We start from the raw sequence: 72,089 nt of genomic DNA on the forward strand, positions 1-72,089 counted from the left end.
GACAGAAATAACACGGCTTCTAGCAGCCGGATTCATAAAAGAGGTGTATCATCCCGATTGGCTCGCCAATCCGGTTCTTGTACGCAAAAAGAATAATGAATGGAGAATGTGCGTTGATTACACCGATCTCAACAAACACTGTCCTAAAGATCCTTTTGGTCTTCCTCGCATCGACGAGGTGGTCGACTCAACGGCCGGATGCGAACTCCTCTCCTTTCTAGATTGCTACTCTGGTTATCACCAGATCTCGTTAAAGGAAGAAGATCAGATCAAAACATCCTTCATCACACCCTTCGGCGCATACTGTTACACTACCATGTCTTTCGGACTTAAAAACGCCGGGGCCACTTATCAAAGGGCCATTCAGCAATGCCTCCACGACGAGATTCGCGATGACCTCGTCGAGGCCTATGTGGACGACGTGGTCGTCAAAACAAGGGATGCGAGCACCCTAATCGACAACTTAGACCGAACCTTCAAGGCACTCAATAGGTACAAGTGGAAGCTCAACCCCAAGAAATGCATTTTCGGCGTTCCTTCCGGTCTACTGCTCGGCAACGTCGTCAGTTGTGACGGCATACGACCAAACCCTTCAAAAGTCAAAGCCGTACTCGACATGCGACCACCGAAGAACGTCAAGGATATTCAGAAGCTAACCGGATGCATGGCCGCCCTCAGTCGTTTCATCTCAAGGCTGGGAGAAAAAGGCCTCCCTTTCTTCAAACTATTGAAAGCGTCAGAAAAATTCTCCTGGACCGAAGAAGCCGACGCTGCGTTCACTCAGCTTAAGACCTTCCTCACTTCACCGCCTGTCCTCACAGCGCCTCAGCCCAATGAAGACCTGCTCCTTTACATTGCTGCAACCGACAGGGTTGTTTCCACGGCAATAGTGGTCGAGCGAGATGAACCAGGTCACGTCTTCAAGGTCCAGAGACCCGTTTACTTCATAAGCGAAGTTTTAAACGAATCCAAGGCCAGGTACCCACAAATACAGAAGCTTATATACGCCATCCTGATAACGTCAAGAAAACTGAAGCACTACTTCGACAGCCATCGAGTCCTGGTGACAACCAGCTTTCCTCTCGGTGACATCCTGCGCAATAAAGACGCCAATGGCAGAATCGTGAAATGGGCAATGGAATTATGTCCATTTTCCCTGGAGTTCCAGAGTCGCACCACTGTCAAGTCCCAAGCCTTGGTCGATTTCATTGCCGAATGGACGGATCTCAACGAGCCTTCCGTTCCCGATGTCTCAGACCACTGGTCAATGTTCTTTGATGGGTCCTTGAACATCAACGGTGCAGGCGCTGGGATATTGTTCGTATCACCCAACAAGGACAAACTCCGCTACGTCCTTAGGATCCTTTTCCCGGCGTCAAACAACGTCGCCGAATACGAAGCATGCTTACACGGCATACGACTAGCCGTTGAACGGGGGGTCAAGCGCCTCTATGTCTACGGCGACTCCGCTTTGGTCATCAACCAGCTCAACAAGGAGTGGGACGCAACCCACGAGAAGATGGATCTCTACTGCAAAGAAATTCGCAAATGGGAAACTAACTTCTATGGCATAGAGTACATCCACGTGGTCCGGGATAAGAACCAAGCAGCAGATGCGTTGTCAAAGTTAGGCTCATCTCGGGCCCAGATCCCGCGGGGTATTTTTGTCCAGGACATCCATGAGCCAAGCGTAAGCCCTCCCCTGGTCGACAAGCAACCCACCGAGGCAATGCTCATAGATGACGCCACTCCGACAACCGGTGGGCGTGACTGGCGTACCCCGTTCATCAAATACATATCAGACGGGACAGGCTATCAGGACAAAACAGAGAACGAGCGCCTCATCCGACGATCAAAGAACTACATCCTGGTCGACGGAAAACTCATGCGGAAAAACGCAAGCTCCGAAGTACTGCTCAAGTGCATACCCCAAGATGATGGTATCAAGCTCTTGGAAGACATACACGCTGGATCCTGCGGCAATCACGCCGCATCTAGAACGCTGGTCGGAAAGGCTTTCCGAGCAGGTTTTTATTGGCCAACCGCGGTCGGCGACGCAGAAAAACTGGTTCGGCATTGCGAAGGATGTCAGTTTTTCGCTAAGAGGACCCACGTACCTGCCCATGAAATTCAAACTATCCCGTCGTCTTGGCCCTTTGCTTGCTGGGGGCTTGACATGATCGGACCATTTAAACCAGCCCCGGGCAATTTCAAGTTTGTCTTCGTGCTAATCGACAAGTTCTCCAAGTGGATTGAATACATGCCCCTGGTCAAGGCAACCTCCGAGAAGGCTGTGGAGTTTCTCAATCAAATCATACACAGATTCGGCATCCCGAACAGCATAATCACCGACCTGGGCACTCAGTTTACTGGCACCACTTTTTGGGATTTCTGCGATGACAGAGGCATAGTCATAAAATATGTGTCAGTAGCACATCCACGTGCCAACGGTCAAGTCGAACGTGCTAATGGAATGATCGTTGACGCCCTAAAGAAGAGGCTGTACACCGAAAACGACAGAGCACCCGGTCGATGGATGAGAGAATTGCCGGCAGTAGTCTGGGGCCTCCGAACCCAGACCAGTCGAAACACAGGGGTGTCTCCCTACTTCATGGTATACGGTGCAGAGGCGGTCCTGCCGTCCGACATACACTTCGGATCTCCTAGAATCGAGCACTACGACGAGGCGACTGCCGACAACGCCAGAGAACTCGAAATCAATTGCATGGAGGAAAAGCGTTTAGTTTCATGTCTCCGAACAGCAAAATATCTCGCGGCAGTCAGGCGATACTACAACAGGAACGTCAAGGACCGTTCCTTCGTGGTCGGCGATCTGGTGCTTCGATGGAAAACAAGCCAGGAGGGAATGCACAAGTTATCCACTCCCTGGGAAGGACCCTTCGTGGTGACCGAGGTCACACGACCTACGTCCTACAGATTGGCATACCCAGACGGAACACGAGTGCCTAACTCTTGGCACATCGACAAACTGCGACATTTCTATCCATAAAGTTTTAATGACTTTCTTTTGTAAGTATCTTATAATTTTTGATAATGAAATTCTCTATTTTTCGCCTATACCTTGTCACACACAGCACTCGGCAAAACTCCTGCAATGGATGCTCTTGGCGACAACCAAGACAAATACGGTGACACGTCACTCAGATATTTTTACAGCGCTCAAAACAACAGTCATGACAAAAAAGAAAACTTTATTACAAACTTTACATACAAAGTTTACAATAAATACCCTGACGGGCAGATACTAGTCTATTCCTACAGACTACTTTATTGGCCTAGCTGCTCGGGCTGATCACCCGCCTGGCCCTGCTGCCCGGACGAAGGGGTCGGGGCCACCGGCGCCTGGCTGGTCGAGACCGCAGGCGTCGACCGCCCATCTCCAGCAACGGACGCGCCCGACAACTCCCTGGCCGACCTATCTGAGCTCGGCTGGTCTGGAGGAGTGGCCGTTCCGCACAGGTTGATGTCGCCGATCACTGTCGACGACAAGTCCAGCAGACTACCCCGAAGTTCGTCCGCTTCCTGTGGGCCGACTTCCTTCGGGTACCCCTTCTCCAGCCTGCTCAAGTCGACCAGGGGGTAGTGGGCGCGTACCATGCTGAGGACGTGCGCGCCGGCAAACTCCCCGGCGTCCTTCACAAACTGCTGGAGCCAGTCCCACGCCCGTTGCGCCTTCTCGACCGGGGTCAACTGCGGCGCGCGGGGCTGGCTCTCCGGGAGCTCGGGACTAATCAGGTCCAGGACCGGGGACACTCCCTTCCAGATCCTGCAACAGTTGACCTTCCAGGAGTCCCGGTCCTTGATCAGGTCATCCAGGTGCTTTTTGGTGTTCACCTTGAGCACTGCAAACGAAACGAAACGTTACTTTCGGCATATCAGACAAGCAAAGGGGCAGGCAGCAACCAACAAGGCGGCACCCATTACCAGCTAACTCCCGGTCTTTTCGACCCAATTCCTCTTCCGCTCGCCGCCCGGACTCCTGTGCACTGGCGAGCTGTTGGCCGAGCTGCTCCTCTTGTTGGAGGCTCGCCACCTCCTCCTCCAAGTCTGCGTGAATCCTAAACTGGTCAGCAAAGCAAACTATACAAGTACGCGAAACTGCTCGGAGCGTGTGACTAACCTTCCTGCAGCCGGTACTGGTCGGCCAGACGACGAGCGAGGTCGAGACGACGCTCCTTTTCGGCGCTCATCTCGACCACCTTCTCCCCGACCTCCGCCCGCAACCGGTCTACCTCCGCGGCAAGGGCCTTGTTCTCGGCCATGACGCCTTCTATCTGGTCAAAGCACCGTTTCCGGTACTTCGCCGTTTTCATTACGTCCTACAAAGCAAGCATACAACGATCAAGCAAGACAAGGCAAAAGAATGCGCAGCAGTACAAAAAGCCGCTTACCTTGACTTCGTCGACAAGGCGCTTGGCTGCGCGCTCCACCCTGGCGGCCTCTTCGGTCTCGGTGACCTCCTCATGACCGATAAAGTGATCCCCGCGTTGGCGCCACACATACACGTGTTGGCGGCCATCACGGGGACGACCCTCGATCTCCTCCACCTCATCGTCGGAGGCCGCCCGGGTTTCTTCCTCCTGTGCTGCGTCACCCCCGGTGGTGGTCCCAGGCATTACTGGCCCTTGGACCAGACCTGGGGAGCCCGCAGCCGAAGAGGCTCCTGCTCGGGGCGGCGGGGGGACTTCACTCCCCCCGGCAGGAGGAGCGGTCGGAGATCTCCCCTTCTCCGAGGAGTCAGTTGGGGGAGCCTCTCCAGCCCTGGTCGGGCTGCTTGTTGTCGGCGCCGCGCTCGGGAGCCCCTCGGTGCTCCCAGGCGCGACTGCAGCTGTTGGCTGCTCTGTGGTCTGGGGGGCTGCATCCCCAGAACCGCGGGCAGGCTCGCCCGTTCCCTGGCCGGCAGTTTGGCCAGGGTCGACATCCGATGCCGCACTACAGGAACTAAAGTTAAAAAAAAGGGAGGAGTCCAAAATACGTAAGTCGAACACTTACAGGTCTGACCGACGATGGGTCGCGGTGAACCTCCTCCTCGCCCGGCCGGTCGGCACCTGTGCCCCCACCTCAGCAACTTGCGGGGCAGCGGCGCCGCTGGCCACTCGATCAGTGGCGACCGGCGCAGTGTCTGGGCGGCTCCGAGGCCGCCGGACCAACGACGGCGCAGCCTCTTCGTCGTCGTCGTCGTCGTCGACGATCCGCACGAGCCGACGACGTTTCGGCGCTTGGCTGCTCTCCACCGGTAGGTCTGCCGGCAGCTCCGGTGTCGGCAAGGGATCCGCCGGCAATGGCCTTTTCCCCGCTACCCTCTCCTCGGAGGTCGGGACGGGGCGGGCTCGGTCTTCCTCACTGCTGGTGTAATGAGTACACCGAGCAGCATCCTCCTCTGGCGGGACCTCTCCCACAGGATCTTCCATCCCCGGTGCCAGTGATACATACACCACGCACCGGTCGACATCACCGACCTGCAAAAGCAACAGAGATGAGCCAACTGCAGACGATATACGAATGATCAAACGGAGTCTGCTACATACCTTTGGTGCTGGTCGTCCTAACTTGAAGGCTTGCACCCGATCACTGCTACGGGTGAAGCCCCCATCCGCGAAGTTAAACAGCTCGTTCAGCAGCTGTTGTACCTCCGCTTTCTCCAAGATCTCCGACCGCATCCTGGTCGGGTCTGCGCTTCCGGCATACTCGTACGCCGAGTGCACCCTCTTCTGGCAGGGCATCACCCGGCGGCAAATGAAGTTGCCGACCACGCCAAGCCCATCCAGGCGCGACCAGTCGATCAGCTTCATCAGATCCGCCACTTGACCGTCGAACTCTGGGCGGTCGGTCCAGCTCGTCCTCTTCTCGGGAACGTACCCCACGTCGCAGAACGTGGAGCTGCCCGGTTCCTCCCTGACGTAGAACCACTTCCTGTACCATTCGGTCAAGGAGGTGTTCCATGGGCAGTGCAGGTAGCGATTCTTCATCCCATCACGAAGGTTGAGGTATACTCCACCTGCAACCTTGGAGCCTCCAACTGCTCCCTTCTTCCTCAGACAGAAAAGGTACCGGAAAAGATCAAAGTGCGGCTCTATGCCAACATAGGCCTCGCACAGATGGATGAAGGTGGAAATAAGGAGAATTGAGTTCGGGTGCAGATTGCAAATCCCGATCTCATAGTACAAAAGAAGACCTTGAAGAAAAGGATGAACAGGAACACCAAAGCCTCTCTTGATGAAATCCTCAAAAACGACGATCTCACCGGCGCGAGGGTCGGGGTAGCTCTCCCCCTCCGGCGCCCTCCAGCCGCCGAGCTCTGCGCCGTGCAGAAGCCCCATGTCGACGAGGTCACCAAGAGATTTTGTGGTGCTGCGAGACTTCTTCCACTCCTTGGCCATCAGTTCGGCCCTCTTCCTGGAGTCGCTCTTCGCCATTAGAGGTGCGAATGTGGGCTGGAGTTAGGAAGATGCAGGAGATTGGAGAAGATGAGAGCGGAAGGTTTGAAGGCAATGGCAGGAGAAGCGGTACAGGCGGTCCTATTAGGCCCTTATAAACCCGCGACCCCACCTCTCCCACTTCCTGTATTCTCGGGAAGTGGGCAGGCCATGCGGCGGACGCGGCGTTTCGGTTTACAATGATTATAGACAATTAATGCGGCGGAGTTTTCGTACCAATTGATGGTTTCCTTTTCTCAAACCATGCAAAGAGCGGTTGTACAGTTGCCAGGTGCAGCTTTTCATGCATCCGTCTGACATATCGTCAGGAGACCCCGTCACGTCAACTTTAATTGGAAAGATCTTTTCAAAAGTAAGAAGACACATACGCCAGTGAGTCAGCAATTCGGGGACTGCACCGACCACCGAGCACTCGACGCTCGGGGACTGGTCGCCCAGTCTATCAGCTCGGAACTTCAAGGACTGCACCGACCACCGAGCACTCGACGCTCGGGGACTGGCTGCCTAGTCTACCAGTTCGGAACTTCAAGGACTGCACCGACCACCGAGCACTCGACGCTCGGGGACTGGTTGCCCAGTCTATCAACTCAGAACTTCAAGGACTGCACCGACCACCGAGTACTCGACGCTCGGGGACTGGTCGCTCAGTCTATCAGCTCAAAGCTTTAAAGCATGCACCGACCACTGAGCACTCGATGCTCGGGGACTGGTCGTACAGTATAGTAACATGTAATTCCAAGCAGCACACTAAGTGCCTGGGGACTGGTCGATTGGTCTTTTCGATTGCAGACGAGCATGACATGCTCGGGGACTGGTAAATTCAATTTTTTAGACCTTGCTACAAGGCTCATACTTCGCCTTCCAGCAAGCTCGGGGACTACATCGGCACGATGCATCTAGCGATGCATCTCAGTCTCAAAACTACTTTGGGGAATTTTCTTTTGACCCTGGCACCACGTGCCTACGCCACCTACTACCAGGCTCGGGGACTAAGTGGGCACACTTCACCTAGCGGTGAATTTGCTTGCTTTTTTGATGCTTCTACCTTTCAGAAAGGCAAAGTGGGCACACTTCACCAGGAAAGAAATTTTTTTTAGAGCACCATGCATTCTTCGAACAACCTGCTTCTTCGATGTCAACGTTGATCAACTGTCTTTCGAGTTGGTCAAGGAACCGTTGCAACTGTTTGGGCGATTTCCCCGCTTATTGAAGACGACAAGCCTCGCTGATCGAAGAAGCTCAAGACGGCGTGTTGCATCACAATACATGGCGCTCGGGGACTAGCTGTGGGGGTATAAACCCCTATACCCTTACGGCTAGACTTCAGCCAGGAAGCTTGGCCCACTACGAGACGAGTTCAAGGCTTGATCCGACAGCCCGAGTTTCGCGCAAGGAAACAAGACGTGGAGATCAAGCAGGATTCTAGTCGGTTAGAATAGGAATTGATATCGAATTATCTATGGCAATTGTAACCGACTAGGATTAGTTTCTAGATCTGTAACCCTGCCCTCCAGACTATATAAGGAGGGGCAAGGGACCCCCCTAGGACATCATATATTCTCTCAGCACAAATCAATACAACCTGACGCAGGACGTAGGTATTACGCCAACTCGGCGGCCGAACCTGGATAAAAAGCTTGTCCGTGTCTTGCGTCACCATCGAGTTCGTAGTTTGCGCACCGTCTACCGATAAACTACTACCGTGGGTATACCCCAAGGTAGACTGCCGACTAGCTTTCGTCGACATTTACCTTTCTGCAAGTTTACTTACTTAGCATTTTCTCCCCCTTTTCTTTTTTGTTCTTTCAATCTTCAAACTCCAGGATTTGAGTGAGAAAATTGTTATACCTACTGACCAACCCCACCTCCAATGTCTCGGTCCAATGGGTGATCCAGATCCCACCGATCTGATCAATGTAGAAACCAATAGGATCCCTTTTAGAGCCGAGAACTTCTCTTTAGATCTATGAAAAGATACTTTCCGATCCTGGCCAAATGCCACCAAAGGATGGAAAGATTGGTTCCTGAGGGTCAGCAAAACTAATGAAGTATACTGGGGTGAACGCAAAATAGACCAACGTATTAGGCTTTCCATTGCCGATATGGAAAGAAATGAATCAATGTTGATAGCTGCCTCATACTTTTGGTCGGATACTTTTAATGCCTTCATTTTTTGCCACGGCCCAGCTTCCCCCACGCTTGCCGATGTGGCTATGCTTACTAGTGTGGACATTGCAACTGCCGATGATGGCCACTTATTCGGCTGCAAAGCCAAACATAAAGTAGAAACCCGCAACATCGGCGGCTGATCAGGATATATCCAGAAATATCAGCGAACGGGATCGGTTGATCAAAGAGAGCATGCCATCTTTCTGAATATGTGGTTAGACAAATTCATCTTATGCGGCCGATCGGTAGGGCTAACCTCTGTTTACTTATCGGCAGCAGAAAGATTAGCTGATGGCAACCGACTCCCCCTTGGCCGATATCTGCTAGGTTATGTCTATCATCTCCTCCACCAAGTAGCCGAGAAACTCCTGCTAGGTGAACCCATCGGCAACCTAGGGTGTCCTTGGTGGTTTATTAACATGTGGCTCAACGTCCATATGCACAAACGCCTTCGGTTTGATTTCTTCGCACAGCAGTTCCCACGAGACATTGCTGAGGATCATGAACTGGCAGATGATGAATCGACAACACGCTCGCCTCTCAATTATGGTGAAGCCGTCATAGTCCTTCCTGGTACTGGGTCCAACGAGAACCAGATCGGTCGATTTTTTCAAACATTGTATGACGGCCTTTCCAAATATCAACGAGCCTGGATGTCTTATGAAGATCCAGAATCTAGATTTCCACTCACTTTCCACCCTGCCGATGATGCTCTTAACAAGGACAATGATATGATGATTGCAATTATCACCCCAAGAGCAATTCCAGTGAACAATTTTGGCAGCAGAAAGAACATCAACACCACCTATGAGTTTTACAACCCATCGGCACTAGCTCGCCAGCTGGCTTTTGGTCAGCTACCGATTAGACTTTGTTACGCCGATGTGGTAAAACCGAGGGAGATAATAACCAGCGGACTTGAGTGGATCAGAATAGCTCAGCTCCAGCCAGATGCCGATACGACGGACATTGATCTATCGGCTTAGGTTCCAGCTCTCTTTATCATGCAGTCATACAAACGGTGGTGGAAAGAATGGAAGGAGCATCTATTCAGGGTATCGGCCCACATGTACTGCAACATGATCGATCCCGAGTATGAAGTTCCCAATGACGTTGTAAGTTCCCTGCCGATATTTCAGTCCTTTTATTAACTCTAACTTTATCAGTAACTTACCTTTTTTCACCTCAACAGGTTGATGACTCAGCACCGACAGTGAGCAGAAGCGGGAGGCCGATTGATCTTCTTCCATCAGGCCTAATCTCCCTAATCGGCCACAACGCGCCAAGCCTAGCAGCCTTGATGCACCGAAACATCCGCTTCAAGAAGACGACTACCAAGTAGTCGAAAGTTTCTCCATTGGTAGCCGCTGGTACGCTGGCTCAAGCTTTTAAGGTAAAATTTTCAACTTTCCTTTCTACTATGCCGATCTCATCTCATAGTTACTACTATTTTAGGGTACATCGGCTGCAACTGGAACGTCATCGGTAACTATGTCTTGTTCCAAACATTCTGCTCTTTCAAATTTCAATAATATCTTTCTGCTTTTATATTTAACCCGCAGAACTTTAATTTTTGTGGCAATAGTCTGGTGCATCGGCAAAGACCAAAAGTACTCGATCATCGGGTGCCGATTCCCCCAGTCTGGCCAAGCTCCATCCAAAAGAAAGGCCCCCAAGAGTACCAAGACTCAACTAAAGCGACAGAAGACAGTACCATCCTCTCCGCCTCGTCCAGCATCCCCGATTCAAGCAACACCTTCTTCTCCACCTCATCCAGTGCCCCAGACGCAAGAAGTACCTTCTCCTCCTCAATCAGCACCCCAGGCGCAAGCCGGCCCAGCTGACGTGTCTGGACCGATCACCGACCCAATCGATCTGGACACATCATCGGCTGTTCGTCCTAAGCAACCATATAGGATTTAGATGCCGTTATGGATAAAGTTTGGGTCAAATATTGGAAATATAGATCATCAATAACTTTTAAATATTGAATTTGCAAATACAAAAATTATATGAATAATTTTGTCTTGAAAAATACTTTTATAAAAGTATACATATATTATTTTTTCCTAAATATTTTTATAAAAATAAAAGGTCAAAGTTATGTTTTAAAGATTGTGTCGTTGTCCTAAATAACATATAAATCCTATACAGAGGGAGTATTTATAGTAGTACAACTAACCACAATTAATTTAAGTACAATTAACCACAATTAATTTTGTATTCTACACGATGCATTTATGGTATTGTAACAGATAGCTGGAATCTGGACATGGATTCCATTGCCCTCTGCGGGTGTTTACGCCTTGCTTGAAGACTACGGCCTTGTTTAGTTCATCCAAAAACTAAAAAACTTTTAAGATTTCTCGTTACATCGAATCTTGCAATATATGTATGAAGCATTAAATATAGACCAAAACAAAAACTAATTGCAAAATTTGCCTGTAAATCGCGAGATGAATCTTTTGATCCTAGTTAGTCCATGATTGGACAATAATTGTCAAATAAAAATAAAAATATTACCGCACCTAAAACCAAAAAAATTTGACAACTAAATAAGGCCTACATCTCCTACTGGATCCACCGCTTCGTTCACACAACGTGGGGCTTTACCGCAGCTTATTCACTGGGCTGAGCAGAGGCATATCATTACTTTTCCAATATAATTTTCCAGTATATATACTAGGAAATAATTCACTGGTTTTTAAATTGTTACAAAAAGATATGCAAGGATAAGCAGCTCAGCACGGGCCTGCCTGTTATTTCAGTTTCATGCCTCTCAGTCTTTTTTTTTTCCTTTTAATGTACTGCGCAGCGGAGGAAGTTGTTGGCTGGTGAAGACAATATGGAGAAAAGCAGCGACTAGGAGAAACAGGAATAGTTCAGATAAGCCTCCAAACGTGCCAATCTGAATACCTTTGCCATTGCGTGTTTTGTTGTTAAATGAATTGAAAATAAATAATACCTTAAGTTAATTAATGGTCTGTTTTGTTCAGTTGTCAGTTGTAAAAAATCTGTTGTAAGCAAGCTATGAAAAAAACTATTGTAAGCTATATGCTGTAAAAAAAGGTTGTAAGATGTTTGGTTTTAACTATAAAACCTACACTCTCTCTTTCATCTCCCTTAAAAAACAGCTGTAAAACATCCGCTTCATTTTTACCCATTTGGAAAAGCTGAAAGCTAAAAGTAGTGTCCAAGATGCTAACCCAAATATAGCCCCAAGTCAAAACTCTACGTTCCAATTGCAACTACAAGAAGCAGGATCGGAAACACGTTGTTCTCTTGTCTAAAACAAGTGAACCTTGACTGGAGGTAGCTTTGGCTACAACAGGCAGGGCGTACCTAAGATTTGGAGGCCCCTAAACGAAATACATTTTGGGGCCTAAAATTTCAAAAACAAAACATTATAATCAAAGCATATTTTCACTATAACGCAAAGGAGCCAAGCAGGCCAGTGGAAATGGTCACTGGGCCTTATGTTGGTGAATTGGTCCAATAAACAAAACAGCAATTGCAGGCCTGTTTGGATGTGCCACATTTTATTTTCTATTTAAAGGATTATTAGCTATTGTTAATGACTTAGTCTAAATTGGGGGACCCTTAAATTTTGGGGGGGCTCAACAGTTGCCCACCCTAATCCTATCAATCTGCAGGTCTGACCACAGGTATCCTGCTCGAATAGCATTGCACCTGCGTATTATAAATTGTAATCGAACAAAAGTGGCCTTTCTAACACGTATATCACCATGTTAACCAAATGAGAACGTGTTGAAAATTTTCATAATTTTATAATTGAGAGGTTGGAAATTTCCAATCTGAAGATGCTACGTGTTGAAGATTTTCATAATTTAGTTTATTATATACTCCCTTCAATAAACATTACTTATATTTTGACTTAGCATGCTCTTCGATTGACCATTTTTTTCAAATTATATTCCTCAAATATAAGAGATTTATCAAATATCTTATATATTTTGACACATGGCACATATAAGGCCCCGTTCGGTAGCATTTTTTGGAGCTACTCGCCACGCAGCTATGTGGCACCACCAACAAATGGCTGAGGGATTTTGCTCTGTGCTGCTCCGGTCGTGATTTGCAATCTTTGTAGTCGCGAGAGTCTACAAGAGCCAAAAAAAACTTATCTTCCACCGTTTCGTTGTCTAGGCACGTGGGGCTCCCCAAAATCCCTAACTTCATGCAAGTGAGGCCCAGAGTGGACAGAGATGCCCTGACGGACGTACATGAAGATGTCAGGTTGGATAGAGGTGATAGGGGCGGAGCCACCGGTGCGATGGTGGCCAAGGCACCACTCTGGGTGAGCAGAGGTGTGAGGGACAGGGCATGGTCGTCGGCCTTAAAGGGACTATGTAGGAGTCATCGGACATAGGAGGTGGGCAGATGACTCTAAAGAGGTGGCGCGAGTGAACAAGGAAGAGAGAGGAAGAAAAAGGAGAAATATGAGAGGAGGAAAACATTGAAGGAAGAAAAAAAAAGAAATAAGGAAGGATATTATTAACATTTCACTTTTTTATGTACCCATGGAGTAGTTTTACCATACCTTCATCAAAACAACTTCAATTCCAATTTTCTCATGGAGCTAAAGTAAAGCATAGTTACACCAAACAAAAGGCTAACTATAACATATATATGTTTCCAAACTAAATAATATAGAAGTTATTAATGTTTCTGATTTTTAAGACTTGACTAAATCTTATCACAAACGACAAGTTCTTATGCTAGGATAGTACTACAAAAAAGACTTATAGAGGCAGCTATTTGTAGAGTAGGTGTTTGGATCGCTGTGTGTATTCTAGAGGTAGCTATTGAACCGCCTCAACAGGGAACAAAAAATCAGTCATCCTAAAAGATTAAATTTCTATATAGCTATGTTTTTTAGATCATTTTAGGGCTTGTTTAGATCAAAAAACTTTTTGGATTTTGACACTGTAGCACTTTCGTTTTTATTTGACAAACATTGTCCAATCATAGAGTAACTAGGCTTAAAAGATTCGTCTCGCGATTTACAGACAAACTGTGTAATTAGTTTTTATTTTTATCTATATTTAATACGTCATGCATGTGCCGTAAGATTCGATGTGATGAGAAATCTTGTAAAGTTTTGGGTTTTTTGGGTGTATCTAAACAAGGCCTTATATAGAAATTTGTAAACCTGACAAAAGTAAACAGCAATTTCTATTTTGGCCTTGTTTAGTTCCGAAAAATTTCGGATTTCGCTACTGTAACACTTTCGTTTTTATTTGACAAATATTGTCCAATCATGAACTAACTAGGATCAAAAGATTCGTCTCGCGATTTACAGACAAACTGTGTAATTAGTTTTTATTTTCGTCTATATTTAGTGCTTCATGCATGTGCCGCAAGATTCGATGTGACAGGGAATCTTGAAAACTTTTTGGATTTCGGAGTGAACAAGGCCTTTGAAGACATCTCACATAGGCCCAATAGGGCCCAATTTTCAATAAGCCCACTTCTCACCATATAACGCAGGAAAAACCTCAAGAACCCTAGGCTTTTCACTAGGCAAAGCAAAATGCAGGCCGCTTCCCTCCGGCGAGCTCTCCATCCGCGGCGACCGGGAGCCGCCCAGCTCTTCCCCTTTCCCGTAGGCACCAGGCCCGGGGCCTTCTCCGCGTCCGCCGCGGCAGCGCACTCTCCCAAAGACGCTCGTAATGCGCCGCCGCCGATTATGCCGACGCGGCCGTGGGGGGAGGCGCTCGCGGCCGCGCAGCGCGCCTTCTGCCTGCCGCTCGCGGGGCGCGTCCTCGCTGCCTCGGCGACCGGGAACGCGGCCGTGGCCCCCGTTGCGGTCCACGCCTCGCTCGCCCTGGCCGCCGCCGGCGCGCGCGGCGACACGCGGCGGCAGGTCCTCCAGGTGCTGGGCGGCGGCGGCGGGGGAAAGGGCGCCGCGGCTGACGCGGCCAACGTGGCGTCGCGGGTGGTCAAGCGGGTGCTCAAGGACCGGTCCACGTCCGGCGGGCCACGGCTGGCCTTCGCGGGAGGAATATGGGCCGACACCTCGACGAACCTGTCGCCGGGGTTCGTGGAGGCCGCCCGCAGTGTGTACAGCTCCACGGCGAGGACGGCTGACTTCAATAACAAGGTGTGGCATATTGTGTCATTCCCGCTTTTATGACTTGCTTATTAGGTGCTTGATAATATGCTTATTCCAGGGGTCGCTGTAGCAGAACATCTTAATTTGTTGTTTGGAGTTATTGCAATTCCTCACTAAGTTTCTTTTATAGATGGTATTTGACTGAACTGAGCCAAGTAGTTTCAATTGGTCTAATGTTGTTTTTACTGCTGATCTCTGCCTATGCACCCTTTTCTGTTCATCTCCTTTATCTGATAGAATTGGTAATTGGAGAGCTTGTGGTGACAAATATGCCCACTACCTATCTTAATTGCTGTAAAAAAATATATACTATGGTGTATATGTAAAGAAATTTCACTTGAACTATTATATTTTTTAGCAGCAAACTGCAACCATGTGATGTATATTGTTGTTTCTATGGTTTTTCTTTTGAAATTCTTAACTCTGAAATTCGCAAGTTTTCTGTTCTATTGATTTTTAAAGCCTGAAGATGCTGCTAAGCAAATTAACATGTGGGTCAAAGAATCCACAAAAGGCACTGCTACCTCGCTTCTTCTGGATGGATTAATTGACCAGAATACAGGACTTGTTATTGGCAGTGCACTGTATTTTAGGGGAAGATGGCTTGATCGGGCTGATATTAGGAGTACTGCAGTGCAAAAGTTCTGCTGTCTGGATGGAACTTGTGTTGAGGTCCCTTTTGTAGAATATGATAGAACTCGACCTTTCGCAGTTCATGATGGATTTAAAGTGATCAAGCTTCCTTATCAGCAAGGAAAGAATGAACGGAAGTTCTCCATGTACATCTTCCTACCTGATGCTCATGATGGCTTGTTTGAATTAACGAAGAAAATTTTTGCGGAACCATCATTCTTAGAACATCATTTGCCAACTGAGAAGCGACATGTGGATATCAGGGTTCCCAAGTTCACAGTATCGTTCCAGGTTGATATGAAGGAATTTCTGAAAGAAATGGGCCTTGAACTACCCTTCCTCCGTGATGCAGATTTCACTGATATGGTCAAGGAAGATGAATCCAGAAGTCCATTGTATCTATCTGACATACTTCATAAAGCAATTTTGGAGGTTAATGATAATGGGATAAAAGATACTTCTGTGACAATGGGCATAGGCAAGCCCCGACCAGGAGAGCACTTTGTTGCTGACCACCCTTTCTTCTTTGTCATTAAGGAGGAGGTGTCTGGCTCAGTAATCTTCATGGGGCATATATTGGACCCTTCATCACAATCTTAACTTCAGTCTCTGTTTTTTTGTCAGCTATTACAGGTATATCTTGTATAATCTCTAACTTTGCTAGTCTGGATCAATGAGTTTTTAGTACTCAAGTAATTCATCTAGTGGTTTGTAGTTGTTTGCTTTGTTTTTAATAACATGCGGGCAGATAGTTACTAAAATAAATTTATATTATCTTGTGTGCGAAACCATGTAATAACAATGCATATATGTCTCATTTATATCAATTTTTCTTTGCAGAAATCTCTATGGTCTTGTCCAATTTATAAAAGAAATTTCTTTAATCAGAAATGTTTGTTTATTCTTGTGGATTCCACCTATACCTTTTCTAGTTTATCTATGTATGGATTCATAATTTAGTATCTGGTCCAATATATATTTGTATGTATCTTGTCTCAACATTTTATGAATTCTTGATCAGTCTTTGGTCATGCTATTTTTCATGGAGTTGTTTCAGTTACATGTTCATATAGAAGATTGCTTTTTATTTACTTTTTCCTACCAGGAGCAAGCTGCTAAGCTTATTTACATAGAGGTTTTGATTTCATATACGAAGGGGAGCCTTGGCGCATGGTAAAGCTGCTGCCTTGTGACCATGAGGTCACGGGTTCAAGTCCTGGAAGCAGCCTCTTGCAGAAATGCAGGGAAAGGCTGTGTACAAAAGACCCAAGTGGTCGGACCCTTCCCTGGACCCTGCACAAGCAGGGAGATCCGTGCACTGGGGCTGCCCTTGGGCTGCCCTTTTTTTGATTTCATATACCCAGTCTGCCTCCATGCTGACTGCCGCCCCCATCCCTGCCTCTTTCATGCTGCAGGTTCCTATCCAGTCTCCTCTGTCCTCAAGTCGCCCACCGCCACTGCCCGCATGCGCCCGCCACCCTACTCCGTCTGCCACTCCTTCCCCACTGGTCACCTCCCCCAAATGTCTCTTCCTCCCCCACCACTGTCCAATGTCCGCGTTGCCCCTACATATCCCTGCCTTAGGTGGACCTGCCTGCCTTCGGCTGTTGATGGGTTGCCTACCCCCTAGGTTAGGGGATACCCCAACGCCCAACGCAGAGGCATTCCCAACCCAGCACGGAAGAGTGCCGATTTGAACACTGGGTATATGAAATAAAAAAGGCACTCTTCCGTGTTGGGTTGGGAGTGCCTCTACGTTGGGCGTTGGGGTATCCCCTAACCTAGGGTGTATGCAACCCATCAGCAGCCGAAGGCGCGCAGATCCACCTAAGGCAGGGATATGTGGGGGCGACGTGGACATTGGACAGTGGTGGGGGAGGAAGGGACATTGGGCAGAGGCAAAGTTCCGCTAGGCGGCGACTGGCCGTGATTAATCACTGGGTGAGGCCCGTCGCCTCGACTAGGGGTATAGGCGGAGGCCTAGGGCGCGGCAGCGCAAATCGTTGACTCCGTGGCGCCTAGGCGCTCGAGGTGGGCGTGTACGCGGACGACGCGGCCTCGCGCGTGGAAATTTCCGTCGCCACAGAAGCGCGTGCGCTAATGGCGTCGGGCGCGGGAAAATTAGGCACGCGCGGGAAGTATAAGACCTGCTCCCGCTCGCAGACGCCGCTACTGCTCGTCCTCCTCGCCTGCGACGGTGCGCCGGAGGGCACTTCACCTGCCGGCCTAGCTCCTCTGCCTCCTCCCCGCCTGGTCCGGTGAGGTCGCGCTGCTCGTCCCTGCCGGCCGCACTTCTCGTGGCCTAGAACTCCTTCCCGCCGGCCGCCGGTCACCTCTTCCCCGCCTGTAAGCTGCTTGCCTGCACCCCGCCTGCTCCCTGCTCGTTGCTCCCCTGCCCTGCTGCTCTCTGTTCTGAACTTTTGATTTCTGAATATTGAATACATGAAGTCATGTGTGCTATGAATCTGCTCTACTCTGTTCTAAACTTCTGATTCCTTTGTTACTCTGAAACTGAATGCCTCCCCTGCTCCTCTCCTCTGATCTGAATGCCTGATTTGAATGCTATGCATGTGAATGTGAATGCTTGATCTGAATTTGCCTGCTGCGAATGCACATAATCTTGCTATATATAGTTGTATACATAATAAATATAAAAATTATGGCTATATTGCCAAAAGGCCTAGGAAAATGCCTAGGCGCGATTAATCCTGATTAGTCTCTAGGCTAGGGGTCAGCGCCTAGATACCACCTGGCGCCTAGCGAAACTATGGGCGGAGGTGACCAGTGGGGGAGGAGTGGCAGGCGGAGTTGGGTGGCGGGCGCATGCGGGCAGTGGCGGTGGGCGACTAGAGGACAGAGGAGACTGGAGAGGAACCGGCAGCGTGAAAGAGGCAGGGATGGGGGCGGTAGTCAGCATGGATGCAGGGAATGGGAGCGGTGGGCGGTAGAGATGCCGACGGGGGCAGCGGGTGGTTTTTCCAGTTGCGAGTCATAGCTGCACGGGAGTAGTGTGAATGGGTAAGGTAGGAATTGAGTTTAGTGATAGGTTTGCTGTTCATACTTGGGCTAGGGCTGTTTTCATTCATGGGCCTTTCTATATAATGCTTAGCGCACTAGTCTCCTGTTTCTTCTTTTTATTTTAGATTTTTAGAGGTAAATATGCATAGGGATAAAACGCCAACACCTTTTGTAACCTTGCATATACCAATGGAGATGAAAATATGTTCTGTCAAATTTCAGAATAATATCATCTCTGTTAATATATTTAACTTTGATGACATTTACTTAACAAATTAACAGGTTAGATCGTCTTCAATGGTAGCCTGCAAGGTGTATTGCTAGCTGGGAACACTGGTGACCTAACATTCAACTAAAGGATAAGAATTTCTTTGGCACCAGCAAAGCGAGGAAAAGGTATTGCCATCTCACCACTTGAAATTATACCTGTGCCCAGAAACACTAAGAATGGTAATGATTGGTATGCTCATTGTGAGCAGAGTGGCCTGACCCTGCTGACCAAATAAGACAATAGAGTTAACAAATATTACAAAGTCTAATGGTGTGGAGATATCCTTGAACTGAGGAGTGAAGAAAACAGAGGAATGGTGTGGTGCTCTTTTGTTGATGGCTTCATGCCCCTCTTTGTGCGTGGTGTGCTAGGAAAGATCTGTAATATTGCAACTTTGTGCTGACAGTTTAATGAGGGATCATGATCAACCATTTTTTGGTGTTGGTGCGCCTTTTATCTCCTCTCTGTTTTGTGTGGCATTTTAATCTAAATCCTAGATCGTTGTCTTCTTGCTTCTACATAAACTCTTTTTCGATATCTTAATTGAAAGGCAGAGCTTCTGCCATTACTTTCAAAAAAAAATTGATGAGGCTTGGTGACCTTATAGTAGTGATGAAAACGGATTGGATACGGACGGATATCATCGATATCATATTTGTTTTCATATTTCTGATCGAATTTGGATTTGAATACGGATAATATCAACCATGTCAGATAAGATATGATTAAATGTTAACATCATAAATATGTTATTTAAGTATTCGGATACGGATACGGTATCAGATGTTAAATATTCGGATTTAGATATGGACAGCTCTAAATCTATCTAAACGAATTTGGTCTCGAATACGGTCGGAAAATATCCGTACTGTTTTTATACCTACCTTATTAGGGTCTACAAAGGATGCCTCCCTTTGTTCTGAAAAGTGGCTTGCATTTTATCTGACCAGTACAGTTTTATTAGTTTCCTTTATTCCCTTCCATATTGCATATAGCCAGATCTAGTTATTGAACACGTTAAGACTATGCATTAATAAATAGTCCCTCCATTTCGACTATGCATTAATAAATAGTCCCTCCATTTCAAATTATAAGATGTTTTATCTTTTCTATATATGTATTTTTTTTTAATTCTAGATATGTAGGTTTTACTATGTATTTGGATATATATTATGTCTAAATACATTGTCAAAGCAATATATCTAGAAAAGCTAAGATATCTTAAAATTTGGAACAGAGCAAGTAAACACAAATAGTTAAATACCATACCACCTATATGAAATAAAAGATGTGAACGCGTTGAACTTTAGTCATAGAAAAGAACACGCATGTACGTAGGATGGTACAGCTGTTTTGAACAGAGAAAATGAGCATCCCCATCCGTAGCTTTAAAATTGTGAAATGAACAAAATCGAAGTAACATCTTGATCGCCCAATAATTTTCCTGGTTGTGCACCTTGCACTTGCACGTTTCATTGTTGACTGTCCACATTTTGTACAAAAAGGAACCTTTACTCCGGCTGCACAATCGCTGGGCTTGATTCCTACGTATAATAACGTAGGGCAGCATGCCGTTGCGCTTGCGCCCACCCCGCCGCAATCCCCATGGCCCAGGGGCATTGTGGCCCAATTCTTTGCCGACCAGGTGGACGTCCACCCACCCCGCCGCCGGAACCGCAAGACCAAAGCTCTTTCTTGGGTACCTGGAGGTAGCGGCTCGCCGGCGAGGTGAGGTACCACCAAAACGGCAGCCTGTCACACCCAAATTTAAGGATAAATTTGAGTGTGCGCTTCAGGAATAGTCGCGCACACAAGTCGACAAATTACAGAAGTATCATCACAAGTGTCTTACATAACGATTATTACAACACGAACATCAAAATCTGGCAACGAGCGGAAATAAAACTCATATCTAACTGTAACTTAGTAGCTCCAACACAGGGACGACCGACTGGTGGATCGCCAACATAGAAATCCTTCGAGAACCTGGAGGTAGCGCTCGCCGGCGAGGTGAGTACCAGGCGCACACCACCAAAACGGCAGCCAGGAGAGGGTCGTCGACGGCAAAAGATATCCGCAATCTTTCAGGCGCTGGGAGAGCGAAGAAAAAACACGATTTGGAGCAATGCAGTCCGTGTATATTTCTGCAGCGTCGGGTCAGTAAATTTCCCCGGCGTGATCGGATCGGATTGTTAAGACTTAAGAGTTGTTGGAAGCTAGTATCTTTTTTCTTCCTGATGTTATAACCTAAAAAAAACAACTTGTAAAAAGGCCAACTTTTTCAATGTTTTTGTGTTAGGATTGGGTTTGAGCTACATACAAATTCCCTACTATTTGTAAAAAGGCCAACCCACTGGAGACATAAAGCATCCATTTGTAGTTTTTAGCACCATCAGGATAAACATAGTACTTTCGCTTCCTATTACCGTCATGATCACGACACCTTGGGAGAAGATTTTTTGTCAGCTCTTATAATCTGAATATTTCAGATAGCTATATTTTCTTGAATTCTTAAGGTAGAAGATGCTGCTGAGCAGATCCAATTACGGAGTGACATGTGAAAATTTAGAAGATCCCATTTTTAGATCAACATGAAAGAATCTAAATAGAAAAAAGGAATATGTGTTGCGAGAAATTCCTAGGTATGGTCAAATAACAGGTTCTAGCCTTTAATAATCAAATAACAGGTAAATCTTGTATTGACCACTAACAATTGTAATCTGCCTCATTCAAATTTTGGTACACAAGTAATCCGGGTACTGAAAGGTTGACTGTCCATTGCCTCTCAAATACACAGCTAGACAAAATTAAGTCAATCAACAACTTCTGCTTCTCCTTTTTTATTTAAATAAATATATACATCTGTTCGATGACACTTCACAAATCTTATGTTCGGGTGATGCTTGAAAGCGTTATCTTCAGGCCGTGTTTAGTTCCTAATGAGAAAAATTTCGCGACACTGTAGCACTTTCGTTTGTTTGTAGTAATTATTGTCTAATCCTGGACTAACTAGGCTCAAAAGATTCGTCTCGTAAATTCCGACCAAACTGTGTAATTAGTTTTTATTTTCGTCTATATTTAATATTTTATGCATACGTCTAAAGATTCGATGTGACGGAGAATGTTGAAAAATTTTGGGTTTTGGGTGAAAGTAAACAAGGCCTCAATCAGAACATGAAGCAGAGTTTTTTTTTAAGGAGAGTTGGTCCTAGTAGACTCATGGACATGAGTCGCCTCTAGCTGATCAAAACCGAGGAATTTCTCTGCCAATGTCAATGGAAATCATCACCACCTCACCACTTATTATGGATTCTCTTTGTGACATGTTCTGTAAACATCGCTAATGATTGATCTAAGAAACAAATGTACAAAAAGCAGCTACCTCATCCAGGTACTGCTCAGAAAATCATGCGGAAAGCAATATCAGATGATGGCATCTAACAATACTTCTTTTGCTTTCTTCATGTCCAGTTTGCATATTTTGTTGCTTCCTCACTGCACTTCTGTTCGATCGCAACACTACACCGACAATCTAATCAGCACCCATACTTGTAGCTGCACAATGTGTGTATGTATCTGCAGGATTGCTCTATGTCGGTTCACGTATAGTGCGGTGATGTGGACTTGTCCATGTTTGGTAGATGTGATGTGGACTTGTGATGAGGTTGGGTGGCCTTTTGGTCTGGAAGAAAGGGATGTCTCTCCCCTTTGTACCGAAAGCCTGCTGTGCCTTTTGCCGACTTCCAGTTTGCTACCAGTTTCTGGGCGTTTCTGTTGTTAAGTTGACACTGACTGGGCGGCAAAAGGGTGTGTTTTCTGCATATATAATAACAAGCGAAAGCACTATGTTTTATTTTTAGTAAATCATCGTCGTTTTTCTATTTTTGATTTAAGGTGAATTGCTAGTGTTGTCATTTCGTTGTTGTAACTTCAATACGTTGTGCAACGAGATATGGGGGTTACGGATTACAGTACGTGTTTGCATCATATAGTCTGGCAATAGGCTGCATATGTGCTTGTTTTTAGACACAGGAGAATGTTGGGGTTTGGTCTCACATTACTTGGCATATTGTGTTTAGCCCTTTAGAGCGTGTTTGGGCTACTCCATGAACTCTGCTCCACAAATTCTACCATGAATCAACTCCATGAAAAATCTAGAGTTTGAACTGAGTACATGGACTTGAACCTGTTTGCCTAGAAAAATATAGAGTGGAACCTGCTTAGCTAAAAAAAACTATAGAATGTTACATCCAACTTAAAATCAGGTGTGCTTTATATACTTTTTAGAGCCACATCATTTTTGTCTCACCATGCTTGATAAGAACTACCCATATATAAAATGGTTCTCTACGGAGACCCTCTAGAATTCGATATCTAGAACCGGTTGATAATAACTCTATAGAAATACCAAACTGGGTGGTATTTTTACAGCTCTAGCAGGCCCTCTACTGTTCTCCAAACTTGTTGACCTTCTATTTTTCCCCCTCACCACCCATTCATGTTGGCCCCTTACTCGTTTGTTTACCCCTTTTTCCTCTGGCATTTGTCCTTTGCCCGACGCATCCCCCCTCGGCCCCTCCCTACCGGCGTCCCTGCCTGGCGTGGCCGCACCGTCGACGCTGGGCAGGAGGCAGCACGGCGGGCTCTGGCGCCTCCACGTCTGCAGGCACCTCCTCCCTGGCCTCTTTCCATCGGCGGGCACGTCTCCTTCCAGGCGGCATCTTGCTCGATCGCATGAAGGATTTAGAAATCGTTTTGAAAAAGATTTGAGTCATGTATTGAGAATATAAAAAATTATCAATAACTTTTAATTTGTTAAGTTTATAGATATAAAAGTTATATAAATAGATTTGTCAAGAAAAAAATACTTTCATAAAAATACATATATTATTCTTTTTCTAAATATTTTTATAAAAATAAGAGGTCAAAGTTGTATATTGAAGACTGTGCCGCTGTCTTAAACGACTTTTAATTCCTATACGGATGGAGCATGTGTCTTAGGTCAATCTCAATGAAAGTTTTATTAGAGTTTCATACACATTAAGTATGCTGATATGACATTGTATTAATAAAAAGAGATGATAAGAGTTTTATGGGCGTAGAGAAAGTTTTATCCTCATAAAACTCTTCTACATTATTTCTAAAATATAAATATATTGGAAACTAAGTCATGAAACCCTACTAAAAATGACCTTAGAGTATCTCCAAGAGACTAGGTAAAATTATATTCTAAACTACAAGATTTAGTCATTCCGTAAAATAAAAAATTCACTCAAAACATAGAGTTCCACAACAACGTTTGAGAATAGCTAGTGAGGATGACATGCTATATATGATAAGTGAAAGTTTAGAAATAGCAAATTTGCTATTTTAGCAAACTAGATAGCACACATATTGAACTTTGATTTTTACTTTAAAATATAAAAATAACCTAAATAACATGGATAATATATATCCGTTGGTATTACTCTTACCAGATCTCCCTATCAATCGCACCTTCTCCCTAACTCTCTAGTGGCCTCCCCCGCTGGTGGGCGGTGTGCCCCTTTCCTGCCTCGAAGGAAGGCTGAGTTTTTCGATGACGGCAAGGGAACGTAAAAGTTATACGTGGGTTTCCCATAGCATTTACTATTATGATAAATTTGGAAGGCTTGTTTTATGTAGTGCTGCTGAAATTAATAAAAAGTTAAGAAGTATTAACATATAGGTTACTACCTAAATAAACAAGTAAGTAGGGAGTCTGATTGTCAGAGATGCTCTTATCTTGCGGCCAATGCCTAGAGTATTAAATATAATTAAAAATAAAAACTAATCATACAGTTTACCTGTAATTTATAAGACGAATTTTTTAAGCCTAGTTAGTTTTATGATTGGATAATATTTGTTAAATAAAAACGAAAGTGTTGCGGTACCTAAAATCCTAAATTTTTATCAACTAAACAAGCCTTATAAAACTACTGGTGATAAGTAAACATACCTGGCAGTGGCGTGTGCCTCCGCTACGTCTATATGCTCCTGAAAAGCAGCCCGGCACACATATTGTGATCAATTGTCCTGGCACGGCTTGGATGGATCCAGGATTCGAGATCCTTTCGCTACCTACTACTACTACTCCCTTGATACCAAATATAGGACGCTAGACTCTTTTTGAACCTAAATTTGATTACTCATTTTATTCAAAAAAATTATACAAAAGTAGTCAAATTCAAGTTATTTTTAAATAACTTTTATTAATAAGTCAAACCGTGACAAAAAAAAATAATATTTTATATAAATTTTTAAATAAAACGAGTAGTCAAATTTAATATTGAAAAAGCTAAACGTCTTATAATTTAGAATAGATTGAGTAGTTATTTTCTATAGACGTGTATAAAGTGGGGAAAAAGGAGGCGCGTCTAGAATAGGCTTCAATCTTGTTTGAACAGCTGTGTTGTTATCAGTAAAGCGAGATATCTTTTCTCAAAACAAGAAAAAAATGAAGGAATTTAATCATTCGTTTAATTTGGATCCGAATCCGACGCTGAGATTCTACTATTCTACGCACTTCGATGGCACGTCCCCAAAAAGTTGGTGCTCCTTTTTTTATAATAAGGAAGTTGATACTCCTTTGACCTCAGCATGACACATAATAACGAATCATAGCTACATTGAAAAACTTGCAACACTTTTACTTTCTCGAGTCTTTTCACCCATCTTGATTTTATAGAGGCATGGGAGAATCATTGGTGGGGTAATTTGGCCGACAAGGTGAGGGCACGGGATACTTTAGTTATTGTTTTATTTACATATTCCCTCCATATCTAAAAAGATAATTATTTAGGACAAAGACATGGTCTCTAAAATCTACTTTTAACTTTTTATTTTTATTAAAATATTTTAAATATGGTATATGTATATTTTTATAAAAGTATTTTTTAATACAAATCTATTTATATAGTTTTCACATTTCTGAACTCCATAATTTAAAAGATATTCATAATTTATATTTCTAATGTTTGACTCAAACTTTATTCAAAACAACTTTTTTATGGGTATGAAGGGAGTATATATGTAAGGTTGCTTGTCTCATATCAAATCAAAATGTATAAATATATACTACTACAAAATATATTTTTTTCATACAAACCAATTTATTTTCACAGACAACAAGCACCTCTGCTTCTGCAAATACCTCTAGCATTTTCAGATACAGCCTAGACGGGTCTCCGGAAATCAGTGGCGGAGCCAGAAATTTTATATAGAGGGGGCCGTGCTACCAAAAATACATACAATATAATATGAATCCCAAAATATATACATAGGGATTAATCATGCATTATGTGTCTATATATCACTAAAATCACCATTAATTGTACATGCAACATGTCTATAATGTAAAAAACAGAAAAAAAAATGGTACATGCAAGTTAATCGCTGATGATGAGTTGTTGATTGCTCTGGAGCTTCCATTACTCAAGTGTCCTCTTCTTCTCAGCAAGACAAAACGTTCAGGTTCAAGCGTTAATTCTCTGGTTTCTAACTCCCACGATTGATCCTAATAATATCCTATTGCTTGGTTTGCTTCAAATAAAATAATCTATCGACTACTAAAGTGAACTAAAAATGAACATACCTGGTCAACAGCTGTGTTCTCCGTGGTTATATGGGGTGATCTGTCGATCTCTTTCCCAGATTTACCACATTAGATCGTGTACTTTGGCATTTGGCCTTTGCTCGATGGAATTGTACAGACGTATACAATTCATATCTTTTTGCGGCAGACATTAGGGGGGCCGTGGCCCCTGCTGGCCCCTCCCTGGCTCCGCCAGTGCCGGAAATAAAGAACCAACCCCAATTATTCCATCGAGGTCCGATTTCTCACTCCCATATAGAAGTCCCTTAAATTAGACCATAGATTGTCAACATGGTAACTGTCCTCTCATCATCATTAAGTCATCAGTGACATTTGACGGAACATGATTTGTTTTGTGGACAGTGGTGTTGTTGTCCCTCGGCAGCTAGATTCGGTGCCTGGATTGCGTTGTTGCCATGTTGTATAGGTTGCCAATTGCATCATACACGAAACTATCTGATAAGGATATCACTTGTTCGAATACAAGCCACAGAGACAGCGTGGGCGTCAAAGTCATCTAAGTCGACTACTATAAAATTTCTTTTGCATGGTGTTACCTTTTTTATGAATGGCGGCCGGCACACCTCCCAACCGCCTCCGTTGTTCCAAGCCAGATTGCCCTCACAAAGGCCCGTCTCGGTTAAACTTCATGGTGGAGTCCCAGTCCAACTTAAGTTGAAGTCTATTTTGGATTCTGTGATGCATACGTACTCTTTCGATTACCTACCTATGCATGAAAAGATAATTTTAGAAGCTAGCAAATGATGTTGGTTTGACATTCAAATGCCACAGTCAACGAGAATCATCGAAACAAGTCAGTGTCCAGAATCAGCTAAGGTGTTGTGACACGGTCTTTTGGTCTAGGAGACCGTATATCATCTTTGAGCCCATTAAAGGGTGCATCTAGGGATTTGCACCCACAAGACTTAATAATTAGTGACATCTGCACTCGTTAGGTTTTGAGTTTTGTTTACTTCTTGTTTTCTCATGAAACAGACATCATTTGTAACACTTGTAATGCCATGTTCATCTCCTGTGAATTAGGACCCCTGTTCTTGTTCTTGTTCACCTGTATCAACCAGTCCTTTTGAATCATGATTAGAACATCATTCTGGATTGATGCACTTCATCTAATTTGCAATAATAGATTGTGTTCTTCATGTTCTTTCTTGTGTTCTCGTTTTGCTTGAAGGAAAAGCCTTTTAGGCGAGGTCACGTGTTATTCATGGTTGATAACTAACGTAGCTATAATAGTGGTTGTAGGGGTCTGAATCATACTTGGTTTGAAGACTGGATTGTGAATATCGGTTCTCCACCAATCAAATCTATCATACCTATCGAAAGATCCACTACCATGGTACAAAGTTTCATAGATAATTAAAAAGGATTTTTGGAATGAGGGCATGTTGTCCCACCTCCATCCTACTGCCATAGTTAATCATAATTTCTAGAGGTAGGCACATGCTCGCCTCTGGAAATCAATTTAAAAGGCAAAAAGGACAGTTGAGCCTACTTCGAGCCTATTGAGCCCATATTGAACCAGGCACCACCACCGTGCCTTGCCTTCCTCACGACAACACTGGAGGCAGGCAATGCAACCTCGACCACCTCCGTTAATCATACATTAACAGAGGTGGTTAGTTTAAAGGGACCACCTATGTTAATATTTTAATGGAGACGTCCAAACTAAGACAACTGCTTCCTTTAATAGCATTATTTTCTTAAAACGACCGTCTCCATTAATATTTAATCGAGGCAAGCCTGCAAACGGGTGAGCGGGCCTGGCCATGGTAGAAACAATGGAGGCAGGCACAAATTGCGCTCGCCTTCATTCTAAAAGGACAACGCCGGTCCAAAATAAATCTTGTAGTAGTACTTGTGTTTATAGCCACATCCCTCACCTGGTGATCTCGATTAAGGACACCTCTAGTGGTGTCTTAAGCCAGTCTAAGTAGCAGGCTTTCATATTACTGTTTTATTTCTATAAAATTTATTTCATCTCACAAAACTTTTATTACATCTCTTTATTAAAATTACGTTACACCACATAAACTTTTTAACAGTCATAAAACTCTCGTAAAGCTTCCTCAGTTTATTTATTTAATACCACGTTAGCTTATTGAGTGGCCATATCAGCTTTTTATTTATCTTTTCATTCTACGAGGAATTCGTCATGTGTTTTCAGCGCACGGATCGAAGGATGCGACGCACGATCTTTGTCTCTCACCCGTTGTCGGCTTTGTTAGCTCATCTTATAAGACATTCTTTTTCTATTAGCTAATAATATTTTTTTCATAATAAATTAGTAAACAGTAATTTTAATCATAAATTGACTTTTCAGATGCGAACTTAGGCATTTTTTAGATGCGATTTTTTTTAATTCCGCTACTGTAGCACTTTTATTTATTTGTGACAAATATTATTCAATTATGGATTAACTAGGATAAAAAGATTTGTCTCACAATTTACAGCTAAACTGTGTAATTAGTTTATATTTTCGTCTATATTTAATGCTTCATATAAGCGTCACAAGATTCGATATGACGGGAAATCTTGAAAACTTTTTGGTTTTTGATGTGAACTTAGGCCTTGTTTAGTTCCGAAAATTTTTGGAAAATGGACACTGTAGCACTTTCGTTTGTATTTGACAAATATTGTCCAATTATGGACTAACTAGGCTCAAAAGATTCGTCTCGTCAATTCCGACCAAACTGTACAATTAATTTTTATTTTTATCTATATTTAATACACTCCATTCATACGTCTAAAGATTCGATATGATAGGAAATTTGAAAAATTTTGTGATAACTAGACAAGGCCTAAACAAAGCCTTACCTTGGTCGGGGCACGCCAGCAGCGCATACTGATCTGTAGGCGCGTACGCGTACACGTACCCACACGTATGGTATGGAAGAGGCAGCGGCGGTCGCCGTCGCCCCCCTCACGCATGGTCCTCCATCTTGCAATGAGACAAGGCGGCACAGACGAGAGCACGCGCAATCGCATGCGGATGCGGCCGGGCGGCGGGCGGCGGGCGCATGAAGACGACGCGGCGCCAACAACAGGCCACCAGCTCGGCAGCGACGACGAATCAGCGATTAGACTAGTCGACCTGTACTGTACGTCACGCGGATCCAGCCGTGCAGGTCGACTCCAATGGATGGACATCGATAGAAACTGCCTGCTGCATGCATGCATGCTTTTGTAGCTTCTCTGCTAATGGAATATGCCATCGCCGACGGCGACGCGCCAACGCCTGCATGCACTTCCGTACGTCGTCTGCCTCGATGCGCTAACTGAATGTGTTAGGAAGAAAATAGATAAATAAATAAAGAAATAAATGTGTTTTAAGCGTACTTTTTCTACCAGCGAGCAGTGGTTTGCTGTCTTAATAAATCATGGACAATACTTTCGGTTATAAATTTTTAGACAAACGAATATGCTTGCGTTTCTATAGGAGATTTGGAGATGCATTATTCCATTTTGATCAAAGGGAAACCAATTGAATGTTTTCTAGGCCTTGTTTAGTTAGCGAAAATTAATTTTTGGGTGTCAGATCGGATATACCGGTACACATTTGAAGTATTAAACGTAGACTAATCAAAAAACAAATTACATAATTCGTCTAGAAACTTAAACAAAGTACATAGTTCGTATAGAAACTGCAAGAAGATTTTTTTTTAAGCCTAATTAATCTATTATAAGTACAAGTTGATTACTGTAGCACTTACGGCTAATTATAGACCAATTTTGCTTAAAAGATTTGCCTCGTAATTTACAACCAAATCGTGCAATTAGTTTTTTCATCTACATTTAATACTCCATGCATGTGTCGAAAAATTTCCTATCACATTGAATGTTTAGATGCATGCATGGAGCATTAAATATAAATAAAAAATAACTAATTGCACAATTTACTTGTAATTTGGGAGACAGATCTTTTAAGTCTAGTTAGTGCATGGTTGAATAATAATTATACTAAATAAAAACGAAAGTGTTATAGTAGCACAACCCAAAAAGCAAGTGGAACCATTTTGATTTTGAATAAATTACAGAAGATGTCAATATTTCTGATACTAAAAAAAAGGTATTATGTATTAGGAGTTAGGATCTATATTTTCTTGACTATACATAATTTTTTTTTGTAAAAGAAAAGTATTAATATTTTTATATATCTTGTATCAAACTTTTAAAAAAGTTTGACTAGGTACAAATTTAGAGCTTTTGTTTCCCCGGACGCCGGATCCTGACCAATCGCAGCTTCCTGGGCCTTGCCTGTGGTCTTGAAAGGAATTAAACGGCCGTCGTCCTCGTGCGACGAAGACCACCTTTGTTCCCCCGGTGCACCGCACGCGCGCGTCACCCCGACCGCCCAGCGGCATGCATGGATCCCATCCCTTGGTGGCGCACCGCAGCCGCCGGGCTGGCCGCAACAAGACAAAAAGGCCGTCCGACCCCGCCCACCCACGCGCATCACACCCGCGTGCGGCCGCAGATGGAGATGGCGGACCGCGCGGAGACGGCGACAAGTCGACGGCGACGAAGACTTCCCCCTCGCGGACGCCGGCCGGAGCCCCGGAGCCGTCTCCGTCAAGGCGTCAACTGAAGCGCGCGCCCGCGAGAGAATTTTTTAAGTTAAGGTAGCACTTTCGTTTATATTTTGTAATTATTATTATAAATTAAGTCGGTTTAAAAGATTTATCTTGCAACAAATAGTACACTTAGTTATTTTTGTAATCTAAATTTAATATTTCATGTACGTGCGCAAGATTTTATGTGAGGAATCTTAATTTTTTTTAAACTAAACCAGGCCTTAGTTCATGCCAAAATCTAAAAGCTTTTCAAATTTTCTATCACATCAAATTTTACGGTATATGCATAAAGCATTAAATATAGATTAAAGAATAACTAATTACATAGTTTGTATGTAATTTGCGAGACGAATCTTATAAGTGTAGTTAGTCTATAATTGGTCAATAATTATCAAATACAAACAAAAGTGCTATAGTAGTCAAATCCAAATTTTTTCACCAACTAAACAAGGCCTTGTTCCTGAGAAATTTTGCAAACTTTTTTAGATTCTCTGTCACATCGAATCTTACGGCACATGTATAAAGCATTAAATATAGATTAAAAAATAACTAATTGTACAGTTTACCTTTAATTTACCAACCGAATCTTTTAAGTCTAGTTAGTTTATAATTGAACAATATTTATCAAATATAAACGAAAATACTATCATATCTATTTTGTAAAAACTTTTGTAACTAAATAAGACCTTACGCAAAGAAAAATAAGGCTAGCCTTGTTTAGTTGCGATTTTTTTTTGAATTTCGCTACTGTAGCATTTTCGTTTTTATCTGACAAACATTATCCAATCATAGAATAACTAGACTCAAACGATTCATCAAGCGATTTACAGTCAAACTGTGCAATTAGTTTTTGTTATCATCTATATTTAATGCTCGATGCATATGCCATAAGATTCGATGTGACAGAGAATCTTGAAAAGTTTTTGATTTTTGGTGAAGGCCTTGTTTAGTTTCTAAAAATTTTCAAGATTCCTTGTCACATTGAATCTTGCGGCACATGCATGAAACATTAAATATAGATAAAAAAATAACTAATTGTATATTTTATCTATAATTTGCGAGATGAATCTTTTAAACTTAGTTAGTCTATAATTAGACAATAACTATCAATTAAAAATAAAATTACTACAGTAGTAAAATCTAAAAATTTTCGCGAACTAAACAAGGCCTAATAAAACAAGCGAGCGGGCTAGGTCCAACTCCGACGGGCCGGGGCTGGTCCAGTCCAACCAACGTCTCCTCCCGTCGTCAGCCTCTGTTCTGTTGGACCAGTCGTGAGACGACAGCGGTCAATGCATCACGCAAGCAAATGCAAAGCCGCGTGCTTCGCTCGGCTGCCACCCACCTCTGGCGCCCGGCGGCGGCTTCTGGCTGTCCTCGCGTGCCTCGACGCGGACGGATTCCTTCCGAGGCCTTGTTTAGTTCACCGAAAACCAAAAAATTTTTCAAGATTCTCCGTCACATCGAATCTTGTGGTACATGCATGAAATATTAAATATAGACAAAAATAAAAACTAATTACACAGTTTAACTGTAAATCACGAGACGAATCTTTTGATCCTAGTTAGTCTATAATTGTATAATATTTGTCACAAACAAACGAAAGTACTACCGTACCGAAAAGTTTTCACTTTTCGAAACTAAACAAGGCCCGATTCCTCCTATCGATTCCTATGGCACATGTATAGAGCATTAAATATAAATAAAAATAAAAACTAATTATAAAGTTTATCTATAAATCATGAGACGAATCTTTTAAACCTAGTTACTCTATGATTGGACAATATTTGTCAAATAAAAACGAAAATGCTACAGTATCATTTTCCTAAATTTTTTTGAAACTGAACAAGGCCTTAGAGCTGACAAAGGATCATCAAACTCGTCTTTCTATAGGAGCATCTTCAAAAGAGTCTTTGTTCTATAAAAATTACTTTTTATATTTTTCACTCTCCAACAATCTTTTTATTTCTCGTGCGTACTCTAGAGAGTCATTCTCATCTTCTATTTTTTACTAGCGAAAAATCAAGAATAAAAAATAGTTATATTTGCATAACCATTTAGACAAACTGTGAGAGGGTAATTTTTCTCTAAAATATCATTTCGTAGCATTTAGAAAGAATTTAAAGAGTCTCTTATAGTCAGTGTCGGTCCTAAGGGGTGGACACTAGGTGCGACTGTCGAGGGCCCAAGCGGAATGGAAGCCTAAGCCCAAATATATAAGATTCCATACTCTTTAGCTATAGAATTTAGGATTAACGAGAAGGTGCAGCGGCTCATTAGCAAAAATGAGTTTTTGGTCTCTTTCTGTCTAGGAGCCGAGCCGTCAATGTCCACAGCCCTGCACACGACACATAGCAATCGTGACTTCTCCGTTTCGCACTTCGACACTTGGTGAGACAACGAGACATAGGCACACCACCGATCAGATCGCCACATGATCGCACCACCAGTGCCGATCAGTAACGTTCTAACGCACGAGTTCCAGAATTCAGACGATGACATTCTAGACGACAGCGGCGACTAGGCAGCTCACTAGCTGAGGCAAAGCCTTTTGTTCTTCTGCCCTTTTTATAATTTGTGAACGTTGGTTTTAAATTAATTTTTGTCTAAATTGTATAGGTCCTAGGTTTTTTTTCCTTATTTAACTTTTGTCTAGTATTTTGTACTCATATAGTTATATTTTACTTAAAAAATTAGTTTATGAGCCTGTTTCACTTGAACTTATTTGCCGAATGTGCCAGCAATTTAGTAATATTTTTCTCACATAATAAATCAGTGAATAATAGTTTCAGTTATGACTTTTTAGACAAGCGAACAAACCTATAATATAAGATTTTTTTGATCTACAGAGCCCTTAAAATCATAGGACCGACGCTGCTTAGAGTTGCTCTAACGAGCTCATTCAAAACACATGCCTTGTATTCTTAGGGCGTCCCCAATAGCTCATACAAATAGTTGGCTGATCTTGATGCCAAAAACAGTAATAAAAGATCGCATAGCATAGCAGCAGAATTAGGTTATATCTTAGCATTATTTTTAAAAATAGGTCAGTTACAAATAAACTATTTACAATTTTCTTATAAAAGATGTAAGAATTTTTTTTGACTAGCAGCTTTATTATACTTATTTCTTGGAACAAAGGTTTTTTTCTTATGAATTTTGGAGTCTTTGGTTCCTTTTTTTTTATTTTGACAAGGCGTCTTTGGTTTCTTTGGAAAGGATTAATGTGATACCGTTAGGAACAGAGGAACTCTCTGGTTCCCGTTCCTTTAGTAAGTCAACCGGCCATGTGCATTTTATAGGAAATAAACGGATATTTTCCTATAAAATGCACATCTTGTTCCTTGCTCTCTCCTTCCTCTAATCGAAACAACAAAAATCTAGACATTCTTCTCTTTTGGATTTCTACGGGGGTTCCTGTTTTTGACTACATCTTTTTTGTGTGTTTTCATTCCCCACCTCTACGTTCCAAACAAGGCCGGTAATTTGCATAATTTATTATTATTTAATATTTTTTTGCATAGTAGCATATGCTGGGAATTTTAAAGTAAATTTGAGGAAATGTTATAATTATTCTTTATAGCTGTGAATAGGGATGAAAACAGTACAGATATTTTTCGATCGTTTTTTAGACCGAATTCGTTTAGAGAGGTTCAGATCTATCGAATATTCAATATCCGATACCGTATCCGTATCCGAATACTTAAATCGTATATTTATGATGTCGACATCCAATCCTATCTTATCCGACATGATTGACATTATTCGTATTCGAATCCGAATCCTAAACCGACCAGAAATATGAAAACAAATATGATATCAGTGATATCCGTCCGTATCCGATCCGTTTTCATCCCTAGCTGTGACGTAGGTAGTTAATAAGCAAATTTAATTTTTTTACTGATATTATCTATTACAATGACATATAGGAGTAATTTGATGCAAGTACATGGTTACTTTAGATTATGTTTAATGACAAATGTGGACAATTCCATAGAAACATTTTATGCCTAATGGTTATCATTGTCGATGATAATTGTAGCCTAGCTACTATGGTGGGTGTTTTTTTGTCTGAGATTTTTTTAGGATTTTTTCTAGCGCACCTTATAAATAGTAATGACATGTTTCATTATAATTAGTATATGTAGAGACTCCATTAGTGCTTAGTAAGATGGTCCATCCCACCATACCTTCCACACCCATGATTCTACAACCCTAGTTATTCTATAGGAGGGGGATATAAAACAACACCATCCTTCGTTCTGAATTGGAAACCGATGCTACCTACTCCCTATCTGATACCATGTTCAAAAAAGGAACAGCCGTTCATGTGCATGCCCAAAAGGTGATGATGGATGCAGCAGGCATGCAACGCCAGTTATAGCTGACAAAAGGAGCTTAACAACTTCAGATCTGCCAAGTGAATACGTTCTGAAGAAAAGGGAGGAAGATGAGGCAGCACTGCAGGAAAAAAGCTTCCCTTTTGATCCTTTTGACCTCAGCAATGCACATAACGAACCATGTCAACTTCAGAAACTAAAATCTTTCCACGATGTAATGATTGATTCAGATGACTATTACAGATCCAAGCACTCAAACCACCAGAGTAGTAGTAGTAGTTCTCAACAATTTTTATCTTTTTATAACCAAAAAAAATTGCCCAATAATAATACACATGAGCAGGTCCTAACAACAATCCTCACTAGAAAATTGGAATTAAATACGTGAATGGTGATTCTTTTCTTCTCATCAATCTTTGACACTGATCTACTATCATCTATGCACATTGGTAAAAGAATATGGAAAACCTTCCAACGAGGAAAAGCCGAAAGCAAAGATACAAGTATACAACGAATACAGAAGAAAGTGGGGGAGAAAGAAAAAAGAAAGAAAGAATGAATGATCTTTTTCCGTCGTGCTGGTCGTCTCGTCAATCGTTTCACCTGCATGACGGACGGGCCATGTGTTGATCCGCTGCTCTGTCACTGTCGGGTTGTTTGCAAGTCAATCGAAGGTTTTCTCCCTCACCAAGAAATCAAGCCGTTCATCTGATCACGCGGCAGCGGCAGCAGCAGCGGCGGCATCGGACATGTCGGCGGCGATTGCCTTCTGATCCCCCGCTCTGGCTTGATCGCCTTTTTCAACGGGAACACCATGACCCCAGGAACAGACAGGGCCATTTGGTGTCCCCAATCAATGGCGACGCGCGTGCGGCGGCTTGCTGTTGGCAAGCACCCGCACTCGCACCATGGTCCATGGAAGTGGCCGATGACGCAATGCGAATGCCTACGTTTCGTCAACAACGGCTAGTCGGTGTCGGTGAGGTCGAACTGGTCGGTGCCGGAGCGGGAGAGCACGGCGGGGCGGCGGCCGGTGGTGCCGGCGCGGGAGAGCGGCGCCGCCCCGCAGGCGGCGAGCGCGCGCTCCAGGGCGTCCACGACCTCGGTCATGGACGGGCGGTCGCACCCCACGGGGCCCACGCAGCCGGCGGCGAGGTAGCCCACGTAGGCCAGCGCCTCGGCCTCGTCGGGCGTGGGCGCGGGCAGGCGCGGGTCCAGCACGCGCGCGACGTCGTCGGCGAGGATGTGCGGCACCGCGAACTCCACCACGTTCTTGGGCGTCACGCTCTCGGCGTAGCGCTGCACGACTCGGCACCCGGACATGAGCTCCAGGAGCACCACGCCGAAGCTGTACACGTCGCTCTTGTCCGTCAGGTGCTGCAGCCGGTAGTACTCCGGGTCCATGTACCCCACTGTTCCGCCGGTGTAGAGCGGCTCCTGCGGCGCGCCGTCGTCTCCGCCGCCGCCGCAGGCGCCCGCGCCGGGGTCGAGCACGGAGGACAGCCCGAAGTCGGCGATCTTGGCGGTCCACGCGTCGTCCAGCAGGATGTTGGCGGACTTGACGTCGCGGTGGATGATGGGCGGCACGGCGTAGACGTGCATGTACTCGATGCCCCGCGCCGCGCCCAGCGCGATGGTGAGGCGGCCCCGCCACGACGACACGGCCGCCGCCATGGGGCTGCGGCTGTGCAGCTGGTCGTGCAGCGTGCCGTTGGCCATGAACTCGTACACCAGCACGCGCTCGCCGGAGTCGGCGCAGCAGCCTAGCAGGCACACGATGTTCTTGTGGTTGGCGCGCGCCAGCGCCGTGAGCTCCGAGTTGAACGCCGTCTCGCGGTCGCGGCGCCGCGCCGGGCGCGCCGCCGCCGAGCTCGACGCCTTGGCGGACTCCTCGGCGCGCTTGATCGCGACCTCGCGCCCGTCGGGGAGGGTGCCGCGGTACACGGACCCGAAGCTGCCGGTCCCGATGCGGCTGTCGTCGGAGAACCCGTCCGTCGCGGCGTGGAGCATGTCCAGCGTGAAGTGCTCCACCACGCTGCCCGGGCCCCTGCTCCTGCTGGACCCGAGCCTCGGCGGCATCAGCGACTGCAGCGCGCCACCGGAGGCATCCTGTTCGTTCCCGCGGCGGCGCCGGCGGCGCCGGCGACACCACAGGACCAGCGCGAGCTGCAATGCCGCCAAGAACACGAGGAAAGCGGCGCCCGCCGCCGCGATGGCGATCCACATGGTCCTCCTGCTCCTGCCGCCGCCGTTCCCGGGGAGGACCGACGCGTTGGGCCTGGCGACGTTGAGCTCGAACGCGCAGTCGACGCAGACGCAGCGGCCCTCGTCGCAGAGGTTGGCGGAGCCCGGCAAGACGCCGCATTGGCACGAGGACATGGGCACGCAGGGCCCCGGCATGACGCGGCCGAAGACGAGGCGGTTGGTGGCGTTGAACTCGGCGCCGCCCCAGCAGAGGAGGGAGTAGTTGGCCATGAGCACGCCGCAGAAGGCCTTACCGTGCGCGCGCACGTCGAGGAACTGGGCGTGGGCGAGGCCGGGCGGCGGGTGGGCGACGCCGTCGCCGAAGCAGCGGATGGTGAAATTGGTGCGCAGGCCGCAGACGCCGGTCTCCCCCAATGCCAGCGCCGCGTATCCCCCGGTGCCCGCCGCGTCGTCGACCCTCGGCGGGTCGCGGCCCCAGCACGTGAGCGCCCCCGTCGTGGACAGCGCGCACGCGCGGTGGCCGCGCGCGGCCACGACGTCGAAGCTCCCGTCCTCCGGCGCGGCTTTGACGGCCTGTGCCGCCGTGTCGTTGCCGAAGCAGCGGATGGAGGCCGGCGTCCCTTTGAGGATGCCGCAGACGAAGCCGTCCCCGACGGCGGCGTCGACAAAGCGGAGGTCTCTGGAGATGTTGAGGCCGCGCCAGCGCCAGCAGTGGAGCTCCCCGCTGTCGAGCACGCCGCAGACGCGGTACCCGCCGGAGGACAGCGCCCGGAGCGGCGGGCCCATGTAGACCCGCTTGGACCTGCTGCCGTTCCCGTTCCCGGACAGGTCCCACCAGCGCATGTCGACGTCGCCCGCGCGCTCGCCGGACGGACCCACGGCGCAGAGGAAGTCCTCCCCGCCGGCCAGCGCGGCGAACGGGTGCGAGGACGGGTACGTCTCCTGGCGCGCGTGGTCGCCGCCGGCCGCCGTGCAGTTGAGGTCGACCAGCAGCGGCGACGCCGCCGACGGCAGCAGCGCGCACACTATGGTGGTGGCGTCCGCCTTGGCCAGCGCGAACGTGGACAGCGCGGACGCCGCCGCGCCGGACCCCCGCGTCGCGAGCAGCAGGAAGAAGGCGGGCAGCAGGAAGAGGAAGAAGGCGGCATGGAGGTGGAGGTGGAGCCGGCGCGGCGGCGGCATGGGAGTGCGCGGCGGCAGCGTGTGGGGAGGAGGAGGAGGAGGGGGAGCGGCAGGCGGGAGGACATGGTAAGGCAGCAGCCGAGGCGGGCGTGGGGTGGGACAGGTGTGAGCGGCCGCGTCAGGTGGTGGATTTGGCCTTGTTTAGTTCGCAAAAATTTTCAAGATTTCCCGTCACATCGAATCTTTGGTTACATGCATAGAGCATTAAATAAAGATAAAAATAAAAACCAATTACACAGTTTATCTGAAATTTGTGAGATGAATCTTTGGAGCCTAGTTACTCTATGATTGGATAATGTTTGTCAAATAAAAACGAAAGTGCTACGGTAGCCAAAAAATCAAAATTTTGCCAACTAAACAAGGCCAGCGTCGGTAAAAATTAACTAATTGCTGTCTCCTCTCCCGGCAGGTGCAGGTGCAGGGGCTGCTGGAGCAGGACAAGAATGCGCTGTCAGGGGAGCAGTGGCGACGCATGTGGCGAGAGGATCATGGTTGGTTGCTTCCTGTGGATGCGAACCTGGCTGGGAAGGAAAACTACCGACTACCAGAATGATGCAACCTCGTCGGTGTCAGATTACTGTTCCGGGCAGTTAGTTCCCTGGGCACGCCAAGTTTAATTTTAATCCGGTTTTTGTACCTGGCCCTTGTTTAGTTTCTAAAAATTTTTACAAAATTTCATCGAATCTTTACACACATACATAGAGTATTAAATATAGATGAAAATAAAAACTAATTACACAGTTTAGTCGGAATTGACGAGACGAATCTTTTAAGCCTAGTTAGTGGACAATATTTGTTAAATACAAACAAAAGTGCTACAGTGTCTTCCCAACAAATTTTAGAACTAAACAAGGCCCTGCTGACAGTGGCGGGTTACTCACCGGGATTGACTGTAAAAGCGAAGTGACTGATGAGCTGGTTCGCTCATCAGCTCAGGCGGCATGCCGGCTTCACCGGTGATTATCTACCCGCAAGTACATTCCATTATTTTTGTTTTGTTTTGGTTTTTTTTGCTCCAATGCCCATGCCCACTCATTACACTTGATTTATAATAAAGTCGAATAAGTACATTCTCGTCACCCTCTCTTATTCTCAACTTTATCTTTGGATCCACATCTCTGGAAAACAACTTTGCCTGATTTAAGCTGTCCACTTTACCAAATTTTTTTAATGTTCATTATATGGATATATTTTGTTTGTTGTGTGGTTATGTGTTTGGACAGATGCTTGGGTTGGGAACAACTTGAGCGCACCGATGTCAAATGGTGGGTCAATCACAAATCCTAAATAAACTGTCCACAGGACCATTTTGTATCTAAATTGCCAAAAATTATTGAGTTTTGGCTACTAAAATAATTCAGGGTTAAACTGTTAAATTTTTTTCATACGACAAAAGGCATATTAATGTGATTTTTTTAGAAGTAAATGAAAAAAGAACATTTATATAATGTACCATACTACTGACATATAGTGCTAGAAAAGTTATTTTCAATGCTTATACCGTACTTATCATTTGTTATTTTAAAACATTACCAAATACTATATCTTATAAAAAGAAAGCAAGTGAAAGTCTTACTAAGAAAATTACACGGAAAAAATAGGGACACAAACACACTAAAAAGGAGAAAAAACATTAGGTTAGGTGTCCGAAGGCTTGCATCATAATCCCTAGCTCCTCATTGACTAATCCCAACAATTTGTAAAGGTGATCTCGCTATTTCTTGAAAAGTTCTTTGATTTCACTCCTTCCAACAACAACAACAACAACAACAATACTCATGTACATGTCCAATTCATACTTAGAGGCTCATATTTCACTTTTTAGTTCTTTCTCCAAGCTAACGGGTATAGATTTGACGCTATGTCAATTGGTGCTTAACCATTTAGTTATGATGAGTGCCAAAAAATTTGATTTGTCTCCTCGCCCAACATTCGCCATAGTCGAGGCATGGGAAAGAGTTTTGTCCATTTGATTCCATAGCGGAACAGTTCCTACCCACAGTCTTTCTGGATTGACCCACTCATACCAAAACAATCTAAATCTCAAAGGCCTTCCAAATCTTTCCAAGAATCCCTAGCCACTAGGTTCTTTGGTTTTGCTGCTTTTGGCCATTGCATCAGACAGTGGCTCCCATTCACATTAGGTTCCCCTTTCCAATTAATGGAACCCCCTCCTAGCCTTGTCAATCTACTTTATTGCCTATTTGTTGATTGGAAAGAATGTTATGAAGTGCATTGAAATTGAAGATGTCACAAAGTTTACCACAATAATCCACCCAATGCCTGTCCAAGAACTTGGTCTTCCAATTCAGCAATTTCACATCCACTTTATCTATCAATAGCTATACCACCTGAACCATCATCAATGACATAGCATTTAGAGGTAGGCTCAAATATTTGCATGGAAAGGCTTTGACCTCACATGAATTGTCATTCAAGAGAGCAATTAGCTAGAGATGAAGGATCACAAGAAATTGGGTAGAACACACATTTCTAAAGATTGCTTTACTGGACTAGAAGCCTAACCAAAGGCTGTCAAAATCTCTAGTGTTGCACTAAACCCTTGCGTCGTTAGGTTTTAAAATTGCCATATCATCAACATATAGGCTCACCCTTCGCTTCACATATCTGTGTTGAATTGGCTGTAGCATGACAAGCTGCATGGCTCTACCAATGAGCCTCTACATGGGGTCAATTACCAGAACAAATTAAATAGTAAAGGTGTGACAGGGGATCGCCCTACCTTAAACCTCTCCCATGATCAAACCATTCACAACCATTAAAAAGCACTAGAGGAACCTTTGTATTGTAATACAAGAGGGAAGATATACCCAAGCTTGCCACAGTGCGCCAAATCCTAGTTAGTTTTGGTAAAACTTCTAGTAAGTAATCTCATCTAATTGGATCAAAAGCCTTCACGATGTCTATCTTAAAGACGTTCCACCAAATAGACATTCACAAGAGCGCACATGCATGTGCATCGCATTATGAATGCGTACATGCATGTACACCATTGTTCTAAATAGCAGACTATAGCAGAGCTATAAAGGCGTTATAGCGACTCAAGCTTAGTTGCTTCTACAACAACGTTTTACTTAATAGCGATGCTATAGTGAGGTATAGTTAGTCAGTGATTTAAAACACTAATGCACACCATATTTCTATAAGCACGTTCCAAAGATCGAACCAAAAGATGCGTGACATTAAGGCCAGTCTCAGTGGGGAGTTTAATCATGTTGTTTCCAAGACTACCATGTCATGCGAAATGAAATAAAACTTGGATGAAATACTCACTCTCAATGGAGAGTTTCATTTTATTGTTTCATAGGCATTTAATTCCAAGACTCATAGAGAGTTGGTAATCGTATCAAGAGAGTTTCATCATTTCTTCTCTCTCTTCTTAAATACACCGCTATGTCATCAAATAAAGTCTATATGACAACCTGTTTAATGCAAATGAAACTCATATAAAACTCCTATTGAGACTGGTCTAATGAAGTCTACATGCATATATATATATATATTGCCCAAGAAATTGTATTCTTAAACAGAGGACAGCTTCGAATTGTCTACCATGATTTAGTATCACTTTGCTCTCCGGGAATTCATTCGTAATCCTATGGTCTGTCGATAAACTCCGGACCCTGTTTGGAATGCAGGAAATTTTTTCATGCGAAGTTTTTACATCCAATTGAGGTCTCAAGAGATGAAATAATTGAGCAGAGAAGTAACCGACATATATTTCGAGAGAGATAGTATAACAAGGATCAAGGAGCGAGATGAACGAAAGCGAGGGCGAGCACACATCAAGGTTGGTTCGTCTTAATGACACGGACGAAAATCGAGCACACGGATAGGTCATGGTCATCATCTACGACACTATTTATGTCACTTTTCCCTTTCTTGAAAACTGAGCATGGCATGCTTGTTCCTCACCGGCTGACCGCGTCAACAACACTTCCTTGCCCCATCCAAGCTGTTCTTCTCGTCATCAGCTGGGAGAAGGAGCCTGGGAAACTTCTACCCCACCTTGCAAACTGAAACAGCAGCTAGCAGTGTACAACTTTTTCTGTGTCGTTTGAGAGTGTGCTTTCGTGACCACGAGTTGGAAGAGCATATATATGTGCATGCATGCAAAGCTATAGTTACTATACTACGTCTATACCGTACCCAAAGCAAAAGAAAACAGACACAAATAACATAGGTTTAGCATGGGCATGGACTAGTAGCTAGGCCCATATTGCTAATTGCTACTCTAGGTATTAGGTGCGTGTGGACTCTACAGTAGTCTACACAATGGATCAGAGGTAGATATATATAAGTATATGGAATGGGATGCATATGATACGATTTGGTGTAGTGTTAGTGACAGTTTAAGCGAGAAGGATGGACGAGTGTGTGTGTGTGTGTGTGTGTGAGACAATGTGACTGCTGGGTCGTCGTTAGTTGGAGACTCGTGCAAGAAACGTCCGTCCGAACGGGCCAGCTCAGCCGATGGCTAATAACGAGCTACCTGGCTGTTATCAACTCCGATCCATTCAGGTTCCCCATGCCAGGAACTAACCTGCCAGTACTACTTTACTAGCTAGTAGCTTTTAAATGGCAGCTGCAAACAGTCCTAAGAGCAAGTTCAATATATAAGTTGAGACAAGTGTTAATCTATAAGACAAATTATAATAGATACATTATACAATAATAGTCTTTTTCTTGTCTACAACTATTTAATATATAATTCTTTATACTAATATGGTGATGGTCCCACCATTTACTCTCTTTCCTACCCTCCTCATCACGATTACTATTGTACTTGCTCTAATTGCCAATTAACTTGCATGCGGCGTAGTAGCGAAAACAAACAGACGTCCGTTCATTTAGCTGATAAGCAATATTAGAAAATGCTCTTAGCTGATTTGTTGTGAAAAAATATTATTATATGATAACAAATTCGACTAATAAATTCAAACGAACCTGAAAATCAGATAGGAATCTTGCAACGTGTGGCTGAGGCACGCGTGGCTCAATGTACCGTACGGATGGATGATTTTGAATACAAGGGCATATCTGCACGCCAAGCGGGAAGGCAGGCGCATGACGACGCTACTAGCTTTATATACGTGTGTGTCTCCTTTATCTAGGTGTTTGGTGGACCACCATATATATCATCACCATAGCCGACGTACGACGAGTCTAAGACGACCCAAGAATCATGCATGCACAAAGCATTGGCTTATTATACCAAAGAGCGGCTTATATCAGCTCGTTGCCTTTAATTTTCAAATTCAAACATGTCTACTATAGTTCGTTATTTGTCTTAGAGACATTAGGATATGTGTGATGACTGACGACACGACACACATTCAACTCTTGTCCTATGAAATTTGACATATGAGACACGTCAGCTATATATATTCCCGAATACATAATCGGGATTCAGGTACGTGATCTCTTCTCTGTCCAATTCCCTAATCCCTAATCTGTCCAATTCTCTATTTTATGAAGTTGCAGTTAATAATTGTTTATCTAATTTTAACATGATCATTTCATATGTTTATGGCAATGACAAAAGAAAGAAGGAAACATGAATAGATGATTTAAACAATCACAGAGAGAGGCTCTACATAATGTGAGTTATCTTGAGTATGTTGTTGGGGACTCAACCACGCCTCCCCCCAGCTGCATTGGGAGTAAAAGAACTCAGCCCGGTCTCGATCACCTAGCCTTCGTCCTCGTAACCTTCGTACAATAAGGACCGAAGGTTCAGTAAAAGTTAACGCTAATACGGTTTGACTTTGTAAGACAGGTGTTTAGAAATCGGCCCGGCGCAGAGGACCACTATTGATTGCTCATCCCTCGGTCACTACTCGCGAAGGTTGCGGAGCCCCAGACAAGGGCGAAGCAAGGGATCTCCTGACGATGGGAGCTGATCCTTTGGCATATGGGCGGCGAAGGATCCGCAAGCTTCGGTGAGGGCCGGGCGAAGGATGAAGCGACGCGAGGATCAAAGTCCTAATGTAACAACCTCTAAAATGTTCTTGATTAGGGATTACCTGAGTGCTCTTGTGGTCCGTACACCGTGGTGGCAACCAATTTGATGGTAACCGTATTAGACCCGGAGATTCCACTACTATTATACGTAGCAGCCTCCGAACATATAGTTAGCGCGGTCTTGGTACACGAGAAGCAGGAAGAGAACACAATCCTAGAGAGGCCCGTTTACTATGTCCCTGAAGCTTTGTCAGGGCCAAAACTAAACTATATGAAAATTGAGAAAATCGCCTACGCGGTATTAACCGCCTCAAGAAAGCTGAAGCATTATTTTCATAGTCATGAGATCAAGGTCCCAACATCACAACCCTTGGGGGATATCCTCAGGAACAAGGAAGCCTCTAGAAGAATAGGCAAATGGGCCACCAAATTGTCTCAGTTTGACATCACGTATGTCCCCGGAACCACAATCAAATCGCAAGCACTAGCAGATTTTATGGCCGATTGGATACCTTTGGCGCGAGCGGATGCGAAGGAAAATCACCAAACATGGACCCTATTCATAGATGGAGCATGGGGACAAGCAGGTGCAGGAGCTTTGGTAGTTTTAATCGCCCCGTCTGGCTTAAAGTCAAAATACGCAACAAGATTAGAATTTAAGGCAACAAACAATATAGCAGAGTGTGAGGGACTCATCCTGGGACTAAACAAAGCGAAGGCAACAGGAGAAAAAACCCTATTAATCAACACAGACTCCCAGATCGTAGCCGAGCTGGTCGAAAAAGAATATCTAGCTCACAACTAAGAACTGACGAAATATCTGGTAGTGGTAAGGAGACTTGAATGAAGGTTCAAGGGATTCATGCTCCGCCATGTTCCATGATCTGAAAACCATGAAGCAGACGAATTAGCGAAGGCTGCAGCAAACAACTTGCCCATCTCACGAGAGACCTTCTATCAGGTTCTCAAGTTGCCTACGATAGAGTCTATGCCAAAGGCATTCCGCAAAGTGTTACTTGCAGAAGACGAGGACTGGAGGCAAGCAATCATAGATGCCGTGAACAACAAGGCAAGCACAGAGGATGAGGTGGCAGCCAGAAGAATGGAGGCAAGGGCAAGAAATTACACCATTATTGAAGGAAATCTGTATAAGAAAGGTGTAGTCCAACCCTTGCTAAAGTGCATATCTCAAGAAGGCAAGGAGCTCCTAAAAGAAACACATGAAAGCATGTGTGGCTCTCACATAGGGCCACGAGCACTATCAGCAAAGTCCATAAGACATGGATTCTATTGGCCAACACACATCAAGGACACAAAGCACATTGCAAGAACCTACGAAGCATGCCAGAGCTTCGCACCACATTAGTAAACCCCTTAGCATACACACAGCCCATAGCACCAACTTGGCCCTTGTGAAGATGGGGGATGGACTTGGTAGGTCTTTTGCCAACGGCACAGGGGGGAAACAGGTTCGCTGTTGTTGCAATAGAATACTTCACTAGATGGATCAAAGCAAAACCACTAGCGATAATCACTTCAGAAACAATGAAGAAGTTCTTCTGGTAGAACATCGTGTGCAGATTTAGAGTCCCAAGCTTGTTGATGGTGGACAACAGAAAACAATTTGATTTAGAAAAATTCAGATAGTTCTGCCAAAGCATAGGAACTAAGATTGCCTTTGCTTCAGTCTATTACCCAGAATCAAATGGAGCAGTAGAAAGAGCAAATAGGATAGTATTCTCTGCAATTTCCAATACACTGTTCAACCTCCGCAAAGGAAAATAGATAGAAGAACTACCAAAAGTTGTGTGGTCACACAACACGACCACCTCAAGAGCCACAGGGTTCACCCATTTCAAACTCCTGTACAGCGAGGAAGTGATGCTCCCGAAGGAAGCCAAGCATCAAAGCCTCCACACCATGAAGCAATTACTAGCCGAAGATGAAGGCTATTGCAAAGAAACAGTCAAAGGAGCAAGGCTAGAAGCTATGGAAAATATCAGCAAGTTCCAGCAAGAGGCCAAAAGATGGAGGGACCAAAATGTCGTAAGAAAGAACATACAAGACGGGGACTTAGTCCTCAGGAGAAAATAAAATTCAACAGGCGTAGGCAAGCTTCAACAAAAGTCGGAAGGACCCTACACGGTGAAGCAAGCAGGAAAACTAGGCTCATTCCACCTATACGACCATGAAGGAAAAGCCTCCGCACACACATGGAACGTAGACAACCTACACAGATTTTACATGTGAATGTAAGGCTAGCCTTTGCAAAATTATAAGCAAAGGCGACCAAACTTACCATTCTCTCTAGGATCTATTTTTGTTTTTACTTTTCATACAAGGACTGCACTCTTTGTCTCACAGCGGTACTCCTAGCGAAGGTAAGGTTTTTAATGAGGCAGAACCTATGTAAAACCCTCTAGAATATAAAGAGGAATTACCCCACAAAAAAATCATAAGACATTAGAAGTCGAAAATGGCCAGCAACGGGGCCACAATATTCGACAAAAAAGCATTACGCAAAATGAGGACCCTCCGCAGCATAAAGTTGAAGGCTCAAAATGCTCAATAGTGAAAAAACACCAAGGCCTTCGCAAAAGACCTGGCAAAAAACCAGGCAGCAAGGTCAACCCAGTCAAAAATGACAAAACACCCAATCCTAACAAAGACCTAACGAAACCTCAGGCTTCAGGACGCGCAAATAGAATTTTGCAATGTAGCTCCGCAAAAGACGTCGAAGGATGCCAAAACCTAGGCAAAATGTTAATGCCAAAAGCAAGCATAAAATTAATAAGCACTTGATAGCTTCAACAACCACAACCACCAAAGTATGCCCGACAATAATGCCTCAACTAACAAAGTACACGTAGTCAAATAAGCAACCACTATAATACCAAACACCCCAGCAACGTAAACCTCAGTCAGGAGGAAGCTATCACAAATTAGACACATAGCCCGAGCACCAAAAGCGTGAAAGCAAGAAACAATTCAAGCATGGAGGCAGGAGTGAGCTTATCTAGTAGCACCACTACTAGTATAGCATGAAGACTCGTAATAGGTAGACCTAGAGAAGGAGCAATGAAACCCAAGGGCAGAGCACGCTACCCACGACACTGTGATGAACAGTTGCCACAGGGTTGTGTACAACTCCAACAACAACAATGCATGCAAGTATCAAAGGTTACGAAAGGGTATTGCATGAAGTCTCGTAACATCCCCCGCAACCGAGAAAACATCATCGCGAAGGTCAGCCTCACCAATATTTTTTTTGATGGGAGCAACTTGCTAATGCCAACAAGAGCAAGCCAGCAAAGGCACCCAACAAGATAAGGCTCCGCAAGCACAAGAACCCCAAAAAAGCCAACCTTCGCATGACTAAGACCAACCAACGCCTTCGCAACATCTAATGCCAATCACGGCACGACTACAACAACGCAAAGATCCTTAGGGTCAACACCACAGTGACACGCAGGTTCGGCCACGCAACAAGCTGATTAGCTAAATATAGAGGAGGAAAATACAAAGTAGTTGCAAGCACCAAAAGTGTAATAAGATGTCTCATCCAAAATCAAGCTTTATTCATATTAACAATGACCACAAGCGCCATTACATCAAGAAAAGAAGGAAACAAAGTTAAAATTACAAATTTAATCATAATCCTCAAAACTAAAACCTTCATCACTTAAACGATGAAGGATTCAACTATCACGAATAATTCTAACGTTGTTTAAAGGACCAAAGATTTGTATGTAACTGTAGTAGCCACGGGTGACAAACTCAACCAAGTCATCCACCGAGCACAAAGGAAACTCGCAACGCCACCAATCCAAAATCCACCTATTGATGTAAAGATCTACCCGCTTCAGAGTCTCAGGAGACACATATCTTGCAGAATAAGATAAAGTAGATCCCTGTTGGAAATCTTGTGTAGAAGCACCATGCAAAGGCCTAGGAAGAGCAATATGAAAAACAAAAAAAGAAGGAAGCCCAGTATAGAACACACCGTTATACACGTCAAAACCCTAATCTTCACGCTGAAATCACCAACCTCTGGGCGACCAGGAAGGTAAAGCTCTGCCATAAGGTCGAAATCCTTTGGCAAATAAGGCAAAAATCCTTCATCGTCTAGCATAACAAAATGCAAAGCAAATCCCTCCACATCATCGCGTGGAACAGGCTCGCCAAAAACTCACAAATGTGGGTATGAAGGCTTCGCCAAAGAAATAAGCACAATTTAAGCCTAACCAAACAACAATAAAAATGAAAAATGACAAAAAAAGAACAACCTAGGATGGAGGCTAGGTTCCATGGTGCGCAAGTGAACGAACAAATTCCGATCGCTCATTGTCAATATCGAACTCAATAAACTCAAACATGTCTACAACGTCGCGAGAAGGGAAAGCAACTCACCAATATTCGTTGAACTCCGCCTTAACAAAAATTACATTATAGAAAAAAGACAATGGAACGACATCACACACCTCCTGCGTAGGTCCTCCGTCAGAGACCTACACAGGGAAAAGCACAAATACAACTTTAATGAACAAAGGTAAATAGAAATAAGCATAAGACAATAATCTCTATACAAAAGCAAGACACAAGACAACGTAGTTTTTTACAAACGTCATACTGACGCCTAAACCTAGCCTAACAAACCCTCACACCTAAGGAGAGGCGGGCCTATCCAAAGGACTGGTCTCCTTCGACTCATCAGCAGCGCGACCTTCACCATCGAAGCCCTTACTCTTCGCCTTCGAGCTAACGGCCGGAGGAGCATCGAGGCTTAGAGCAGTCGACTTGCCCGCTGCTTCAGCCTTTGCCTTCCGCTTCTCAGCCTCCTGCCAACCAAGTCAAACTCAATCACCAAAAGAACCAAAAAAACCCAAAAATAACTAACCTCAAGCCATCGGGCCTCGGCCATGCCCCTGGCTTCAGCCTGACTGAACTTAGCCCAAAAAAAGCTGATAAAGTTATGGACGGACCTCCGCACATTGGCAGAGCCCTCGCCAATTTCAGCAACAGAGTTAATCTTTTCCTTCTGCACTACTTCAGCATGCGTGGAGTCACCACACCGTAACAAGTGGGCAAAGGATGAAACCCCTACCAAAGCACCAAAATCAACTGCCCCACCGACAACATTAGGGAGCTTGGTGATATGGGACTTCAGCCAAGCCAAAATGGCGGCAATATCCCCGCCTTCTGGAGGAGCGGAGGTGCTGCCACCAAATTGTCTAAGGGCATCACGATAAAGACCAACTATGGTAGAAGCTTGAGCCTCTACCTCCCTCAACCAGATAGGCAGGGAGGTCGCCGACTCGCGCTCAGCCTCCAGATCCTCGCACAGACGATTGGAAACCTTGGCGGCCTTCGTAGCCCGCAGTATGGCCAGCTCCTTGGCCACCTCCGCTCCATCTAGATCCTTCCACAGCTTCGCCACTGACAACTCAAGCTCTCCCTTCTCCTTCTTCATAGAGGCAATCTCCACACGAGCCGTGGGAAGAAGTTTCGCCTCCTCAGAAAGATGAAGCTTCGCAGCCTCCAGAGATTCATTCTCCTCCTTCAGAAGCCTAATAGCCTCATCATGGGTTAAGACCTCTTGAGAGCAGCGCTCCTCCAAGGCCGCAACCATGTGATGCCCCTGACGACATAAAAGCACAACCACTATAAGCTTCTCAAGGTAGAAACTAAAGCAAACAAACGAACCAAAGGAAAAATGCTCACAAGGCTATGATGCTCAAACTGCACGCTGAGCAGGGTCGAGTAGTCCATATGATGAAGCTCCTAGCAGAAATGTTCTAAAACAAAACAAAGAAGTAAGGAAAAGTAAGAGCCATAATCAAAAAAATGAAAGAGCTCAGGAACAGACCTCCGATTACAAGAATGAACTTCATGCATAGCACTAGCCCAACCAGAAATTATTGAATCCAAAGTTGTTGTACACAAAAACAAACATTCACGTCAGCAAGCGTGCAAAGAAATCATAAAGGAAAAAAGGGAGCAAGAAGGAAAACGAGAAGCACTTACATGCACCAGCACCAGGGAGCATAGGCCTTGAACCCAAATCTCTACCAGCGGGAGCCTGAGGCGGAGGAACCTCAAGACCATCACGAGCAATGCTGGCACCTCCGGCCAGCTCGGTGCTGCTGGCTAGCGCGACAATAGGGTCAACTAAACAACAACAGGAAATCCATCAAAGTTAAAGTAAAAATAAAATTTGCATCAATCCAGAAAAGTCACAAAACCACACACCCATGTAAAGGTCGAACGAACCAGCGTGAGTTCGTTCAGCCGGCTTTGCACCAGCTCCAGCAGGACTACCTCGCGGGCGCGCTCAGACCCAGCCTTTGGGGTGGAATGGATCTCCACCTCGACAAGTGAAGAAACCCCTAGACTAGCCGCTCCTTCACGTAGTGGATCCTCCAGTGGAACCTCCACATCCAACGAGTCTTCGCCAAGAGAGACAGCAACAGATTAGCAGCCGAGGGCTTTAGAGCCACAATCATGGCAGCAACCTCCACCAGGACTTCATTCGCGACCGGAAGATCCATCGAGTTTGACCTAGCGGTAGAAGAACGGCTGGAGGATGACTCAATAGGAACCTCCGCCACAACACCAACTTTTTGCTTCTTGGTGGTCACTTTAGCAGCACCACCACCCTTCCTTTTCTAGCCTCCACTACCGCAGTAACATTCTTTATGGTGGCATCTTTCTTCTTATCAAGTCTCACAAGGACCTCCGCAGGAACCACATACTCATCATGCTTAATGTTGAGCTCCTCTAGAACGCGATTAAAGCGCGGCATGTTACCTCACGTAGTTCGCTGAGCAAGATATTCATGATCTGTCATCTTGCCAACGATCCTCCGAGCGGTAGCTTCAACCCGCTCTAGGAAAGACTCCTTGGTCTCCCCCTCCTCTAGCTTCTTGCCAAAGCGAGGAAAGAGGAGCCCCTCTGGAGGCCCAAAAACTGGGACTTCTACCATCTCGATAGTAAAATCTTCATTCTAGCGACCATGCGGCCAGAAGTCGGAGGCAACCATCTCCTCCACCAAATCACGACCTCTTGAATACTGGCACGCGAGAGTGAAGGCCATGTCGCATGCGTTGCGCTCATTTGAAGCTACCGCCAGAGGATCCACCTTCAACAGAGGCTTCATCTCCTTCATTCCTGAAGCATACGGAAAAATAGTCACCTCCCTACCATCATCAAGCATACGAACGAGACTCGGAGTCTTCACATAAAACTAGAGCTTCATCCAATCTCTTTCCCACTTGTTCTTCTGGCAGTATGACATTTCTAGACGCTCTCCGGGCTGCGTCCTTCTTGGCATAAATGCGTAGCTCCCATACTACACAACAAACTCACCCTCAGCAGTCTTCACCTTCTTCGACTGCCGCTGAACCTCAAAGTAAGTGCAGAATGTGTCGATGTTGGGCACAACACCATAAGACTTATAGGCCCAGCAAAACTTGCTGAGAGTCATAATCCCGTTGGGAGTGAAATGATGCAGCTCCAATTGGAAAACCTCCATAACTTGGCGAAACCATAGGGAGAAAGGCAAAGGCCGCAAGTGAAATAATCTCGAAAGACAACAACATAGCCTGGCTCGGGAACAGGAACAACCTAACAAGGAGGAGGAGCCTTCGCCCAGCCTTCCTTAAAGAAACCAGCCTCCACCATCTCCGCGATGTCCTCAGCCATCACGAGAGATTCACCAAACTCAAACATGGGTCCAACCATTGAAAAGAATTCCTTTGCACTGATTAGGTCCCCAATAGAAGCTTCAACACTCGATAGATCCTCCTCTAGCTCTCGAGCAACAACAACCTCCAACATGCACTCCTTGTAACAATCCAACTAGCCACCAAACCTACTCAGGAAATTGCAAAAGGGGCCAACAAAGTTGGCTCGAGCAGGATGAGGTGAAGGAGAAGGAGCCACCACAACCTAGAGCTCAGAGCATCAAAAGGGCGAAAGAGTGAAGGAGGGAAGGGAGACAGGCAAGAGCGATTGCATGAGAAACCAAGTGCCCCCTTTATATAGGGGAGCCTGCGGCGGTTTCGCTTCTCGAGACCCAACGACTACCTGCAATCACTGCGGTGCGTAATTCTTGGAGCAAAACCGTCACATCAAAGGCGACGCAATCACAACAATTAGTTAAGGAAACAAAAAAATAGACAAACCATCAAAACAACGAAAATCGCTCTTTCACTAGAGAACTAAAAATGGCCACATCCTACGCACGAGGGGGAAGGTGAGACCTCCGCCGCACTGTCAGTTGAGAGGGAAGGTCCAAGTTTTTGAGCAACATGGCCCCACGCTCAAAAGGGGGGAAACTGTTGGGGACTCAACCATGCCTCCCCCCAGCTGCGTTGCGAGTAAAAGAACTCAGCATGGCCTCGATCACCTAGCCTTCGTCCTCGTAACCTTTGTAGAGTAAGGACCGAAGGTTCAGGAAAAATTAACGCTAACACGATTTGACTTTGTAAGACAGGTGTTCAAGAATCAGCACGCGGAGGACCACCGGTGATCGGTCATCCGTCGGTCACTACACGACGAAGGTTGCGGAGCCCCAGACATGGGCGAAGCAAGGGATCTCCTGACGTTGGGAGCTAATCCTTTGGCATATGGGCGGCAAAGGATCCACAAGCTTTGGTGAGGGCTGGACGAAGGATCAGCGACGCCAGGATCAAAGTCCTAATGTAACGACCTGTAAAATGTTCTTGGTTAGGAACTACCTGAGTGCCCTTGTGGGCCGTAGACCGCGGTGGCGGAATATGTTGGGATATTCCGCCACCGTCACGGGTTATTTCTGTAACAAATTCTGGTCAGATTCTGCACCCTATATAAAGGGATTGTAAATACCCCTAAAGAGTTAGTTGGATTTAATTTATTAAAGCATTTGGGTGTTCTAGGGTTTCGAGCTCTCTCCCCTTTGTCTGTCAAGACTCCTGGTCCTTTGCAGCAGCGAGTGAGCGATCTTCCAGCCATCTACGTCGTTTGAAGGGTGTTGAGCTCCTTCCAACATATGTATTTAATTCAGTTAACTACTACTTATTATGAACATTTCGTATATTATGTGTATATATATGTTAGCAATAAGTAGTACTATTATTATGTTTATATAAAATGTCCAAAATTTTAGTTTCATTCCAGGTCCAAAAATACTACCTTGACTATATAATCTTCAAATGGTTGAAACTTTCTTACTTGTTTCATCCACTAGATTAGTCACATGAATATTAATTGACTGATCGAGTGATGACAAACAAGATTTCACTATCTTGCTAGAGTACGTACACTCATTGACTCCTTGTCACACAGACACACGAGTGGCTTGTACACTTTGTATTTAGCAGCTAATAATGGTAATTTGTTCCCTAGTCAATGAACTTTAACCACCACACAGTACAGTGTACAGTTCTCAAGTCTGCCCTTTTTTTTGTCAGGTATCGTTGTAGTGGTTACGGCTCCTTGCTTCGTGTACTAGTATTGGTTTGATGGGGTTGTTGGGTGAGGTGGATAGGTCAATTGGCTGTGCATGCACGGTACTACTACTAGTAGTCTTTCAACGACCGCAGTGTCAGATTCCATTTCGTTTCTTCCTTCTTCGTACGACAATCAGACAACATGGGCCTAAAACCATCATCTAACCCTGCTAGATTTGACATCATCAGGTCCAAACAAACAATAAAAGCTTAAGCTTATCAGCCACTACTTTTCAATCTCGGAATAGTATTTTTCTTTTAGTACAAATCAATATCAACATTAGTATCAGCGACAGAAATGATCAGTTAAACAGTAAAGACGATAAGATGGAGAGGCCAGATCTCTGTCAGCGCCTCATAGTCACGCGCACTACAAGAGACTATTGACTGTTAACTCTAAAATTTGGAACCTTTGACCATTGACATATCAATATCGAACAAATCGATGATATTGTTTTACTGTAGTTTGTAGTTTATGAAAACAACAAAAACTAGTTTGTTTTTTAAACCATTAGTAATTCATTTTAAATAAAAAGTATGAACCTAGTACCAAATTTTCAAAAATAAATCTACTGGTACAGAAATTTGGAGTTATTTATATTATATTTTTTCCTATTCCTATTTTTTATTACTTACAGTAATGCCCACTATTTATTTAAATAATCATTTTGCACTATATTATAGTGCAAATTGACCAAGAGAATTTATAGTAGACTATTCGGAAACAAAGGATCTAGAAGTCAACAGCAATGCCACATCCATCGTACTCCACCACAAAGAGATTATTTGTACTTGGAAAAGGACAACTATCGTATTGCCCAATCTCGATTCTAAAGGCTCGTCACCCTTAATGAAAAGGGCTCACTTGAGTGCGGTCACGAGAAAAGGCTCGTTAAGAGATTATTCTGGCTCGGAAAAGGACAACTATCATATTGCCCAATCTCGATTCTGAAGGCTTGTCAACCTTAATGAAAAAGCGACTCACTTGAGCGCGGTCAAGAAAAAAGGCTCATCAACCCCACCTCCACCCCTAATGGGAACTTGCAGCCCATCACAACCTTGAGCAATGGCCGCTAGGAGGACTGAAACCAAGATTTCTTTACAACTTGTAAGAAAATACTTCAACGGAATGTAAATCCGTGCCAACCGTCATGACTTACTTCTTCTGTGGGCTTCTTCATGTTCAGTTGGTAGAAATCAGAGCCTAAAATCTCCAACATTAGTGCAAAAAGTAACGAAGCCAACCAATGGTATTCAGCACAATCCAATCAGCCTCCTTTCATTTCATAGAAGCACACTCTTTATATTAACACTATTTTCCCTTGCCCCTTGGGTTTGAAGTCTAAAATATTCTATCATATAACAAGGGCTAAAATGATTCTTACATATCCAAGAATGCAAAAGCCAAGTAAAATTTGGCAATTGCCCCACTTACCTAGGCGCCATTTCTGTGCTAAGGGCTTTCGCCACTGTCTTTGAGGTCGACCATCCTTGGGGATCTCATGGTCTACCTTTGAATGTGGATGCCTACGGTGGTCTCTTTGGCTTCTTCCTAAGTTCTTGGTGATGCCCCGAGCCAAAGTGGTCTTGATCTTATTTCGAAGTGTTCCTTCCAAAGTCGGTTTGTAAAGTCACCTGTCAACAAATGGTTTTCTTGCAACTAGTTTAAAATCGCTAGCCCAACGAAAACAATTGGCTGCAACATATTTGGTACTCTAATTGGAGCATGGATTCTTTTGTGATCTCTAGGTTCAGTATAGCACAAATGATGATTTAAATAAACGCCCAACATGGCTACAAGCAATAAAACACTAGGAATAAGTATAAGTAAAATCTAAATATAGCTCCAGATTGAGCACCAATGGATACATTATATTTGAGGAGAAAACATATACTAGTTTTACTATCAGTGTCTTTCTCTCAGCACTACTTTTCAGTCATGGAATTATCAGTCTCTCGTAACAAATCAACATCAACATCAGCACCAGCCGAAAAACCAGCCAGGGTAAAATGAATTCGTTATGAATTGTTTGAAAATATAAAACTACATTTGAAACTAATCCAGATAACCAAATTATATGGTATTGATAAAGATTTCTGATTACAGAGCTACACGTTCGAGAAGAAACTTAAGCTTAACTGGATAATTTTTTTCTATTTTCTAATGCAATTGCAGAATACCTAACGCGTAGAGGAGAGTTACTTTGGTGTTGTATCCTGTTGTGATGGTGTTTTTTGTCCGTTTCAGCGACCTTGCAAAACAGCAATCGGGCTGTTGCAATATCCAAGTTCAGTATGTTCTGATCAGACGATAATTCATTTGGAAGATTTTGATATGATGAACTGTTGGTCCGTGCAGTTGTTGGGCATGGTTATCTGCTCACGGCTGCGCGCGATTTCTTGGATGATTGTGACGGTCGCCCATGCCCACGGCGGCTAGACCACCCGGCGAAGCAACATCATTATGTTAATTACTAGTTAATGGACTCAATGATTCATAAACTTATCATGATGAGGATTATTAGCAGACGATGGGAACGCAGCTAAAGTTCAGTTCAGGTATCCTGGACAATCTGGTATCATGTATTCATGTTCCTTGACTTTATTGTCATAGTTGATCACGTGTGGAGCTTTATTAGATATACGATCAAACGAAAACAGCTTTAAAATGGGCGATGCAAAGTTGTTAGTCTTCACTAGTCAATGCACAACATTGTACTCAATACATAAACCACCATAATTACTATGGACATTAATTATACTATCACCTAAAAACGTGTGAACCTTCATGTCACGATTGAATATCATGGTGACTAACAATCGGATTGATATTACCCAACCAATGGTAAGTGCAAGGTGATCTGATCCATGGGCAAGCCTAGATAGATCAGACCAGAGCCGTCTCTCAGGAGGGAGACTCTGCCTTGCCCAACACTTGAGAAGTAGAAACCAACTCTTGAGAGAGGGTCCCCGCCTCGACCGACCTAGGATGCACGGGCTCCGTCTCGTCTGACCTAGGACGCACAGACTTCTCCTCGTCCAACCAAGGGGGTGTAAGCTCGGCCTTACCGGACCCAAGGCATGTGAGTGCTACTCCCTCCAACCTAGTCTCGCCTAGATGGTGACTTTTGGCATTGAGACCCTCGAGCAAAATGGGGCGCCTCTGAGTCAAGAGTACAACACGTCGCCCCATCCAAATCATGATGTGCGTGAGCCTCTGTCATCTGAGATACCAGGGACGGGACGGGAGGAGCACGCCCCTTCATAACCTCTGCTCCTGGTGAGCACGGTCAGAAGGCTGCATACAACATAGGACAGCACTATGGCACCAACTCTCATACCTCTCCTGTATGTTATTACTCAAATATACAACAGGGCATCACTTCCCCACCTAAACGATATGCACTACAAGCTTTTACCCCTGATGCAATGGCCTAAAAATATTGCAATATACCAAAAATGGTTGCCATAGACAAAATTGCAACACAAAAATTTTGTTGGTAGGCGTTGCCACAGTAATCGTGGTCTAAAGTTTGCACCACAAATCATTTTGGTGTTGCAATAGGTTTTACCCAATTGCAACACAATGGAGTGTTGTTACAACACCATGTACTATTGCAAGCCATAGCATAAGCAACCACTGTGGGTGTTGCACTAGTAATTTTTGCAAAAACACCCGTTGTTGCTAGAGATACATGTTGCCACATATGTAAATAGTGGCAATAGGTGCACTAGCAATGGCAATGGGTGTTGCAATGTAACACCCAAAATCTGGTTTCCAAGTTATAGGAATTAAATTGATTTATTTAAGTATTTTTGTGAGCATTTGAATCTAGCAAATAAATAATTTTGTGCAAATTAAAATTCATCATAAATCTAGAAACCTGCTTTTTGCATTCACGCTGAATATGGCATTTATTTTGTGCTTTGTGTTTCTGTTTTATCTTTTGTTTTGTTTGGTCCATAAAAGAATTTAAAAATTCTTCTCAAAAAGCTTTAGAAAGGAGATTAAAAAAAAAGAGAAAAGAACCAGCCAGACTCGGCCTGGTGACCAACTGGCCGTGAGGCCCAACCAAACCCCCGCCCCGGCCCAGTCTTTCTTTTTTTCCCGCAGCCGAGCGGCCCAGCTCGCCAGGCAGCGGCGCCCTCCCTCCTTTCTGCGACTGACAACGCGGGCCCGCCTGTCGGTGTCCTGTTCTTCTTCCTCGTTCGGAACCGAGCCGGACTCCCATCGCAGCCGCGTTCGATCCCGAAAACGACGGGATTTCCTTGCTCTTTCGCGCAACCGACCCCTATTTAACCCCCTAGCGTCGCTCGCATGTTTGTTTTCCGCCCCGACGCGAGTCTTTAGCCCTGGCCGCCTGGTTTCCTCGCCGTCGGGATCTTGCCGAAAGCCAAATCCGCCACCGCACGCCGCGCGCCTCTCTCGCTACTCCTCGGCCCCAGCAAAACACTCCAGCGAGTCCGTGGTGAGCTCCTCTATCCCGTGGTGTTTTCCTTTCGCGAAACGGTGCTCGGAATCGAGAAGCCCGTCGTCGCCGGCAAGCTTCTTTCGGCCGGCAATGGAAGCCACCGCACCGGAGCAGGAGCCGGCCAGCCACTGGCCCGCTGGACGCGTCCAAACCGTCGGATCAATCTTGAATGGCCAGGATTAGAAGATACCCTTCGGGGGTATTTTGTTAAAGAGACCTCAGTTTTCTTTTATTTGAACCCGCCGTCGATTACGTAATATCCAAAGTAAGCTTTCTCGGCTCAGAAGACAGTTCTGATGGCGTTTTCTGAAAATTACAGTTTTGCCATTGGGAGTATTTTGGCCATAAAATGCTCATTTTAACTCCGTTTTTGTCCATCCAAATTTCGTTAGATTCGTTTCAACAAGCTCTACGTGTTAGAAGTATTAGTTTACTGTTTTGAAACTTTTTATTTTTGCAGTAGCATTTAATTAATTATTTCTCTATAGGAAATCTTAGAAAATTCATATCTTTCACGTTTTAATTCTGATTTTTGTGAACTTTACGTTTGTGTGATCGTAGCGCTGCGTAGATTATTTTCATAAATTTTTATATTTGTTTTACCACTGTTTGGTGTATTGTTCTAATTATATCTTGTTTGCTCCGTGTATGATTGTCTACATCGGATTGCGTGTTGTTGATTGATGTTTGGGAATAGACGGTGAGCCGTACGTTGGTGATCAAGACCACGCTTTTGAGGACCAGCAGGCTCAGGAGAGCTTTGAGCAAGGCAAGTATAACTTGGGATCATCCTTATTACCTATTCACTTAAGTACACATATATATCATATGCATGCTATCATCTTGACGACCTTAGCAAAATCATAGATGATTGTTACCTGGATTCCTTGCTACCTACTTGATATGCATTTGTTGTAGATGTGCTAGTGCTTGATATAATCCATGATCTTGTAAGATGATTAATAGCTATGCAATGAACATAAAAGAATGACAAATAACTGTATGAGATCTTATCTGTAAGTGATCACCGGGACAACAGTGCAACCATGAGGGCTATAATGGCTCTGGCTTTAGCTCAGTATGAAGCCCTTTTCTAGCTTGTTAGAGGTTACCCGAAAGGGCGGAGGGGCTGAACCGTTTTGGGTATAGTGTGGCCTCTGTCTGTATGAGTATATGCTGCGAGTCATTGTGCCATCGGAAGGGGAGCTCTATATCTGCGCGTAAAGGAAACCTTGCGGCCATAACTTGTTAGACGAACTTTTGAAAGGCTTCATAGTGATCCCTGCCGACCTCCCTAGGAAGGGGGTTAAGAGATTAGCTACCTCGGGCGAAAGGGTAAATCATGACTCATGGGTAAAGATGTACAACCTCTGCAGAGTGTAAAACTGGTATACTAGCCGTGCTCACGGTTATGAGCGGCCTTGGGGGTTCTTGCTGCGACGACGATGAGCTTATTAAGTTGTTATGTTTATTTGATTATCGTTTATGCTATGAATTAATTATGCTTACACTTGATCATGGGATTAATGGATTATTTATGCTACCTTGACAATTGCTATTTAATTATGAACACGCTATACACTATTAAAAGCTAAATGCAGTCAAACCAGCGTCAGCTATTTGAGCCTCATGAACCCCTGGTTATACTTGTTGAGTACGATATGTGCTCACTCTTGCAATTTCCCAACACCTCAGGATATGGTAATGAAGACGACTGGAATGAGGATTACCGTTATGAGTACTAGGTTTGGAGTCAACCAGTCAACAGTGTCCCTGTGTGGAGCTTCCGTCGAGAGCGTTGTTTACTTCATGCTATCATTTTTGTATGAGACTATGTGATATATTATATTCCGCTATGTAATAAACACTGCAATGGTACATTCGAGATTTGTCTACTTATGTGTGCGACTGTTTCTGGGGCACATATGAGTCTTTTATGCATCCTATTTTGTTCTTAAAATATGTGTGTGACAAATTGGTATCAAAGCTTTGTTGACTGTCGGACGCAAGCCTAGTTAGAAATTGGCCGTCTTAAGGTTTTGAAATTGCTATAAAATCCTTGCTATATAAACCTTGATATTTTCTTCTACACTATATCCTATTCATCTTCACCTTGTTGCTTATCTTAAAGACTTGTTCTCATCCCCACTCCTTGCTTTGAATATGCTTTTAGAACCTTCTCTTACCACCTGCTTACATAGTTGAAAGAGAATTTTAGGAATCTTTGCCCTTAATAGGAAGAGAACGATAGTACCGCAAGTTGAGTTAATGCTTGAAGTGTGAACCTTTGATGCTTGGTTTGGTTTGTTATTATGCTTATGCTTGATTTGGATCTTTGTAATGAGTGCAATGATCTTGTGGATTTCCTCTACAATTTCATTTAGTTTATAGGCTTAAGGCATAAGGATTAATGAACTAAATAGTTGGGGTTGGTTAAAATTCTGTTTCTGTCCTTTGCTGTTTTCTGGAGCGGTCTGCAAGGAATCTGGTACATCTCAAAATCTGTTCATGCAAGGTCCATCAAATTTTTCTGAGAACAAGTAGACTTCTATAGCTTTCCAATGCCGCAAGAATGACCATATTATCGATTATGAGCTGAGAGTTATGACTGTTTCCAGTTGAGGTTTCTGCGCAGTCTGGAATTCTGGAACAGTTTCGGTTGTACCCAGTTTTTGATTAACCTCACTTTGGAATCTGGTAATATGATCTAAATGAAAGTTGTAGACAATTTCTTTATCTTTCCAACAGTGTACAGAATGCATCCTTTTGAATTCTGAAACTCGAGATATGACTGATATTCTGATCTGCTGATGTTGGATGTTACCCAGAAAATTTCAGATTCCGTTAACTCCTGTAATTGTCATGTTGGACATTACTAAGATGTGTTTATATACCTTGGAATGCAGATGGCAGCAAGGGGAAGAGGCAGAGGCAGAGGCCGTGGCAATGGCAATGGCAATGGTGGCAATGCCCCAATCACTGTGGAGGAACTCATGCAAACCCAAAATGAGATGATGCACGTCTTCATGCAGCACCTACAGCAGCAACCTCCACCAACACCACCACCTGTTCATGTGAGAGATAAGCGTGGCGAATTTATGAAGGGAAGACCTCCGGTGTTTACGCACTCAGCTGATCCTATGGAGGCAGATGATTGGCTTCGTGCTGTAGAGAGACAACTGAACATAGCCCAGTGCAATGATATGGAAAAAGTGTTGTATGCTTCTGGACAACTTCAAGGTGCAGCTCAGACATGGTGGGAGTCGTATCAAGCGGCTCGTCCCAACAATGCTCCTCCGATCACTTGGTTGGAGTTTTGCAGATACTTTAGAGCACGACATATCAATGAAGGAATGATGGAGCTCAAGTAGGAAGAATTTAGATCTCTCAGGATGAGTTCTATGTCTGTGGCTGAGTATCATGACATGTTTGAGCAGTTGGCTCGCTATGCCCCAAACGAAGTTAGAGAAGATGCTGACAAACAACATCTCTTCATGAAAGGTCTCTACTATGAACTTAGGTTGCAACTAGCTGGAAACACATATCCTACCTTCCTGGCTCTGGTAAACCGTGCTATTGTGTTGGATAACATGCGTAAAGGTCAAGATAAGAAGAGAAGAATGTTAGCCCAAGGTTCTGGAGGCAACAACCGCCAACGTTTCAATTCTCAGCAGGGCGATCAACAGAGGTACCATGGACCAGTTAGTCAAGGGTATCGCAACCAACAATCTCAGCGTAATCCTAATCAACAACAGAGTGGACAACAGACTTCCCGCTCGGGAAATTCAAATGCCACCTCTATGAAGAGAAGTGCTTCCAATACCCCTACTAGGTGTTTTCGCTGTGGGAAAGAAGGTCATATGTCATATGATTGCCCGGAGAGATTTAACCAGCAGAACAACAATCAGAAGTCTAATTCTCATGGAGCAAAGGTGAACCATGTGGCTGCAGAGACAGTACAAGAGGCACCAGAAATCATGATGGGTACGTTTAGTATCAACTCCATCCCCGCTACAGTTTTATTTGATTCTGGAGCTTCGCATACATTCATATCACAAGCATTTGTTAGAGCTCATAGCATTCCACTAGTAGCCATGAAAACTCATATGCTAGTAAACTCACCGGGAGGGACTATACCAGTTTCTTATTGTTGCCCCTAAGCAAGTCTTTCTTTAAGGGAGGTAGATTTTCCGGTTAGTCCCATGGTTATGAGAACCTCAGGCATAGATATGATATTGGGTTTGGATTGGATGAAGAAATATGCTACGGAAATTAAGTGCAAAGAGAAAGTACTAGTTGTGACAACACCCAAGGGAGAGAGAATTAGTGTGGATGTAGCAGTAGAGGCTCCACCCATAGCTACAGTGAACCAACTGGATGATGATATTCAGGACCGTGTAGGGAATAAATTTCAAAGTGACTTTGCAGAAAAACTACCAGGTATGCTACCTAATCAGAGAGGTTGAGATTGCTAGTACAATAGAATTGGTATTTAGAGACACAAGCAACTTGAAAAAAAGAGAGAATGTTTGGAGAAGGTCATATCCACAGTGGTTTGTTTATGCACTACTCAATCTCGAGGACGAGATTATTTTAAGGGGGGTAGAGTTTGTAACACCCAAAATCTGGTTTCCAAGTTATAGGAATTAAATTGATTTATTTAAGTATTTTTGTGAGCATTTGACTCTAGCAAATAAATAATTTTGTGCAAATTAAAATTCATCATAAATCTAGAAACCTGCTTTTTGCATTCATGCTGAATATGGCATTTATTTTGTGCTGTGTGTTTCTGTTTTATCTTTTGTTTTGTTTGGTCCATAAAAGAATTTAAAAATTCTTCTCAAAAAGCTTTAGAAAGGAGATTAAAAAAAAAGAGAAAAGAACCAGCCAGACTCGGCCTGGTGACCAACTGGCCGTGAGGCCCAACCAAACCCCCGCCCCGGCCCAGTCTTTTCTTTTTTTCCCGCAGCCGAGCGGCCCAGCTCGCCAGGCAGCGGCGCCCTCCCTCCTTTCTGCGACTGACAACGCGGGCCCGCCTGTCGGTGTCCTGTTCTTCTTCCTCGTTCGGAACCGAGCCGGACTCCCATCGCAGCCGCGTTCGATCCCGAAAACGACGGGATTTCCTTGCTCTTTCGCGCAACCGACCCCTATTTAACCCCCTAGCGTCGCTCGCGTGTTTGTTTTCCGCCCCGACGCGAGTCTTTAGCCCTAGCCGCCTGGTTTCCTCGCCGTCGGGATCTTGCCGAAAGCCAAATCCGCCACCGCACGCCGCGCGCCTCTCTCGCTACTCCTCGGCCCCAGCAAAACACTCCAGCGAGTCCGTGGTGAGCTCCTCTATCCCGTGGTGTTTTCCTTTCGCGAAACGGTGCTCGGAATCGAGAAGCCCGTCGTCGCCGGCGAGCTTCTTTCGGCCGGCAATGGAAGCCACCGCACCGGGAGCCGGCCGGCCACTGGCCCCCTGGACGCGTCCAAACCGTCGGATCAATCTTGGATGGCCAGGATTAGAAGATACCCCTTCGAGGGGTATTTTGTTAAAGAGACCCTCAGTTTTGCTTTATTTGAACCCGCCGTCGATTACGTAATATCCAAAGTACGCTTTCTCGGCTCAGAAGACGTAATCGGCTGGCTGAGTTCTGATGGCGTTTTATGAAAATTACAGTTTTGCCATTGGGAGTATTTTGGCCATAAAATGCTCATTTTCACTCCGTTTTTGTCCATCCAAATTTCGTTAGATTCGTTTCAACGAGCTCTACGTGTTAGAAGTATTAGTTTACTGTTTTGAAACTTTTTATTTTCGCAGTAGCATTTAATTAATTATTTCTCAATAGGAAATCTTAGAAAATTCATATCTTTCACGTTTTAATTTCGATTTTCGTGAACTTTACGTTTGTGTGATCGTAGCGCTGCGTAGATTATTTTCATAAATTTTTATATTTATTTTACCACTGTTTGGTGTATTGTTCTAATTATATCTTGTTTGCTCCGTGTATGATTGTCTATATTGGATTGCGTGTTGTTGATTGATGTTTGGGAATAGACGGTGAGCCGTACGTTGGTGATCAAGACCAAGCTTTTGAGGACCAGCAGGCTCAGGAGAGCTTTGAGCAAGGCAAGTATAACTTGGGATCATCCTTGTTACCTATTCACTTAAGTACACATATATATCATATGCATGCTATCACCTTGACGACCTTAGCAAAATCATAGATGATTGTTACCTGGATTCCTTGCTACCTACTTGATATGCATTTGTTGTAGATGTGCTAGTGCTTGATATAATCCATGATCTTGTAAGATGATTAATAGCTATGCAATGAACATAAAAGAATGACAAATAACTGTATGAGATCTTGTCTGTAAGTGATCACCGGGACAACAGTGCAACCATGAGGGCTATAATGGCTCTGGCTTTAGCTCAGTATGAAGCCCTTTTCTAGCTTGTTAGAGGTTACCCGAAAGGGCGGAGGGGCTGAACCGTTTTGGGTATAGTGTGGCCTCTGTCTGTATGAGTATATGCTGCGAGTCATTGTGCCATCGGAAGGGGAGCTCTATATCTGCGCGCAAAGGAAACCTTGCGGCCATAACTTGTTAGACGAACTTTTGAAAGGCTTCATAGTGATCCCTGCCGACCTCCCTAGGAAGGGGGTTAAGAGATTAGCTACCTCGGGCGAAAGGGTAAATCATGACTCATGGGTAAAGATGTACAACCTCTGCAGAGTGTAAAACTGGTATACTAGCCGTGCTCACGGTTATGAGCGGCCTTGGGGGTTCTTGCTGCGACGACGATGAGCTTATTAAGTTGTTATGTTTATTTGATTATCGTTTATGCTATGAATTAATTATGCTTACACTTGATCATGGGATTAATGGATTATTTATGCTACCTTGACAATTGCTATTTAATTATGAACACGCTATCCACTATTAAAAGCTAAATGCAGTCAAACCAGCGTCAGCTATTTGAGCCTCATGAACCCCTGGTTATACTTGTTGAGTACGATATGTGCTCACTCTTGCAATTTCCCAACACCTCAGGATATGGTAATGAAGACGACTGGAATGAGGATTACCGTTATGAGTACTAGGTTTGGAGTCAACCAGTCAACAGTATCCCTGTGTGGAGCTTCCGTCGAGAGCGTTGTTTACTTCATGCTATCATTTTTGTATGAGACTATGTGATATATTATATTCCGCTATGTAATAAACACTGCAATGGTACATTCGAGATTTGTCTACTTATGTGTGCGACTGTTTCTGGGGCACATATGAGTCTTTTATGCATCCTATTTTGTTCTTAAAATATGGGTGTGACATGCAATAGACCTTATTGCCACACATTAATAGCATTGCAACAGATGGACCCTCTATTGCCACACTAAAAGCCCAAGTTTGGTTTTGGTAATTAATGACATCAAGTTGCTAATGCCTTGTGTTTAAGTGATTTAAGTTAGCCATAGCAACACATGTGATGAAGGAGAAATATGACATGGAGTGGTGGACACATGATCACAAAGAGACGAAGCATGGAGTGGAGATCATGGTGATAGACAAGGAGTAAAATGATCTAGGCAAAGGTATAACTTAAACTTTTGCTTTTGCTGGTCTAAGTTGATTAGAGAAGTGACCAATCGGATTTAGGATAGATAGCCGACTATCAAGAGGGTAAATCACGGTCATCTCTCGAATCAAGTGCTAATAGGTCCATATCTTGAGCATATGCATTAGGATCTAGTTATGTGCTAACCTAACTCCTTTGATAAAAATGTTTGTGAAATGCTAACACACATGCACAATGGTGGTGGACACTTGGTGGTGTTAGCATATTTACAAAGGAGGTAGAGTTTGAGGGTAGAGAGGGGTTTGAGTTCCTCTCTCCCTCCCACCGAGTTTGCGAGGTGGGATTTGGCGCTTTCAGAAAAAAGAAATGCATATTTTCTATTGTGCTGGAGGAATTTTTTTTGAAAAGTCACGCGAGTGTTTTTCGTTAAGAAACACTCATCAGACGCTGAGTCAGACAACATCTAACGTTGAGGTCACATCCGATGAGTGTAGCGCTGTTAGGCGCAAACAGTTGAGTGTGTCGGAGCATCCGACGGGTTCTTGTCAGACGTGGCTCCGACACTGTTCCCACGTCCAGTGAGTTGGTGACGTCAGCAAGCGCGCGAGCGAGCTTCTCTAGTTGTGAGCGTCGGACATTGGGGGTGAGTCCGATGCTGCTTTGTCGGATGCGTTCGACGACTGTGCGATGTTGCAGACCTTCATGAGTAGTGTCTGGTGCGTGATGTCGCGTCCGACGCATGGCTTCTGCACGTCCGACGCTAGGAGCTTTCATAGCATTAACGTTCTAGTGACCATTAGAGATTAACGGTCCATGTTTAAAGAGAGACATGTGGCAGCGATCAAGCACGCAAGGCAGGCAGCGTCAGACGCTTAGCTGCGTCCGACAGGGTGGCATCGGAGCGTCCGACGTCTCCGCAAAAAGCCCTAACAACTAGTTTTCGGGCTGTCCTCTTTAAATAGAAGGTTGCCAGCCTTGGGGGCTTTTCTCTTGTACTTTTGAACATTTGAGACATACTCTGAGCTAGAGAACACTTCCTCCACTCATTTCCTTGCTTGATTGCTAATCCTAGTAAGATTGAGTGAGATTCAAGTGCATTGCTTAGTGAGTTGCATCTAATGGCACTTGATCCTTGAGTTTGCTGCAAATTTCTTGTTAGTCTTGGGTGTTTCTTGACACCCTAGACAGTGTGGAGTAGCGGAGATGTTGAGCTTGTGATTGAAGATTGTTTCGAGCCTCACCAAGTGATTTGTGAGGGGTTCTGTTTAACTTACTTCCCCATCTCCCACATAGCTTGTCTTCGTAGAGACATCCTAAACTTTCAGTAGGAAGAAAAGGAGTCTCTAGGTGTGGCTTGGGCGCGTCTTACAAACTTAGCATCATCTTAGGGAGCATCATTTATCTATAACTGAGCTAAAACATATGCAACATTCTACCTCAGTCTTAGACAAACCTCTACACAATTCCTTGATTTAGCCTCTAAGGGAGCATTCCTTCATCTGCCCATTAGTGAAGGTAAGGACGTTCTTGTGACTATTCTTGAGAACGCTCCCCACACTGATGATCATAACGTGCTCCTAAGGAAGCTCAAACTCCTAGGGATGAACCCATGATAGCTAAAACTCCATTATCCACCTCCCAAGTTGTCGAACCTGAACCACAGTTATCACAAACATCAACAGAGGAAGAAACCCATCATCCAAATAACTCATTCGACTTCGAGACCAAACTCTTAGATGAACCTGCTAGTTTTGGGAATTCCCATAATAGACCTCCCAAGAAACACTATTTGAACCCTCTCAAGAAGATATCTCTTTAGAAATCTTCCAAAACAACACCATTTTATGCCTCGAGTTCTCAAGTAGCACATTGGGAAAAACCTAGGATCTTGGATGAACTTCCAAAAGAGATGCCTTTTGTGCCCATAGAAGAAGAATTAAGACGCATAAAAGAAAAAGATATCCTCTCCTCTTCTATGCCCACATCTGGCATGTCCTTTGAACCCATCTCTAAACTCATCCCTGATCCTAGTAATCCCAATGGTGCTCCTCCTTCTAAGTCTTATGATGATCCAATCCTTGACTGTGGATATTCATTTAGACACCCAAAGCATGAGAGTCATGAGGGCCATAAATCCAACCAAGGGGAGGAACAACAATAGTTGGAGAATCCATCCACTACTGTAAGTCAAGAATGGTTGGATGTGGCCAAAAATTCTAATGAAATTACTAAAATGCCTACTCATGTAAGAAGAATATCTTGTCAAGTCATGGGCATTTTAGTGAAATTTTCTATGATCCTAGCCTTGGGATAAACATCATTCCTCTTTTCCATGTTCAAGGTTCATCAAAGAATCACCTACTCCAATCCCAAAAATGTCTTAGGCTCCCGAATGGTCAAGTCCTTGATTGTTTAGGAGTTCTCCAAGGCGTACCTATGGTGATTGATGATCTAAAAACCTCCCAAGATTTCCACATCTTTGACCTTCCTGGACTCTCCTTTCATCTCACTTTTATTGGAAGGCCAATTGAGAAAATCTTGGAGAATGCTTTGGGAAATGAGAAGCTTGGTCATAGGATAGGCAAATAATATCAACCTGTTTGGACTTACCAACCTCTTAGCACAAAGGTAGAATCCAGTCCTGTTCTTGATCCAAGGGTGAGCCTAAGATGGTTTCACAAGCAACCGTGACATATCCAAGTCTTGAGGACTTGGAATGTCATGAAAAGGAAAGTGCTCACCCACTCCATGAGATGGAGAATTTCATCAATGAGTATGGAAATTATCCTTTGATCCTCTCATCAAGTCCTTGCTCATTTTAGAAATCTCCCAACTCAATCTTTCTTCCTACCACTACCAAACAAGAGTTCTAAAACTCCTTCACTCTTCTTATATCCAAAATCTTTGCAGTAGATGTTGTAGATGCTTTTGTTTACCATAAGTTTTCCAATTCTCATAGTGGTATGAGCTCTTGTAGTTAGCCCCCCACAAGTGGGCTTCAAATTAACATCATGCAACTTGTGTGCCTAACTTGAGTAGATTAGTAAGACTTATGGTTCTGCTTGTGTTTTACCACTAGTGGAACCCCTACACTTGATGTTGTCTTATTTTCCATGACTCAGGGCACACCTTACAGCAAGTAAGGGGAGTTATTTGACCCCCTCGAACACATTGAAGGACACCCCAAGCAAAAAAGCATCAATGTAGGAACACTTTATTAGAGGTAAGAATGCACTGGAGAGGACCAAAGTGGTTGGAGCCTCCAAGGTGGGGTCAGTCAACCCCACCTTGGGCCCCCACCAGTCAACCTCCACTATGTTGAGACGTACTTGTTGACTGGTTTGTCACTTTCCCTTCATCCTGTTTTGTGCATTTCTCTTACCTTTGTCTTTCCCCTTTAAAGCAAAATGAAAAAAATGCTTCTTGCCTTCACCATCCAAACTTGTCTCTAGTTAAATGAATCTTGTTTATCCTATCATGCTTCCTTTTTCTATGGTAGCATGCTTTGGTTTGGGTGTACTGATTGATCATACCCCATAGTATTTTTAAATTAAGCATGGTGCTTAGGTTAAATAGACTACCTTAATCAAACAAGACATGAAGTTAAGTTGGATTATTGAATCAAAACATACTTGCATGAAACTTGGTTGCACTTTTGGTACTAACCCCTATAGCAAGAACATCGACATCTCTATGGGTAAGTCATAAGATCATTCATGGAGACAAATCGAGGTCCTCATGGTCAAAGGTCAAGCTATTTGGCCAAGGAAAACTTCGATGCAACTAAGAAGGACCAACGCTATAACTCATCATCTTTAAGGTAAGTGGCCACCTTCTTAATCTTCTCCATGAACATGAACCATGAAAGAAGTTGACATGCTAGAATTCATCCTTGCTAATGATTCAACATGACTAAAATCTACATGTCTTAACTTCCTTACATTTCTGTATGGCTTGGCTACTAGATTAGAATGAACACACCTATGCTAGTCTCCATGACAAAATAGAGTTGGGGAAGCTCCATAGGGGGATCGACTGACCCCCTCTTGGTGGCTAGCCATGCCCAAGTTTTCTCAAACCATCTCTTACATCTATGGACAAGTTTGAACACTTGGAGTCTAGCGTGACATATTTGTCCTAGTGTTGTGCAAACACGTAGAAGCCATCCTCAATTGCAACTCTTATGGAAACACAGGGTGTAGTCATTGACAATAGCTCCCTTGGACCCCTTCTCCTCTTCTTCTTCCTCCCATTTCTCCTCACCTTGAATGTAACACCTTCTAGAATCCTTTACGTCTCCCAAGTTACCTAGAGTAACTTCACCATGGCCCTCACTAGCACAAATGTCACTATCCCCTTTTGTGAGGGCCCTTTCAATCATGAGGGAGACCTATTTGAGAACCTAGAGGTCACCATGGAGGCTATTGTGGTTAAGGTAGAGCCCTACCATGCCATTGATGCCCACCTTTCATGAAGAACCACAAGGGCATTGGTGGTGGGCTAGACAAGGGAAGGTGTTTTGTTCCTTTGTTCACCTCAGAGGATAAGTAGTTGTGGGAATAGCTAAACTCCACTATTCCCCCAAGAGCTTATGGTGAAAAGTTAATCCTCCATGATCAATTAAGGTGTTTCGAGGATAGAGTAATGAAAAAGGTCCTTAGTGTAGTTTTGCACACTTAAAAAAAAATGGGACACAAGGATCTCCTCCTTTGACCTCTTTCCTTAGAAATCTCAAACCTATTCACAAATATGCTGGGCACATAGCTAAGTTCATTCAATCTACATCATTGTAACTTGTGCCTATTAATAAAATGAGGTATTTCATTCTGTTGGTGTGTTGCCACCAGTAGGACACCTACACTTGATGTTTTCCCTATCTTTGTAATTCAGAACATGCAAGAACCCAAGTTGGGTAGTTGGTTGACCCCCCAACTATGTCTCTAAACTATCCTGAACATACTATGGCGTAGCACATGGTCTGACACATTGGCACGACGAAATTTGACCCAAGTAAGGGGGTCAGGCGACCCCCTCCTTGGCGGCCAACGGGAACATAAGTTTGTAGAAGTACATTCTCAACAGAGGGAATTCAAATAGCAGCAACAGGCACACCCAAGTGGGGTCAGCCGACCCCACCTTGGAGCCCTAGAACCACCAATCAGCATCCACTCATCGTCTACATGCTTCCTGACTGGTTTACAACTCCTACTCTGATGAGGTTCAGGCCTGATCTTTTGAGAGGTAGAAGGTAAATTCAATTTGTGGAGAACTCGATGTTGGTGATCCAGCTTCAAATCAACATGATTCGAACCCTGTAACCGTTACACCACTATTCTGTTGGTTATCAACCAAGCACAACTTGATTGACCTCGCCAAGAAGGTTGTTCCTGCAAGCGAATCGAAGAACACAAGCAAGAAGATAAAAACATGCAATCCAAAATTGCAAATATGAATGAAACAATTATCAAAGAGGGTTTAAGAACTCGGTTCCAAAGGGCTAATCGACATAGTGGAGGAGATCAAGAACGGAGGCCCTAGATCACTATAAAAAGGATTTGTCACCACATTTATAATGAACGATTTAGTTTCTCGATGGAAAGCTAAACTCTGAACAAAACCTGAGTCTAAACAGTGGCGGCTGCATGGAATATAAAAGAGAAGAGACCTAGGGTTGGAGGCAACTAGGGGGAGGCACCCACAACATGGGCATAAGGCCCGAATTCGATACATAGCCAGGTTGGCCCAAAATAGGTGACGCAGCACCTTGTTGTGGTCAAAAAGATTAATCCATGAAAGATCTAGAGCTGGGACCAGATCCAAAACGACGACGGCGTCGTCCCCTTTCCAACGAGTCCAAGATCACCCTGTTTTGATGTCATATGAAGAAGTTATGATCAAAACACTGCCGATATATTTGCTGAATTCAAGAGTGATGTGGTAGCTGAGTTGGAGATAAATTGCAACTTAGAA

The 72,089-nt window shown here is 44.4% G+C and overlaps 3 protein-coding genes across 6 annotated transcripts; 2 read left to right on the top strand and 1 right to left on the bottom strand.

Moving 5' to 3' along the window:
• On the top strand, positions 14,164-19,141 carry LOC8071603 (probable non-inhibitory serpin-Z9). Of its 4 annotated transcripts, XR_002452928.1 has the most exons (4): positions 14,164-14,751; positions 15,226-16,029; positions 18,697-18,810; positions 18,894-19,141. XR_002452928.1 is itself a non-coding variant. In XM_002449307.2 (3 exons), the coding sequence occupies exons 1-2, from the start codon at positions 14,182-14,184 to the stop codon at positions 15,994-15,996; spliced, it is 1,341 nt and encodes a 446-aa protein (XP_002449352.1). In that variant the 5' UTR covers positions 14,164-14,181; the 3' UTR covers positions 15,997-16,029; positions 18,697-19,141. The 4 variants fall into 4 exon arrangements, 3 of the variants coding, with proteins under 3 accessions (XP_002449352.1, XP_021316418.1, XP_021316419.1); XM_002449307.2 differs by having other exon boundaries at positions 18,697-19,141; XM_021460743.1 differs by lacking the exons at positions 18,697-18,810; positions 18,894-19,141 and adding an exon at positions 16,812-17,016.
• LOC110435793 lies at positions 30,641-39,309 on the top strand. Its single transcript, XM_021461835.1, has 2 exons — positions 30,641-30,937; positions 39,026-39,309. The coding sequence occupies exons 1-2, from the start codon at positions 30,678-30,680 to the stop codon at positions 39,231-39,233; spliced, it is 468 nt and encodes a 155-aa protein (XP_021317510.1). The 5' UTR covers positions 30,641-30,677; the 3' UTR covers positions 39,234-39,309.
• Positions 35,436-38,737, bottom strand: LOC8071604 (serine/threonine-protein kinase-like protein CCR4). Its single transcript, XM_002450592.2, has one exon. The coding sequence runs from the start codon at positions 38,614-38,616 to the stop codon at positions 36,196-36,198; it is 2,421 nt and encodes an 806-aa protein (XP_002450637.1). The 5' UTR covers positions 38,617-38,737; the 3' UTR covers positions 35,436-36,195.

This window comes from Sorghum bicolor, chromosome 5 (genome assembly GCF_000003195.3).
Source record: "Sorghum bicolor cultivar BTx623 chromosome 5, Sorghum_bicolor_NCBIv3, whole genome shotgun sequence".
NCBI lineage: Eukaryota > Viridiplantae > Streptophyta > Magnoliopsida > Poales > Poaceae > Sorghum > Sorghum bicolor.

Coding starts and splice junctions, on each gene's coding strand:
- LOC8071603 (XM_002449307.2), top strand. CDS start 14,182: ATGCAGGCCGCTTCCCTCCGGCGAGCTCTCCATCCGCGGCGACCGGGA. Junction 14,752..15,225: donor CGGCTGACTTCAATAACAAG/GTGTGGCATATT, acceptor TGATTTTTAAAG/CCTGAAGATGCTGCTAAGCA.
- LOC110435793 (XM_021461835.1), top strand. CDS start 30,678: ATGCATGGATCCCATCCCTTGGTGGCGCACCGCAGCCGCCGGGCTGGC. Junction 30,938..39,025: donor AGAGAATTTTTTAAGTTAAG/GTAGCACTTTCG, acceptor CTCTCCCGGCAG/GTGCAGGTGCAGGGGCTGCT.
- LOC8071604 (XM_002450592.2), bottom strand. CDS start 38,616: ATGCCGCCGCCGCGCCGGCTCCACCTCCACCTCCATGCCGCCTTCTTC.